At 40.6% G+C, this 70,498-nt stretch overlaps 5 protein-coding genes across 5 annotated transcripts; 3 read left to right on the forward strand and 2 right to left on the reverse strand.

The window, feature by feature from the left end:
- The first annotated feature begins 3,942 nt into the window (after nt 1-3,942).
- On the forward strand, nt 3,943-8,697 carry LOC135701180 (fatty acyl-CoA reductase wat-like). Its single transcript, XM_065221937.1, has 4 exons — nt 3,943-4,146; nt 4,207-4,598; nt 4,658-5,200; nt 8,285-8,697. The coding sequence occupies exons 1-4, from the start codon at nt 3,943-3,945 to the stop codon at nt 8,655-8,657; spliced, it is 1,512 nt and encodes a 503-aa protein (XP_065078009.1). The 3' UTR covers nt 8,658-8,697.
- Nucleotides 8,698-20,496: 11,799 nt separating this feature from the next.
- Nucleotides 20,497-30,120, reverse strand: LOC135701179 (fatty acyl-CoA reductase wat-like). The gene is made up of 5 exons (XM_065221936.1): nt 29,854-30,120; nt 29,391-29,782; nt 21,014-21,556; nt 20,822-20,947; nt 20,497-20,755 (listed from the first exon to the last, which is right to left on the reverse strand). The coding sequence occupies exons 1-5, from the start codon at nt 30,085-30,087 to the stop codon at nt 20,527-20,529; spliced, it is 1,524 nt and encodes a 507-aa protein (XP_065078008.1). The 5' UTR covers nt 30,088-30,120; the 3' UTR covers nt 20,497-20,526.
- Nucleotides 30,121-46,785: 16,665 nt separating this feature from the next.
- Nucleotides 46,786-48,963, forward strand: LOC135701110 (uncharacterized). Its single transcript, XM_065221814.1, has one exon. The coding sequence runs from the start codon at nt 46,786-46,788 to the stop codon at nt 48,961-48,963; it is 2,178 nt and encodes a 725-aa protein (XP_065077886.1).
- A 3,671-nt stretch (nt 48,964-52,634) lies between these two features.
- Nucleotides 52,635-67,585, forward strand: LOC135701152 (fatty acyl-CoA reductase wat-like). Its single transcript, XM_065221853.1, has 6 exons — nt 52,635-52,945; nt 53,013-53,318; nt 66,379-66,464; nt 66,539-67,093; nt 67,159-67,284; nt 67,336-67,585. Exons 1-6 carry the CDS (start codon nt 52,721-52,723, stop codon nt 67,583-67,585), a joined length of 1,548 nt encoding a protein of 515 aa, XP_065077925.1. The 5' UTR covers nt 52,635-52,720.
- A 77-nt stretch (nt 67,586-67,662) lies between these two features.
- LOC135701153 (probable pyruvate dehydrogenase E1 component subunit alpha, mitochondrial) lies at nt 67,663-69,083 on the reverse strand. Its single transcript, XM_065221854.1, has one exon. The coding sequence runs from the start codon at nt 68,989-68,991 to the stop codon at nt 67,996-67,998; it is 996 nt and encodes a 331-aa protein (XP_065077926.1). The 5' UTR covers nt 68,992-69,083; the 3' UTR covers nt 67,663-67,995.
- Between the last annotated feature and the right edge of the window lie 1,415 nt (nt 69,084-70,498).

The following is a 70,498-nucleotide window of genomic DNA, read 5'->3' on the forward strand; positions in this document are numbered from 1 at the left end:
TCGGCGGCTTATGGGAAGCCGCAATACATTCAGCACAAAAGCACTTCATTCGTGTCCTAGGGAAACATACTCTTGCGTTCGATGACATGGAAACGTTGCTATGTCAGATCGAATGCTGCCTGAACTCGCGACCAATTATTGCACTGAGCGATGATCCAACTGACTACGAACCACTCACGCCAGGGCATTTTCTGACGGGATCTGCCCTCAAAAGTGTTCCAGACGGCAACTACACTGATATAGTAACGAATCGACTTCGCCAGTGGCATCTGGTTCAAAAACTATTCCAGGAATTGTGGAAAAGGTGGCACCTGGAGTACCTTTCCACATTGCAACCACGTAGCAAATGGTGCAATCCACCTATTCAGCTGCAGCAAGATCAGCTCGTCATTCTTCGCGATGAGAACACTACTCCGATGCACTGGCCGATGGCAAGAATTCATCAGACTCATCCCGGGCCCGATGGTGTCATCCGGGTAGTCACCGTCCAAACATCAACCGGTCGTTACATCCGTCCGGTATCGAAAATTTGCCTCTTGCCAGTGAAATCATCGTCCGACCAAAACATCAACAACGTAGCCATCCAGTAACTTGCCTTCCAAAATTCACCTTCAATGGCCGTATCCCGATGTTCACGACTGTCTTCTGCAGCAGGATCACCTAAAACGATAAAATACAAGGCCTTTCATTAGAAAGGACAAGGTAAGCACCTGTCCAATCTAATTAATTTAACCAAACCCCGCTACCGGGTCTTATGTTTTGCAGACCATCATCGCTTTGTACTTTCGTCCGGCGAAATCAAAACAATCGTTCATCCGAGTTTCATCGATCATGCAGTGACAGCTTGAATGACAGAGACAACGCAGTGAGAAAGAGATCGGTAGCAGCTGATCGACGTTGCAGTGTCAGAAACGAAGTTCCTGAAGGGGCCAGTATGTTCGTGACAACGAAAGTGCATTGACGCGCCACCTGTTGCTCATCGACCGCATTGTAAAACCCCCCGTAGCTCGACGGCGATAAACGCCCAAAAGGGAAATTTAGTTGGTAGCATGGCGTTGTATCATCTTCCGCCGCGCCCTGTTATAAAAGCCGAAGAGTGACAGGAGCCATCCTCTTTTTTGGCAACGACGTCATCCACATCAATTATCAGTACGAAGGAGAATAAAAACAAACCAGTGAAAGTGAAAGTGAAAGTGAGTTAATATCGTAGCAAAATATTGTAATGTAGTGAAATAAAAGTAGTTAAATAAGTTAAAATAAAGTTCATTTTGCGGAAAGTAAATCGCGAGTGCTTGAGAGTCAAGTTGCCTCATTTGCCATCCTGCCTTTCTGCCGAAAGAGAAGAAATAGTGACAAAACTATTTACCTGCCCGTGCGTCGTCTGGAATCGTCCGCTGGTGGTGCAAAAAATTCTGCTGCTGCTCGCTGTGCTCTCGACAGATATATTTCAATGGAAATTAGAATGGACTATTCTGAGGTCTTCAGAACTACTTGAAAGTTCCCAAATTTGCCCTAAAGTTAATGAAACTGCTTTGCAGTTCTTTTTAGTTTGAGAAACTAGCCTGCTGCTCACAATAGTTCTCATTCTATTTTTAAACTTCCCTGAACTTGATAGGACTTCCTAAAGTTTCCTCGATTTTTTAACGATCATAGATCTCTTCTAAAGGTTTAACAAGTCGCTGAAGTTCTCTGAACATCTTTAAAATTTATGTGATTTCTCTAATGTTAACGGAACTGTTCTGAGGTTCTCTGGTATTTTCTAAAATTCTCATAACTTCTCTAAGGTTTTTGCAGTTTTCATGAAGCTTGTTGTACTGCGCTGAATTTAATTGAACCATCCTAAAAATGTTTAAGCTTAACGGAACTTCTAAACTCATGAGAAAAACCTATTTTTTTAACGTTTCTGAAGTTATCTGGAAATCTGGGAACTGCCTTAAATTTTCACTAATTTTCTGAAACTAATGGAACTGACCCCCTGAAATTCTTCCAATTTTCGAAGCTTACTAAACTTCTTTCAAATGCACCCGCGTTCGCGGGTTCGCGTTTCTTCTCTTAAACTTCATAGTTCGCGGATCTCCTCTTAAACTTCATAGTTTTTTATGAAGTTCTCGAAATGTTTCTGAAGATCACTGTCCTTCTGTGAAGATTTCAAAGTTTTAAAGCGACATAATTAATATAGTTCTATGATTTTCTCTGAAGTTCATGAAACTTCCCGTAAATTATTGGCACTAATTTAAAACTTTTTCAATAGTCTAGACTTTCCTGGTGGTATTAGAACTGCTTAAACGATTATTGAATTTCCTCAAAGTTCTCTAGACTGCCATGAATTTATCAGTATTGTTTAAGAACCCACAACTTTACTGAAATTAAATGATTTGCCTTGAAGTTTCGATTCAGTGTCTTGTACTAATAGTCGAGTATTAGTACAAGACACTGAAGAAGTCTGCACATTGTAGACGAAATACGCGTATCTGTCAAGGATAAGCAAATAAGGTAGTGGAATTAAATGGAAATTACTAATCCTTCTCTCTCTCATTATATCGATTTTAAATTGGCTCACTACTTCAATAGCCTATTGGTCCCAAGCAAATCGATTAACGTACCCCATTCTAGTATAAATTCCTGAACTACACTATGTTTGTTTTGATTCGCTATGAAAGTTTGACAGATAAAATGAGGTGTTCGTGGATTTTCCTATGTTTCGAGGGATGCATCGATTAGCTTGGGACCGAAGAGAGTACCAGAGCTGAGCCAAAAAGTTGAGCACGTTTCTTCGGGACCTTCTCGCAAATTTTGTGAGAGTGGAATTACACCCGGAGATTTTTTTGGTCTTCTTTTTGTTCGTTGTTTACACGTGAAATATCAATCGGATGCATTTCAAATGAATCGGGCGTGACTAGTTACTACAGTATCAGTACGTTTTGCATATAAAAACAATACAATTCATAGTTTTGGTGCAAGGCGTAACAACCAGTTGTATCATAGAGTTGAAAATTGGAGATACGCCATGTAAAAGTTAACGTGTTTGATGATTTGAAATGATATATTCTTCTACTTTTTAGTGTTTATCGAGTAGTTTGTGAACTTTTCTCTCTACATGTGGTAAAATATGGTTTGTTTACATTTTGCCCCCTTCAAATGTTAGCATGCACGTGTGTTAATGGGATTTTTTTTGTTATGTCTTTTCTCGATTCAGATCAAGCTATGTCCTTCCTTATCCATGTATATTGCAACAAAGCAGGCAAGCAATATAGTATATAATTATCCTTCTACCACTCCGATCGAGCTATGTTACAGAGCGAGTTTGTCATTGTAGTCGCAGCAACCGGTTTGTCTGTATCGTTGGTTGCTTTATGTGTTTGGATTCGCTGCTCTCAACCCATCCCCCGACTGCACGTACACCAAAAACTAACAGTACGTAGCACTAAGTTAGTGCCTCTAACTATATTGCCCTTGACCTTCAGGTGAACAAATAATGCAAAAACAAAACCGTACGTATGTTCCTCATTTGCATTAAAGCAGTGTAACTGACATTTTTGGGAAATTAATTCTCTTTGGATTTAACATGAGTATCAATCAAAAGATGATACTTATTCGTAACCAGAAATCTGGATTCTGGTAGATCTAATGACCCATGCAAAAGCAATTGCCAATATGGAGGCTAAACAACAACAAGGCCAAAATAAGCCTTCTCGACCTCACTGTTTCGCGATCTTTCCCTGCTTTCTAATCAAATATACGCATTGTAGAACCACTACCCCACTCATGAATATTTCATGACCCGAAACTTGTACGTACGTCACCGGCCGGACGAGTCGATGCCCAGAATTAGTCACATTATTTTTTCGGTCGATCACGCAGTTATGTCCGTTCCTTAAAACCAGTGCGTATCAGGTGCGTGCTTGCTAGTTCAGTTCGAGTCAATAGCAAAGTGGTGACACAATGGATTCGATTCCGCGGAAAAGCATTCCGGAGACATTTGCCGGAGCCGACGTGTTCATAACCGGTGGTTCCGGGTTTATGGGAAAGGTGCTGATCGAGAAGCTGCTGCGTTCGTGTCCCCAGGTTGGAAACGTGTTCGTACTGTTGCGGCCGCGCAAGGGAAAATTGGCCAAGGAACGGGTGAACGATTTGGTTCAAGCACCGGTAGGTTTTTTGGACGGTTATTGAAGGGCGGATATTTGAAAAGCGTGTTCAAATTTTCAGTTATTCAACAAACTTCACGAAGAATGGCCGGAAGCATTGCAGAAAATTGTTCCGATTGCTGGTGATTGCTCGCTGTTGAAGTTGGGACTGGATGAGGACAGTGTAAAGCGAATGGAGAATGTCCAATTTGTGTTTCATGCCGCGGCCAGTGTTCGGTTCGATGATCCTTTGGATAAAGCGTTGCTGTTGAATACCCGAGGGACTCACGAAGTTTTGCGGTGGGCAAAAACACTGAAGAGCTTGAAGGTGATCGTGTACATTTCGACCACCTATTCTAATCCGGAGCTACCGCATGTCGAGGAACGGATCTACCCGGCAAAGATGGATTGGAGGAAGGCAATCGATATGGTGGAAAAGGTGAAGCCCGAGGTGTTGAATGCATTGGCAGAGAAGTAAGTCAGGAAAGGTAGGGTGTTTCTGATTGCGGGCATTAATTTTGATTCGCTTACAGACTGACAGGTTTCGCCCCAAACACCTACACCTTCACCAAAGGCCTGGCGGAACAGATTTGCTACGACTACCGCCACGAGCTTCCGCTGGTGATATTCCGGCCGTCAATTGTGATCAATACTGAATTGGAACCCATGCCCGGTTGGATCGAGAACTATAACGGTCCTGCCGGTTTATTGTCAGCTCATGCTGCGGGAATACTGCGGACGTTGTTCGTCAGCTTCGACTGTCACATGAACTGCATCCCGGCGGATGTCAGCATTAAGGCCATTATAATTGCTGCCTGGAAGAAAACCTACAGCCCTACCGGTGACCTTGTAATCTACAACAGTGCTGCCGAGCCGCACAAAGCGATGGGCTACGGGTTTCTTTATGAGGAGTCTCATTACTTCTCGCATCGGATTCCCATGCTGAAGATGATGTGGGCTCCCACAGTACAAGCCACCACTAACAAGTATTTGTTCTATATGTTGTTCTTCCTGTACCAGGTTGTGCCGGCATTTTTCGTCGATGCAGTACTCAAACTGTGCCAAATGAAACCATTGTAAGTATTGGTAAACGCAGCTCAATCGAGGATCGTAATGCATAGACGGCTGGTCACTTCATTCTCATCTCTCCAACCCCCAAAGTCTGATACTGAAAAATGCTTAAACCACAGACAAACAGATATAACATATTTAATATTTCTCACTGTAAAACATCGTCGCTCAAACACTTCCCCCATCTGTTGAGTACACTGTGATGGGCAGTGTGCTCAATAGATGGCGATAGCGTATAAACATCAAACGCAAGAGAATTTACTATGTGCGCCACAGGTGGCGGTACTACCAACTAAGAAGCATTTAAATTGACCGGTAAATGCGTGTTCGATGAACGAATTACGAGAGTTATGCCTGTTTGTCGGTGCTAAACTATAATACTCAGTCATTTCAGAACAGATTGTTTATCTATCCATCTAAAAAAACGCTAACTCTTCAAGTTTTGATGAGCTTTAAAGGATTTTGGAAAAATCCTTGTATACTGAAAATATTTTGTTTTGAAATAGGGTAGTTTTTTTACGTTGGAGGTTTGAGAGTTAATATGCTTTATAGCAGCTCCACGCTAAATAGTGAAAAATAAGCACATTTTAGATTTAACTTCTCAGAATTCCACGAAACTTCGCATAATTGTTCGTAAAAGACAGTTAGGCCTATTTTGCGCGACCTGTGAGGTGAGGTAGCAGCGAGTCTAAAGAAGTGACAATTGACCAATAGAGATTATCACGTCCGATTGTATTGGTGCAATATGTGAGAACGTGTTAGTAAAAATCCGAGGAAAATACATAAAAAATCGCTGTCAAACTCATTTTGACAGATCTAATTTCATACATTTTTTTGGGTTCATCACAGGAAAATAATAAATAATTTTACACGGTGGTGCACTCGCTAGTGTGCGTGCATTAAACGTCACTAATCTCTATGCACGGAATGAACTCACGAAAAAGTTTGACGTTTTAGCGGTGCTGTGTTTACTAAAAAATGAACACACGATGTATATAAAAGGGCCTATCAACTTCTATAAACAACTTGTTAAGCCCTTTTCACGCGTATCGAAGTACGCCCACGCAAACCAACAACACCATCGGGTAGGGTAAATTCTCCCCATCCCGATAGTGCTTTTGGTTTGCGTTGACGTTATTCGGTTCGCGTGAAAAGGGCCTAACAAGTTGTTTATCAAAATTTACAAGCCCTTTTATAAAGTTACGTGAGCATTACGGCATGTGTTCATTTTTAGTAAACACGGTACCGCTTAAACGTCAATTTTTTCGTGAGTTCATTCCGTGTATGGACGTGTGCACCGATGAATTTGAGTTCACTCACTCGAGAAAAAGTGACACAAGCTGCGGGCAATGCTTACTAATCATGAACACTAAATGTTCATTATTCATTATTCATGAACATTTAGTGTTCATGATTAGTAAACATTGCCCGCAGCTCGTGTCACTTTTTCTCGAGTGAGTGAACTCAAATCCATCGATGCACTCGTCAATTGGCCAATTTTCCCCTCGGGTGAGGTAACTCTCCATAGACGAGTACACGGATGGTTTTGAGTTCACTCACTCAAGAAAAAAGTGGCACAAGCTGCGGGCAATGCTTACTAATCATGAACACCAATGACAGTAAGCTCCAACACGGATTATCTTTCAATACTGTTCCTGATTGGAGGATCTGCCAAATGTTTGTTAAGGATAGTATTGATTAACATCGACGTCGACAGCAAAACAGCCTGTCGTGATCGGCTGAATAATGAACATTTATGGTGGTAAGCTCCAACCGGTATTATCCTCGGTTTAAATCCCGAAAAAGATTATTCAGCTGCTTTGACGTTGACATCAGAGTTAATCAACACGACTCTAAGCAAACATTGGGCAGAACATCCAAACAGGGTCAGAATTAAAAGTTAATCCGAGGCGGAGCTTGCCGCCATTAGGGTTCATGATTAGTAATCATTGCCTGCAGCTTATGTCACTTTTTCTTGAGTGAGTGAACTCAAATCCAACCGTGCACTCGTCTGTTTAATTTGCATGGAGACTCACCTTACCCGAGGTGACAAATGTCACTTCAACATCACTTCACTGTCACCTCACCTCACACGCCGCTCAGAATAGGATGCTGCACGCTGACGTCACGAATGAACGCGATGAACCCGCATTCATCAGTTTGACATCCAGTGGTGGTTTGTTTACCTTTGCTTGTTAGTCGATTCAATTGGATTTGAGGTTTAAAAAAAAAAGAATTAAATATATGATATCCGACTATGTTCGTTTAAAAAATATTCCTCTACAAAAAATCTAAAAAAAAATTTAATAAGTTTTTTAATTTTTTTTTTCCAACTCCATGTAAACAAACCACTGCCAGATGTCAAAATAAGTGAGGTTAACCCGACGGTGCACCTCCCTATAGGCCTAAATGAATCAAGTTGGTGCTGGAATTTGACTCACGCCTAATTTTTTTTTTTTAAATGGCGTATTTGAGATTTTCCAATAAATCATAGCACGAAAATGGCTCATCTAATCTAAATGATTTCTGAGACAAAGTTGTATGGTTGTATCCTGTTTGCATTTCAGATAAAAAATCTCAAATTTCTATAAAAAAAATATTGTTGTTAACTTAAATAACAAAAGAAGTAAATTTTCAAGATTTTCAAACTTAGGTTTATGTGAAAGCTTATCAAACATGTCCATTGTGTTTATTTAAGAAAAATTAGCATTTTTGATAAGCTTTAGAATAAACATAAGTTTTAAAATATTAAAACTGTTTTTTTTTGTAAATTTTAACATTTTTTTAAATTTTTGTCGAAAGTTGTATTTTTTACAGTGTGTGTATGTGTGTGTGTTTTTTTAAAGACGATCCAGACGATAGCCTTTCGTGCAATGATTTATTGAAAATATCGAAAAGGCCATTTTGAAAAATTAGGCGTGAGTCAAAATGACCGAATTTCGGGACAAACTTGGCTCATTGCACCTAGCAACAATTATGCGAAGTTTCATGGAATTCGAAGAGGGAAAAAATAAAATCGCTTCGTCAGTTGGCGTGGAACTGCTCTTTATAGAAACAGACTTGAACCTTAACCCTTGCCACCTTTTCAGCCTGATGAAGCTGCAGCGTTCGATCTTCCACGCGCAAAACTCGCTAATGTACTTCACCTCACACGATTGGGTTTTCGACACCGATAACTTTCGAAACCTGGCCAAAGATCTCTGCGAGCTGGACAAAATCCACTTCAACATCGCCTACATAACGCAGGGTCTGCTGGAGTACTGCAGCCTTTGCATGCTCGGTGGACGTCGGTATCTGTTCAAGGAGTCGGACGACTCCATAAGGGTCGCCTTCAAACGTTTGAAACGATTCGAAATGGCCGATAGGTTGCTTAAGCTGGCTCTGTTTGTGGGACTTGCCTACGTGCTGAGAAGCTATCTACAGGTGAACTGGTTGAGGCACGAACAATTGATTTCCAATTGAAGGCTGCAGCCGGTCCCGGCTTGTTTATACCTGTACAAAAATAGTAGGGAAGATAATGTTTCTTTTATTATATAGTAATGTCTCAAAATTTTTGGCCAAATAAATCTAATCAATTCGTTCAATTTCGCTCATTTTATGCTGCTTTTCTTTTGTGTAACAATTCCAAAGCTCCTACAGGTACACCCAACACTACCTCGGCACAATGTGCTGCATCATGCTGCTGTGTTCTATTATGAAGCAATGTAAAACGACATGGCTAACAGAAAAGTCACGTCGCCGAGCTTCAACCGATATAATAGTGGAGCGTAATTTGGCGACACAATGTCGAACCAAATTGAGCCGCGGGGTAAGTTTGCTGTTTCGTTCCGTTTACCGTACGCATTGTACCTATGTAGACCTAAAGTCTAGTAGGCGAGCGAGCAACATAGTCTTCAGGATTGTCACCATTACTATATCTGCACAGCTGGGTAGTACAGGAATCATTGCAACTGTGAATTAATGGAATATTCAGTCAACTAATTCCATTAAAAAAAACCTTGATTAATCCACCTATCAGTGAAAAGTGCTTTATCTCGTATAGTATTAAATAGCTAAAAAAATGTTTTTCGGAATTATGGAATCATTAGATGATTTAACGATAGACAGCAAAAAAATAATTTTAATATTACATCAAAGTGGATGCCAGTGCTGAGATTTGTCATTGTCACTGACAGACTTTCGCGCGATATTGACTAAATTGTTCGTCACATAGTCACTGACAGACTTGATCCTCAAAAAAACCTTCGTCAAAATCTCATTCATTTTTTCGTCAATGACAAAGATTCACCAGGTAACAAAAAGTGTAATTTAGTACATTCTGTGTCACATTATTGTTATCCAAGTAGGTCAGGACGTAGATACTTATTCACTAAAATGGATCCAAGTAATTGTTTTGCTCAAGTCATTTAGTTTCGTTAAAAATTTAGCTAATAAATATATCTGCACATGTTCGTCACTGACAGCATTGTCATTCAAAATTGACATGGTTTGCCTTGACTATGACTGCTAGCTCCAATGAGTGACCAAAGCAGAATTGTCAATATCACCGTGTACTGTCGAAATTTTGCAGCACTGGTGGATGCACTTCAATCGTGTCGAAAATATGGTGTATGGTGCATTACTTGCCAAAAAAGGACAAAAATCAGTAATACAGTGCTTGAACTGACAGTCTGTCGATTACTTGGAAAAACCTGGAAAATCAGGGAATATCAGAGTTGGTTGGAAATGCTAACATGAAGCTTTAGTGTGATGATTTATTAGCTAGAGAATGATCTTTAGAAGAGAGTAGGTGGATAGTTCCGTTAGAGTACGGCAGTATGAAAATTGAATAGAAGTTGAAAATGTGCGAAGGGCCATTAATGCGACAGTTTTTTTAAGATAGACGCACATCTTTTGCCTAACCCGTACGATGTACGCGGAGACTTGAAGTATGTCTCCAAGTCTACAGGCAAAAAATGTGCGTCCTTCTTTTGCTCATAAACTGACTGCGGCTGTGGAATAGTTCTAGCGACGTTTTGATCACTACCTAAAGCCCCACGTTCATCACTACCTAAATCCCCACGTTTATGAGCAAAGAAAGGACGCACATTTTTTGCCTGTAGACTTGGAGACATACTTCAAGTCTTCGCGTACATCGTACGGGTTAGGCAAAAGATGTGCGTCTAACTTTAAAAACTGTCGCATTAATGGCCCTTCGCACATTTTCAACTTCTATTCAATTTTCATACTGCCGTACTCTAACGGAACTATCCACCTACTCTCTTCTAAAGATCATTCTCTAGCTAATAAATCATCACACTAAAGCTTCATGTTAGCATTTCCAACCAACTCTGAAAATCGCTAACTTCACGTATGAAGTAACATAAAAACACTTTGAATGGAGGGAATATCAAATACTTCCTTTTTGGGCCTTAAAAATAAGGGAATGCCAGGGAATTTCTTTCAAAGTCAGAGAAATATTTCTTTATAACAGAAACATATTAACACTCAGAACACGATGCCTCCGGTAAAATGTGTAACGGCAAATTGGCAATGTTTGAAAAATCATTGCTCAGCAATTCATCAATAGATATTAAATTTATTGATACCGAATAAATCTTTAAAGTTTGAAGTTTCAAATGGCAGCAATAGATTTGAAATTTGTCAATAAATGGCTGAGTTATGATTTTACAAACATAGTAAGTTTTCCGTTACACATTTTACCGGAGGCATCGTGTTCGGAGTGTGGCTGACTTCACTAGTTTCAAACAACTTAATTACTCGTTGTAGTTTGAGGATGGTTTTCAATATAAATAGAGTTGCGAAGTTCTGGTTGTTCAATACTTGATGTTGCAGTTTTGCAAGCGGAGCAAAAGTTACTCAAATAAAAGGGTATTTCGATGATTTTGAGCCTATAATAAATTCAGCTCCCACTGAGTGTTGTCACATTCCTGCGTTGAACCGAGATAAAAATTCAGTTCCGTTCCGTTCAGACGTTGTTAATTGTTACAAAATTAAGCTTCACAGGGGAATGTGCTTCTCTTAATAGATGTTATACCTATTTGCGTCTGACAAAATTTAAGCTTCAAGTGGATTCTGCTTCTGCTCGATCCAGCTGTGTCCAACAAAAATCAATCCCTTGAACGCATTGGAGCGCACTTGAGTAAATTCAAGAATGGTTAAGAGTTGAGCTGGGCTTAGACAAGGCAAGTCATTGATCAACACACTTGAATCACACGCTTGAAAAGTTGAGTCTGGTTCAACTTTTTTCAATTCAAGTCACACTACACACTAAGATTTTCTTTTCGTGTTCGTGAATTTTACCGAAATCAAAACAACTGAACGTTCGGTTTTCCTTTTAAAGGCTATTGAATTTGAAAATAGTTTCAAAACATGAAATTATCAAATCTTGTCATTTTAGTGGAGATTTAGTTTCAAAGTAGCTGAAAAGCAATTGAATTGAATTGCATAAATTTTACCGAACAGTTCAGCTGTTCAGATTTCGTTAAAAATTACCGAAGTCGGTGATAATTTCTAAGTGTGTAGTTTACACTTTCAAGTCAGTCGAATTCAACTGAGTTGATCAATTGACTTGCCTTGTCTAAACCCAGTTTTAAGAATGAATACTTTTAGTTCTTGTTCCTTATTGTTTTCTTAACAGCTTGATTAGCTCAGAGAACTAACTGTATGAGAATATAGGATAATGGTCTTGCTTGGGAGTTTTTTTTTATTGCTTGGAGTAGCACTTTTATGATTCAACCTAAAGTTTGGATGTTACTTGAGAAACGAACTCAAAAATTCACATCTGGTTCAAATTTAGTTCCGTGGAACTTTCTTACTGATTAACATGGCACTACACGTACAAACAGAACTTAATGCTCCTTAAAGTACCGCCAATATTTATTGGAAACTTGAAAGTTCAACAGAAGTTTCTTGTTCCCGTTCAATTGAACTGTGAAGTACACAAAAAGTGAATAAAGAACTTGTTTCGAACCTCTAACACAAAATTCAATCTAAGTACTAACCGTACCTTTAAGCAGCGCAAAATTTCACAATGTTGGACTTCTTTAAGACTTTAAAGTACACGTAAAGTTCTAGATAAGACCTTGCAACAACTTAAAAAAATATAAACAAAGTTCGAAGGAAGTTCGACTTGAACCTTGCCTTGAACTTGTAAGCAACTTTAGAAATGTCAATTTAAGAAATGTTGTTTACGTTTGAAGAGTAAAACCAACAATCAATACGAAACTAACGATTTTAAATTGGCTCACTACTTGACATTGGTCCCAAGCAAACGATTAACGTACCCCATTCTAGTCAAAATTCTAGTACTACGCAATGTTTGTTTTGATTCGCTATGAAAGTTTGACAGATAAATGAGGGGTTATTGGTTATTCCGGGACCTTCTAGTCTTAGAGTTACCTCTATGGTAAAACCATAGAGGTAACTCTAAGACCAGAAGGTCCCGAAGAAACGAGCTCAACTTTTTGGCTCAGCTCTGGTACTATCTTCGGTCCCAAGCTAATCGGTTCACCCCTCGAAACATACACCCAACCGGGGGATGTAAGATTCGCTTACAATTATGTGGGATTCATCATCAGAGGATGTTAGTGGAGACCGCATGAACCGAGGATGCGATATACCTAGCTGCAGTCCAATGCTAGAGAATTGGAGACCGAAAAATGTAGAGTGTATTAGCATAGAGGTAACTCTAAGACCACTGGGTCCCGAAGAAAATCATTATTATTTTTGGCTCACTCAGTACCAGAACAACGGTCCCAAGCAGTCCCAAGCTATTTCACTCACCCCTGCATGTTCTGCATGAATCCACACACCCCTGATGTTAGCTGTCAAACTTTCATAGCGAATCAAAACAAACATAGTGTAGTAATAGAATTTCAACTAGAATAGGGTACGTTAATCGTTTGCTTGGGACCAATAGGCTACTAAAGTGGTGAGCCAATTTAAAATCGTTAGTTTCGTATTGATTGTTGGTATTAGTGAGGTAAATTAATTATGTCGAAAAAAAAATAAGAAAAAGGTTGCCAACTGGACTCGAACAACAAACTTTGCGATTATCAGACTTGTGCTTTCTCCACTGCTCTCTTCATGCTTCTGAATAAGGATAGCCTAAAAGCAAACAAGAAGCGCTCATTTCTTCTCACACTCGACTTCGTATGCTTTTTCTGCTGGAGAGATTCGAGGCAAGAGTGTGCGTCGTTCTACCAACAATCAATACGAAACTAACGATTTTAAATTGACTCACCACTTTAGTAGCCTATTGGTCCCAAGCAAACGATTAACGTACCCTATTCTAGTTGAAATTCTATTACTACACTATGTTTGTTTTGATTCGCTATGAAAGTTTGACAGATAACATCAGGGGTGTGTGGATTCATGCAGAACATGCAGGGGTGAGTGAAATAGCTTGGGACTGCTTGGGACCGTTGTTCTGGTACTGAGTGAGCCAAAAATAATAATGATTTTCTTCTGGACCCAGTGGTCTTAGAGTTACCTCTATGGTTCTACCATGTCATACATAAAAATCAAGGCAAATGCTCGCTTGTGTAGGTGAAAGCACAGACAGAACACGAAATAAAAAAGGCAAAAAACCATTACATCGCCTGCAAGGTCAACTTCTAACATTCGCTGCGATGTTCATGAACAGAGGATGATAGGAAATGGAACTAACATTCATTGTAATAGATTTTTGGTTTGCGGGTAGGAAAATCCACTAATCCCTCATTTTACCTGTCAAATTTTCATAGCGAATCAAAACAAACATAGTGTAGTACTAGAATTTCGACAAGAATGGGGTAAGTTAATCGATTTGTTTGGGACCAATAGGCTAGTCAAGTAGTGAGCCAATTTAGTTTCGTTAGTTTCCACCGGTTGGTAAAACCAGTAAAACGGTGTTCTGTTCCAAATTTGGCTTTAGATTCAAAAAATAAGATTGGTTTTTCGAAAACGATAAAAAAGAATGGCTTATTTTATTATCATCGCAATACACTGTTTGCAATGGAATCGGAAAACAAAGCTGCCGATCAACCAGGTAATATATTGTCTTGTAAGTTTTTTATAGCAAATACCTGGGCAAATACCCTTATTTAATTTACAGGAAATCAACAGCCTACACTCAAAAATATTACTAATCTAAGAATGATTAAAATTTATACATTTTATGATCAATCAATATATATACATTGATTCAAATATTATTTTTTTCAAAATTATACCAACAATCAATACGAAACTAACGATTTTAAATTGGCTCACCACTTTAGTAGCCTATTGGTCCCAAGCAAACGATTAACGTACCCTATTCTAGTTGAAATTCTATTACTACACTATGTTTGTTTTGATTAGCTATGAAAGTTTGACAGATAACATCAGGGGTGTGTGGATTCATGCAGAACATGCAGGGGTGAGTGAAATAGCTTGGGACTGCTTGGGACCGTTGTTCTGGTACTGAGTGAGCCAAAAATAATAATGATTTTCTTCGGGACCCAGTGGTCTTAGAGTTACCTCTATGATTATACTAAGTCTGAATACCGGCGAAAAATTCATTCAGTATATACCGCTGACAGCAAAGCAGTGGAAGATAATTCGAAGTGATGTAGGAGATTTCATCGGTTTCATCGGACGGATGAGTCCATCAATCCCCTCGCGTGCGGAAAGTGCTGAGTGATTGGGATTCGGAGAAATCACCCGACTAAGAGACCGTTGATGCTCGTGTTTGGATCATCAGTCATAATTGATACTGGGGAACACCGATTCCACTGTGGATTTCTTCCGATGGCTAGAATGTTGTGTGCTTCAGAATCATCGAAGAGGTTCTCAACAGTTTGTTCGCGGAGACTTGATGAGAGGTCGTTTACTGATCTCGATGAATATCACCATTATCAAACGGCATCATCAATCGACAGATACCGGATTGCGTGCAGAAGTTACTAGGTATAGTCTGATGACAAAGCTCCAGAAGTAATATAGAATTCCGGAGCTTAAATATTGAAGGAAAGAAATTTATCCGAGCGAACTAAAATCAGTGAAAATTAAAGTAGCACCAGTAAGTAACCTAAACAAATAAAACCATTTACCTATTCATTCCACTTCTAAATCCAGGGCAGGCCAATTTGAATGTCGAGTTGAAAGTACTCATCAATTGTTCCCTCAACCATAGAAGACGAAATTGCGAACCTGTTCTGTTGGAACCACTGAAAGGAAATCATATACTCTTGATGGCCGGTGCGGAAATCATTTACCCCTGAGGCCTATGCACGACTATGATTCAATCGGTTCAAAAATATGCTGCTTGCAGGTTCTGGATTCGTGATATGAAGTTCGTTTTGTCTTAGCTAATAAAATTTATTTGACTTTTATTAATATTTTATTCTATGTCCATGAAAAATACCACTGATAAGAACTGACAGCATCTAAATACATTCTCCCGAATATTCCAACATTATACATTCAACCAATAATCCCAAATTATACTATACCATGTATAAATGATTTTTATACTAAGTTCGTATTCTCTCTCTTTATACCGACCTATGCGTCGGTCAGGAGAGTTGCGATTTAGCGTAGCTTTTATACTATTTAGATTTGAATATTTTTTGAGTGTACCACATCTAAACATGCCCTGATACAAAAGGAAATTGATACAGAAATACAGTAACATCCGAAGAAGTTAAAACTGAAGAGGACGACAGTGAAATTGAGGATTTTTTTTGGATTGACGACGACTCATTCGATGATTCAGGTTCATCAGGTGCTGGTGGAGGTGGGGGCTGTTGTTACATACTGAATGGTCTGGACCTTTCCTTCAGAGATTGTCTCAAATGCAGCGGGTGGTGGTGGTGGGGTTGGTGTTGTTTCTTGAGGGAGGATTTCATCCCGAACACTTCCTCTTACCTTGATCACAGACAGCAGACATAACACTCACAATCACATTCATCGCAAATAATGTTTTAGTTGGGAATGTTGCCAGCCACCACATTTCGAACACTTCAGTGATGCCAGTTCTTTTTCACGTCTAGTTAGTAGATGTCAGCTTTTGAAAATGATAAGTGGTCAAGGCATCCCACTGGAGACACATACCACATCTGACGAATACAGAAAAAAAAGTTGTTGAATATTACATCAAAACAGCTGCACATTAAGCATTCCGTTCCTAATATTACCATAGAGGTAACTCTAAGACCAGAAGGTCCCGAAGAAACATGCTCAACTTTTTGGCTCAGCTCTGGTACTATCTTCGGTCCCAAGCTAATCGATTCACCCCTCGAAACATAGGAAAAACCAATAACTCCTCATTTTATCTGTCAAACTTTCATAGCGAATCAAAACAAACATTGCGTAGTACTTTATTTCGACTAGAATGGGGCACGTTAATCGTTTGCTTGGGACCAATAGGCTAGTCAAGTAGTGAGCCAATTTAAAATCGTTAGTTTCGTATTGATTGTTGATATTACGCTGTACGATTAACACAGAATTCGAGAACAAATCATGTTGATGACTGTAATATTCTATCAACTTTTACCCCTTTTACCAGTTATTGATGTTCAATGCTTCACCATGAATTTCATTGATTGATACATATTATATTTTTTGCTGTACACACATTAAAGTGATGAGCGGTGGTAAAAAGGGCACTAATTAGTGATGCATAACCTCGTTTAAAAACTTGTTTGCAACAAAAAAAAAGCACACGAAACAAACAAAAGAAATCCTTAAAAAAATCTTAGATTCTGTGAATTTTTCCTACGGATCCGTATTTCTGCAGAATTCAGTCAATTCTATATATCTACGAAAAATTTAGTAGAACGGACATCGCTGACTTCCATCTGTTTAGTTTTTATTCAACACAGCTGACGCGTTGACAGAACGAGGGAAAAACAACTGGTGAAAAATGACATGAACAAGGGATGCTCTAGTTTGCACATCAATGCTTGGGAATGTGGATGATAGATGGTGCTAGCATAGAGGTAACTCTAAGACCACTGGGTCCCGAAGAAAATCATTATTATTTTTGGCTCACTCAGTACCAGAACAACGGTCCCAAGCAGTCCCAAGGTATTTCACTCACCCCTGCATGTTCTGCATGAATCCACACACCCCTGATGTTATCTGTCAAACTTTCATAGCGAATCAAAACAAACATAGTGTAGTAATAGAATTTCAACTAGAATAGGGTACGTTAATCGTTTGCTTGGGACCAATAGGCTACTAAAGTGGTGAGCCAATTTAAAATCGTTAGTTTCGTATTGATTGTTGGTGCTAGTGCGCATGCAAAATACGCTTGACGATGTTTTTCGAAGAATTTTCTTCTAAGAGTTATGTCTGTTTGTCTGTGCCTTGATGATGACGGGAGTCGGTGGAGTGGTTGTTTGTGTTGCTAGGGAGACGGGTGTGCTTTCCAGAACAAGCAATTTCTGAAAGATATCGGTTTCGCGAATTTTGTGTTTCCTCTTACGTTGGATTAGCTGACAGACGTCGGATGATGATTCTCCGGACAATTCCTCCAACAAACGTTTCCCTTCAATTTATCTTGCTCTGCGACACTGTTTGCATTTGGCCAGAACAAAATGTGCCCACTTTTTAATGTCCGCAGCCATCGATCTGGAACGACCGACAGCTCCTTACAGCCTCGAGCGTTCAATTCAAAATACATTATTTTATTAAATTTTTTTGAGGTTTGCGTTCCACTACCATACCTTGATGATTTTCTGAATAAAACAAGTCGCAAAACAAGTAAATTTACTACAATTAAGTCAAATTGTTTCGTACTTTTCGAGGTTACTGAAAACTTCTGCGGAAAACAAAACAAGCTGTCAAATGTCAAACGGCGCAAGTTCACAATAAGTTCCGCATGAACTTTTTAGCAACTTTCAAGTTCAGATAGGGTTCTACATGAATTAATCAGAGACTTTGAAGTTCAAAAATAGTTCTTACGGAACTTGAAAGATTTGGCTACTCTGAAAACCATTATTATAAATGAAATCAACACATCGAGTAAAATCATATGATATTCCACTTCGTTCACATAGAGCAGTGGTATGTATCCGAGGGGGGCGACACATCTAAATCTCAAGTCTATATGCTCAACAAATTTCACACTAGCGAATCAATCTTCGAAAAATCTTCTTTTATTTCTCGCATCTACTTGCATCGCGCATCATCTTTTTGCAGGAAATCTTCAGAATCGTCGTCAATCTTCTTTCTATCTACTCAGCGTGCGCGCAGCTAGCCACAGCAAAACACAATCTTTCCTGCATCGTAGATAGAGTCGTCCCCCTCGTATGTATCTCAGTTTCAAAATGGAGGACTCGAGTTCGAGACTTGTGCTAATTAATTTAAAAACATGTAGTTTAATTTAAATATTTGACCATATTTCAAACATTTATCTTCCGACGACGCAGCAGCTCATTATAAATTAGAAGAGAACGTGGTAAACAGCAAAATAAACGAGATATTTGTTTCTTTTTTGGTTTGTTGATTTCATTCAAGTTTTCTTTTTGGGCTGAATAGCATTCCCTCCAAAAGTTAAACGAACCTTTTGTGAACTTTCAAGTTCCCTTTAAAAGTGAAACAGCATTCTGTTTGAAGCTTAAATATCGAATGTGAACTTCGAAGTTCGGTTAATTACTTAAAAAGTTGGCTGAATAGAATTCTCTTCATAATCCTTCGATTAGCCAAAAAAGGGCTTTTATCCGAACTTTTGGTTGCTTGGGATTGCTTTGACAGCATAGACTGGTTGAATTAGGTATTCTAGGTCTTCATTGTAAACCTAGTTAGCTCGTAAAATTAGCTTCACAGTAAACCCAACTAACATTTTCAGTTTTATAAGCCAACTTTTCCAGCATTATGTTGTAAAGTAGCTGAAAAAAAGCTGCAGATACAGCTACAAGCAGAAGCTAGCAAAATAGTTTTGGAGAGCGTTTACCCAACTTTTTCACAACCATTATTCAAGCTAACACAATTTATTAGCGGAGTACAGGTTGTTTAGTTGTTGAAAAATTACTTTTGATGTTTATGTTATTCAGCAAGAGTGGTTGTTTGTATCAACAATCAATACGAAACTAACGATTTTGGCTCACTACTTGACTAGTCTATTGGTCCCAAGCAAATCGATTAACGTACCCCATTCTCGTCAAAATTCTAGTACTACACTATGTTTGTTTTGATTCGCTATGAAAGTTTGACAGATAAAATGAGGGGTTCGTGGATTTTCCTATGTTTCGAGGGGTGCATCGATTAGCTTGGGACCGAATATAGTACCAGAGCTGAGCCAAAAAGTTGAGCACGTTTCTTCGGGACCTACTTGTCTTAGAGTTACCTCTATGATTAAAGTGCATCCTCTTGGATGTAATATTATAATTTATTTTTTACTTTTGCAGGCAGTGAAAGCTTCGGCTTCGTCGGAAGTGTAACTTGCGTGTTACAATTTATCCCGTTTTGTGTAGTTTTGCTGCCGAGTGTAATTTAGTCGTGTTTCACACGAGCGTGTGCCGTGTTTGTTATGTGTTGTTTTTGTTGTCATTTCACGGTCCGCAACATACTCACCACTATGCCTTTGTGAATAATTTTAATTTGTAAATTTTGCACGTCATTTTATTTAGATTTTTATGTTGTTAGCTTAGTTAGTTAGGAAAAAAAACAAATATCGTGTGATATTGTTGCGCGTCCCATATAAATTAAGGTCTAGGTTCTCCTCCCGCTGCAAGGAAAGCAATATTTATGCAGCAACATAAATGTGTCAAGCGCCGCTGCAGGAGCAATCCTTCCCCGTTATTTGCCAAGGAGAGCTGCTAAGCTGCCGAAGACGAAAACCGCTCAACACAGTCCGTGCTTTGTAGCAGCAGAACCGCTGCCAGACCGTCATAGAAGGGCTCCACCTAACAGCAGCAGTAACAGCGTGGAGGAGGACAAAGCTAAGTAGAATAGACGTCTTAAATTTGATTATTCTTGTTGTTTGGTTGTTTCACCCTAATCCCAACAACTTTGGAGGAAGTACCCTTGTTCTAGGCCACCCCGACGGGGTAAAATCGGGCCAGCTATAGGCTGGCAAGTACGCCGTAACTTACAAGTGTTAGGCCTTAGCCTTAGGAAACTCTTGACTCGCCCAGGCAAACTTTACCTCACCTGATGGCGGTGTTAGTTTGCGTGGGCGATCTGAGAGTTTGTTTGCAAAAGCAGATGCGTACAACAGTGCCTTCACCGTGTTTTGCTGGTCGTTTTATGATAGCTACGACAACTAGCATCGAGACAGAATTGATTTGCTGTCGATCTCGTTGAAATCAATAATGCACGAATATCTGCCTAAATGACATGTGTTCTTTATTAGCAAATTCTATGACTGAAAATGTGTTGCAAAAAACCTATTGTACAACATGTACCCTAACAGTAGGAAAAATACACTTTTGATTCCGTTATGTATGAGCTGAAGTCGCCTCAGTTTCTTCTTTGCAGCGGGGATTGTATCGTCGGATTCCTTGAACAAGTAACGCCGTCCACCCATAATGCAGTCACTGTAGTACTTGATCAAACCCTGCGTTATGTAGTTGATGTCGAATATTTCCCTGAAAAGTACATTTGTTCATTGTTTTGACTAAATTCTCCATTTAAGTAGCTTGAGGCCTAATTACTTGTCCTGTTCTAGCATTTCCAAATGAAGATGTCGGAAATTCTCAGTCCTGAAGACCCATTCGTTGTCGGTGAAGTACTGAAGCGAAATTGAGGCATCAAAAATTTTCCGCTGCAGTTTCAATAACCTGAAAGTTAACACAGAAACAGATACTTATTAGGTCATAGTAAGTACTACTTAATCGACACCTTACAGTGTTTTTCTTCCGCTCAGCTTCAGCAAGCCATCAACTAACATCGACGGTAGGAGTTGGTACAGGAAAAACAGCACATAGTAGACGACCTTGGACGTGGTTTGTTGTCCTCCGGGAACCCAGAGCATATTCAAAATTGGAGTTTTAAAGCACAGAGACTGCCCGTCAGTCACCAGGAATCTATAATCGGCTGTTTTGTGAACTTCGGCCGCACTGTTATAGATCGGTAGCTGTCCTTGCGGGCTGTTGGCCCGCTTCCAGGCGGCAATCAGAATGGCTTTGATGCTGACGTCCACCGGAATGCAGTTGATGTGGTTGTCTAAGTTGATGCACCCTGTTCGCATAATGCCGGTCCCTAGACCGGCCAGTAGCCCGGCCGGACCATTGTAGTTGTCGATCCAGCCGGGGATCGGTTCCTTTTCGGAGTTCGTTACGATCGAAGGTCGGAAGATGACCACCGGCAGTTCCTGGTGGTAGTCGTAGCAAATCTGCTCGGCGAGACCTTTGGTGAAGGTGTAGGTGTTGGGCGAGAAGCCGGTCAGTCTGGAATGGTATGATATATGTACATATGGACAGTAGAGTAAGGTAGGGCAAACTAATACCACAGACAAACAGAAATAACACGCCATCGCCATCTGTTCAGCGTACTGCCCATCACAGTGTACTCAACAGCTGGCCGTAATGTTTTAGCGACGATGTTTTACAGTGAGAAATATTCAAGTTGTTATGTTTGTTTGTCTGTGCTAATACCATACACAGGATCTCTCATTCAAGGTGCAGCTAGAACGATTTATTCGGAAGGGTGTTCAACACTAACTTTTGCCCCACCGGGCACCAATGGGGCAAAAGTTCGCAAGCTGAATGGCAGTTTTTGAGAAGTTTTGCCTGTACAAATCTTTAAATACCCCATGATGGTGTGAAGGGCATAAGGAAACCACATGTTTGTGCCCATATATTGTCAGGACTTGGCAAAAAACGTAATGCACTTTAAAATGGTGTGTTGCCACATGCAATAAGATCGCAATTTTGTCGAGGATTTTGTCACATTCTGCTCCTTTTATGATTGTTTAGAGTAAATAAATGCGTTTTAGGCATACCCCATTCTAGTCGAAAGTCTAGTACTACACAATGTTTGTTTTGATTCGCTATGAAAGTTAGACAGATAAAATGAGGGGTTAGTGGATTTTCCTATGTTTCGAGAAGTGAATCGATTAGCTTGGGACCGAAAAGAGTTCCAGAACTGAGCCAAAAAGTTGAGCACGTTTCTTCGGGACCTTCTAGTCTTAGAGTTACCTTATGGTAAAACCATAGAGGTAACTCTAAGACAAGATGGACCCGAAGAAACGAGCTCAACTTTTTTGCTCAGCTCTGGTACTATCTTCGGTCCCAAGCTAATCGATTCACTCCTCGAAACATAGGAAAATCCACGAACCCCTCATTTTATCTGTCAAACTTTCATAGCGAATCAAAACAAACATAGTGTAGTGCTGGAATTTATACTAGAATGGGGTACGTTAATCGTTTGCTTGGGACCAATAGGCTAGTCAAGTAGTGAGCCAATTTAAAATCGTTAGTTTCGTATTGATTGTTGGTAATACGTTGAATGTACATACTTCGTCTTTTGGAATTGGATATTCAGGAGATTGAATAAATCAATTATTCCCTATCTCAAATTTAAAATTTTATCATTTTTACCAAATTTATTTCGATGCAACGTTAGCACATTTTGTTATTAATTTATTTGATAAGGCTCAAACGAATTAACTGTACAGAGCCGAGGATTCTTGTTTACTATACAATACATCTTAAAACTATAGTCAAATGGTACAACACAATAAACATTTTATCTTCCGCTATCCAATAAGCCTCCTCCCACCAGAACATGAGCCGCTTCCGAGATGTTTTATGACAGGTGGGCAAGAACTCACAGTCTCCCAGTGTAGGTGAGTTCTTTACCGTTAATGTTCACGAAAAGTTCACTAATTTGCCATACAGAAATTCAAAACAAAAATTTTATGGGCGGATTTGGATGGTTTTTTACCTGTTTCATACGACCGAAAGGTGTATGCTGGTCACAAATGCCGTGCCAAACTGATTTCTCACGTAATTAATCAACCTTTGATGTGAATTTCGCTAATAAACACGAGGAGCATTTCTTATAGCAAAACTTGCCAAACAAAATGGGCATAGTTTATTTTAGTAAACAAACTAATACTTCTTCCTTGTGTGTCACCTTTCATTCAGCTCCTAGAGCCGCTTGCAGTGGTTTCATTGTATGGCAGATTCGCCAACGAGGGTCAGAGCGCTTCCATTGCAGCAATGGACGCAAAACGTGGTCATCACTCACACACTAATCACGAAACGGTTGCTTTCCAAAGTCGACGACGCATCGACCGAAAGAACTGCTGATGAAGAACAATGAGGAGGACCATACAATGGTTGCTGCCGAGTAAACAGACGATCGCGTGACACACATTGAGAGTGGTCTGCTTCTGTCGACAGCCGAGTGAACACTGAACGTTAGCACATACACGCCTAAAAAAATTGATGTAAATTTAGGTGCTCTGAGACTGACATATACGAGCGTCAATTTTGACATAATAGACGCAAAATTCAGCTCAATCAAACGTACTTTCGAACTTTTCAGTCTTGGAGTACTCAATTTTATACGACATGTTTGTTTACGTCTCATCATTTATGTCAAAGATGGATTCCATCACGTGTAAGATTAGGTATTTCTAAGTGTGCAGATTTTGCCAAACATCAAGGTAAATAAAGATTTTAAATTTTTGTTCAAATTTGAGTTAGGCCCTAGGGCCAAAAACTGGAGTACTAGCAACAATCAATACGAAACTAACGATTTTAAATTGGCTCACCACTTTAGTAGCCTATTGGTCCCAAGCAAACGATTAACGTACCCTATTCTAGTCGAAATTCTAGTACTATGCAATGTTTGTTTTGATTCGCTATGAAAGTTTGACAGATAAAATGAGGGGTTATTGGGTTTTCCTATGTTTCGAGGGGTGATTCGACTAGCTTGGGACCGAAGAGAGTACCAGAGCTGAGCCAAAAAGTTGAGCCCGTTATTTCGGGACCTTCTGGTCTTAGAGTTACCTCTATGGTACTAGTGCAATAAGTGGCTCACCTACCCTACAGTTTATTTTTTGAGTTCTCTCACAAGTTGGTTCTAGTGTTCATGTGAAATTTTTGTTCATGCAATATCTCATGATCCAGGCTATAAACAAAGTTGTTGTATACTGCAATGTTGTTCAGGAAGCAAAAACCATTTGAATTGTGCAAAATTAAGTTCAGAATGCACTCACTAGGTGGCACAAACTAATGAATTTCGAGCAAATTCTGGGTCGATATCTCGAGATGTTTGCTAGATACAAAGTTGCTGTTTTCTGGAATCTGACCCCTTTTGAAATGTTGATAGCTCAGCTCGGAGTTCTCCCACTAGGTAGGCACTAGTATCATAGAGGTAACTCTAAGACTAGTAGGTCCCGAATAAACGTGCTCAACTTTTTGGCTCAGCTCTGGTACTATCTTCGGTCCCAAGCTAATCGATTCACCCCTCGAAACATAAGAAAAACCAATAACCCCTCATTGTATCTGTCAAACTTTCATAGCGAATCAAAACAAACATTGTGTAGTACTAGAATTTTGACTAGAATGGGGTAAGTTAATCGATTTGCTTGGGACCAATAGGCTAGTCAAGTAGTGAGCCAATTTAAAATCGTTAGTTTCGTATTGATTGTTGCTAGTATCCAGATCCCTGCTAGATACAAAGTTCCTGTTTTCTGCAATGTTGTTCAGGAAGTCTTGGCTTTTTTGAATTGTTGACTATTAAGTTTGGAATACTCTCGCTAGGTGGGACTAGTTATTTGATAAATTTCGTGTAAATACTGGGTCGATATCTCGAGCAAAAAATTCCAAATTTAAATTGTGATGTAAACATTCATACACGTAAACTTGTGTTTCATTAAACGCAAACAAGCAACTTGTATGCAATGTTGTTTTACATGATGGGCTTTTGTATACAATAGGTGCAACATTTCATGAAATGTCTCTGAACTTTACACGATTTATAATGTAAGTTTATATGATATATGACGCTCCATTTATGTGCATCACATTGAACAGAAATTTACACTACTTTTTCGAACCGTATAGATACAAAGTTGCTATTTTCTGCAATGTTGTTCATGTGGCCAAGGCTTTTTGAATTGTTGACAGTTTTGTTCGGAATCCTCTCGCTAGGTGGCACTTATGTTCTTATGAACTTCTTGTACATGATGCTGGGTCGATATCTCGAGATCCCTGCTAGATACAAAGTTGCTGTTTTCTGCATTGTTGTTCAGGACGTCAAGGCCTTTTGAATTGTTGACAGTTAAGTTTGAAATCCTCATGGTAGGTGGCTCTAGTTATCTTATAAATTTAATTTAAATACTGAGTCGACATCTTGAGATCTTTGCTAGATACAAAATTGCTATTTTCTACCAAGGCTTTTTGAATGGATCACATCATTCGAGCAGTTTAAAATGACGTTTCCTACCACTCGAACTTTAACGTGGAACAATACGAGGGGGGTAACACATCTAAATCTCAATTCTAGATACTCGAAAAATCTCACACTAGCGAATCAATCTTCGATTTTTTTTTCATTTCTCGCATCTACTTGCATCGTGCAACATCTTTTTGCAGGAAATCTTCAGAACCGCCATCAATCTTCTTTCTATCTACTCAGCGTGTGCCCAGCTAACCACAGCAAAACACTATTTTTCCTGCGTCGTAGATAGAGTCGTCCCCCTCGAAACAATATTTTAATATTTTTCCTTCTACAACCTCGAGAAAATAGGGTCTTATTTGTAAAATGCTTGAAACATCTGTAATTGATTGTTTCATTTCCGTAAAATCGCTGGTAGAAGATCGTCCCAAAACTGTTCGACAATATGATTAATTGTTGGCAGTTTTGTTCAGAATCCTCTCGTTAGGTGCCCCTTGTGTTTTTAAAATGAATTTCGTGTACATGCTGCGTCAATATCTCTAGATCCTTGCTAGATACAAATTTGCTGCTTTCTTCAACGATGTTCAGAAGGACAAGACCTTTTGAATTGTGGGTAGTTTAGTTTGGTATTATTTAACTCGGTGGCACTAATGTGTTTGGAAATTTTTAAAACTTGCATAGAATGTGAAAACGACATGTTTCTCGGCAATCACTAACCCGAATTGGACGTTTCAGCCACCAAATGAAAGTTAGTATGGTCCAATAGAGCATTTTTGAATATTTTTTGGATTCGGTTAAACGGTTCCGGAAGTATGGCCGGAACATGCTCCGGTTTATATGTGGCATGAGGCTTATTCCAACTACAAACGAATAAAACTCATCATATGACATCTCGAATCACATAAGAATTCAAAAACTAGTTTGTTCGGATATCTTGTTTCCTTAGATATTTTTACAATTAACCAACGGCTAACGCGGCGAAATAACATCGATTCAAATCTGCTGTGCACGATGGAAATTTTTAAACAAACCGAAGTACACCTGGTAGCCAATTCAGGAAACAACTATATCCAACCATTATACCAACAATCAATTCGAAACTAACGATTTAAATTGGCTCACTACTTGACTAGCCTATTAGTCCCAAGTATATCTATAAGGGTGCATCAATAAGCTTGGGACCGAAGATACAGTCAAAATTCGCTGGTTGGGCCACCACCTCGGCCCAACTAACGAATTCAATTCGTTAGTTGGGTCAACTGACAGAAGGCTAAAATTTATTGGGATGTACGCATGCTTTGTTGTGATTGAGAAGATTTCACTAAAAGCAGATTCAATCACAGCAGATTGAAACAAGTTGCTTGAAACTGACAAAACATATTTTTTTTTCCTTGATTTGTTTTCCGTCGATCTTGTTTTCCGTGCTGAGCACCAATGCTACCGACGTGCCAGGAAGGCAGCTCCCACACCTGGACCCTACCTATCGACCCATCAACTCATGAACCGGGGACCAACGGCTTTACTTCCCATCCGAGGGAAGGCGTGATCAGAGATGTTATGCCTCAGAACATCCCGGCGGCGCCGACTGGGATTAAACCCAGGCCTGCTGGGGTGGGAGGTAATCACGCTTACCACTACACCACCGGCGCCGCTTGACAAAACATATGATGTGTGCAATTTTAGATCATGTTTCATTTTAGAATTCAAAATAAAACTCAAAATTTTCGAGCAAATTCCAAATGTATACGATTATTACACGTAATGCGCTGTCCAAAACGCATATGACACCCCCTTGAATGGATTTATGTTCGATTGTCAAATCCAATTTGACATAAGATTTTGACATCCAGTTGCTTTTTAATTGGGTCATGGCCCAACCAGCGGAGGTCCAACTAAAAAGCAGCCCAAATATTAAAAGCCCAACCAGCGAATTTCGACTGTAGTACCTAAAAGATAGTATCAACAATCAATACGAAACTAACGATTTTAAATTGGCTCACTACTTGACTAGCCTATTGGTCCCAAGCAAACGATTAACGTACCCCATTCTAGTCGAAATTCTAGTACTACGCAATGTTTGTTTTGATTCGCTATGAAAGTTTGACAGATAAAATGAGGGGTTATTGGTTTTTCTTATGTTTCGAGGGGTGAATCGAATAGCTTGGGACTGAAGAGAGTACCAGCATAGAGGTAACTCTAAGACCACTGGGTCCCGAAGAAAATCATTATTATTTTTGGCTCACTCAGTACCAGAACAACGGTCCCAAGCAGTCCCAAGCTATTTCACTCACCCCTGCATGTTCTGCATGAATCCACACACCCCTGATGTTATCTGTCAAACTTTCATAGCGAATCAAAACAAACATAGTGTAGTAATAGAATTTCAACTAGAATAGGGTACGTTAATCGTTTGCTTGGGACCAATAGGCTACTAAAGTGGTGAGCCAATTTAAAATCGTTAGTTTCGTATTGATTGTTGGTACCAGAGCTGAGCCAAAAAGTTGAGCACGTTATTTCGGGACCTTCTAGTCTTAGAGTTACCTCTATGATAGTATCTAATGACGCGTTCATCATTGGGACGGTACTAATGGATATTTTTGGTCGCTATTGAAAATTTAGTCGATTGCTGAATTTATGTATGGGCCCAAATTAGGAGCATTTAGGCCGACATAACATCCATTTCCCCTACCTGATAAATATTCGACTATTTTTTTTTTCAATACTAAAAAATACCGAATAACCAAAAGTTTCGAGCTCATTGCCTGCTTTGAATCTCTCGGACTTCAACATAAAATCGTAGTTAAAGATCTTAGGAAACGCACCTAGATTTTGGGACTTACATCATTTTTCTAGAGGAAGATTCTTCGAGATAAGGATAACAACAAAATTAAGATTTTAAAACTGCATCTCAGTTATAGAATAATCATGAAAATTCAGATTATAATTTAATTTTCTTCAGATTTTTAAGATATCTACCGGATAAAAAAAGTTCCCTGAATTTATTCCAAATATCATATTTTTCCATATCTTGAATGATAGGAGTCTCATCCACAAGTATTCTTGAACTTCTGGAAAGTTCCTTGAAAATTAATGAAGTTCCCCAAACATCCAAAAAGTTCATTGAGCTTTTTTGAAGTAAGATCTCTGACAAACTGCAACGTTCCCTAAACTGAAGCAAGAATCCCTGAAGATCTTAGAAGTTTGCTGAACTATGTTTAGAACTTCTACAAAATTCCCTTCACTTATATGAAGTTTAATGCAGCTTTTCAAAATGCTACAAAACAGCCAAAACTTCTTCAAAGTTTGCTGCACTTCTACGTTTCTCGTTGATTTTCCGCGCAGTTCCACGTATTGAATTTAGGATCATATTGAAATTAGTTCACTCGTTAAATTACTCATTCAGAAGAGGAATGAAACATCTGTTGCATTTAAATTGAATATAATGTGATATTTTGGCAAACATAGGGGGTGTCTAATATGCCCCGGGCGTTCATAATGCCCCTACTGACCAGGCAAACCGGGAAAAACCTGGAATTTTAAATTGAAAATTCATTTGTCACCCTGTGTCAATATCTCAGGAATTTTGTATGAAAACTGTGTGTGAGGAACGATGACGTTTATTGAATCGGCTCTTTTGTCCCGACAGGCACTGTATAATGTCGGAAATGTATAATAAATGCACAAACTGACAACGTAAGGGCAGCACGTGTCGTTCGTCGAAGCTCGCGCTACTGGTTCATTCCATTCAAGAACGTTATAAATTACACCACAAATAATCGAAAGCAAGGCATTCACTCTATCCGATTGCTAATTAGATTCACGAATGTTCTGCATAAATTTCAGATAGACACTGCGTGCCGCTTCACTTACTTTTGCGACAACATTTCCACCAGCTCTGGATCTATCTGCTCGGCAATGTCAATAGCCTTCCGCCAGTCCATCTTGGCCGGGTAGATGCGCTCTTCGATGTCGAATATCTCCGGATTGCAGTAGGTCGTCGAGATGTGTACGATCGCTTTCAGGTTCTTCAACGTCTTAGCCCATCGAAAGACCTCCCGCGTTCCTCGGGTATTCAGTAGGATCGCCTTCTGCAATGGATCATCGAATCGGACACTGGCCGCCGCGTGGAACACAAATTGCACACTTTCCATTCGTTTCATGCTGTCTTCATCCATTCCCAACTGCAACAGCGAGCAATCGCCAGCAAGGGGAATTATTTTCCGGATAGCATCCGGACGAGTTTCACGTAACTTGTCAAACAGCTGGAAACGTTCAAACACACCATTTGCTATCAACCATCTCAACTGGCCCTCGAACTTAACCTCTAACCTACCGGAACTTGCACTAGATCGTTAACTCGTTCATGGACGGACTTTCCTTTCTTGGCGCGCATCAACACAAACACGTGCCCAATCTCGGGACATGATCGCAGCAACTTCTCTATTAGCACCTTTCCCATGAAACCGGAACCACCGGTTATGAACACATCCACCCCAGCGAACGTCTCCGGGATGGTTTTCAACGGGGTCGAACACATTGCTTTCTGCTCACCGTGACTGCACTCCATACACAAAAGTAAAAATAAAACTAGAATTGGAGGAACCCAAATCAACGTTCCCGTGCCCTGTAGACGACTGCGGGCCGGGGCAAGTGATAGCAATTATTTATAACTTTGTGCTTGTTTGTGTCCCTTAAAACGTTCCCGTCGAATCAATTAGCGATTCAATTTATATCGCTGAACGATGGGCCAGATCCTCTGCTTTCGGCGGTGACGATGACACTTACTGAGTAGCTTATGAAAGATTCATGGGTTCAATACGCAATTAGAATAGGTGTATGCATAGGTATAGGTGGAATCGTGTGTTTGGGGAATCACTCGGGGGACCGGTGGCTCCGGTTCACGCACGCGGGGCAGACTTTTAAATTGTCCTGCAGGGGCCGCTTTGGATTGTTCTTGCTCGTCGGAGGAATTAGACACAACGTGCTGTTGAGGTACAAATTGCGAGAAGTAAGTCGGCTGGGTCTGCTATTTTAACAAGTGAAGGTTTTGTCAAGCTGCTGCTACAGGAATGGAATTTGTACCTCCAGGGACGACCGAGTACGGGCGGATCGTTCGAGGCGTCTTCCTCTGTGTTCGAACCGGTCCACAGTGGGTAGAAAGGGAAAATTCGTGAACTTAATTGTATCCTGATGTTTGTGTACATTCTAACTTTTGGACGTGTGTGGTAGGTAGAGTGTATGTGGAATGATAATGATCGGTAAATTATAACTTTATTTAAAGGCACAACAATTTGAGAATTAAACCAAGTAATTAAACATTCAATATGAGTAGAATCTAGTTAGCGTGAAAGATGGTAGAAGTGAAAGTAAAGAAGAGAGTATGAGAACAAAGTTATATTTTGTTCTCATACTCTCTTCATTACTTTCACTTCTACCATCTTTCACGCTAACTAGATTCTACTCATATTGAATGTTTAATTATTTGATTTAATTCTCAAATTGTTGTGCCTTCATTAAAGTTATAATTTATTTATCATTATTATTCCACATCAACTCTAGCTACCACGTTTTTCCCCTCGTCTACTCTTATGAATACAGATGTAACATTATTTATTTATATATTTTGCTTGCATACACAAACAAACAGTATTGATATTTTTATATTGCAATAATATTCAACATTCTCACATTAATTTCATCGCCGACTTCTGACAGCTACATCATTCTTCATCTCTATGTATCTAGTTTACATCTAGTTCCAATGATTTTCATATTTTGCTGTTTCGCACCTTTTGGAATATTCATCTTATTTTTTTTCTTAAGGCGCAACTGTACTTCAGAAAACTAACTTTTTTATTTCAACAAATAAGGAGTAGGGGAAATAGATGTAATATCGGCCTAAATGCCCCTAATTTGGGCCCATACATAAATTCAGCAATCGACTAAATTTTCAATAGCATGAGCATGACCATGATTGACCGCCCACGGTTGCTACTCTGTTATTGCCTCTGGGATGTTGGGTAAGAGGGTAGGGTTTGCAGCAGGGTTCGTTTTGATAAACGATAAGCTGAATTGATGTTAACGATAGGGAGGGGTTACTGTATAAATAAATAAAAAGGAATGATCTCACTCCAAATAACCAAGTGGAGCTGCAACCGGCATCCTCGTAGACTTTCTTCGACCCATCGCAGGTATCTCCTTCAAACACAGACGTCAAAATTCCGGATCCATCTCATCGATATACAATTAGTAAAATATAACAAAATACATACAACCTCGATCTTCGTCACTCAATTTCTTTAAACTCATGCTATATATATGAATATTTTAACTGCATGGTATGATTGAACTTAACTTTGCCTATTGAATGAATCCACAATTTAAGTAAAGATTCAATTTGCTAAATAATCGAGGTTATTTAAGCATACAAGAGTTATACAAACAAGTATCCATGAATAATTTTTAAAATAGCAAAACTCTGCAAAGGTAAAACAATTTAAGAACATTGACCTGATGTATGATGATATCCAATTGATTCTCTGGGTAATCCAAATTCTGAAAACCATAGATCATATTATATTATAATAAAATAAAAGGTAAATACCAATGATATGCTACACATTCTGGTCCCTCAGGATCTGCAGGAAAACTATTTTCTATAGATTAGCTTAGCTTAGACTGACTGAACATATCAACAGTTGCTACTGCGTGATTGATCAGAATCAGTGAAATTGTACAATGAATCAACTGAATGGGGCTGAGAGTGACCGTCCATTCTCATTGTACAAGTTTCAGTGGCTCCATATTTTGTAGATCAATAACGGCGCCGGCCATGTCCTTGCAATCAGGTGGGAGTAGGGAAGGAATATTAGAGTGACCTTTGTTGTTTGTGGGCCGTGTTTACCTCTGCACACCAACAAAAGACACAGGAAAGGAGATTTTGTTAGTAAGTTGGGTTCGTTGGATCAGGATTCACCTTGATAAGTGATGATACCATGGTTTTAAATGAATCCGTGTTATCATACATTATACTTGGATTTGCCTGAAGCCTAAACAAAATGATGGATCATGATAATATAAATCTGAAGAAGTTCCATCATCGTCAAGCTGAAAATAAACTTAGAGCATGAACATGAGCAAAATTGACCGCCCGTGACTGCCAGCACCAAAGAGCTGAAAACCAATTCAAACAAATCAAATCAACAGACAAAACCAGGGTGAAAGCTATAAGAGTGAATCATTACAGTATAAATCTAGTGATGTTCCGTTATCGAAGAGCTGGAAGAAAACTTAAATAATTTAAATTAATAGATCCAGTCTCAATGAAGGCTGAAAAAAATAGAATAATTATACAGCAATGACCCCATTTTGTCAGCTAGCAAAGTATGTGTATCTTAAACATCCATATTGAAGGAGGAAGATATGAAATCACAATTATGTGGAGTTACTGAAAAATAAAAGTCTGATGCGCGGAGAGGCTGCCAGGATCGGGTCATAACTGTAATGTGAATATTTGGAAGATTTATCATCATCAAACTATTCTTGAATTAACCTGGAAGAATGCTTGTGAATAATTGTTATACTGATAAATTAAATTTATAAACTAAATGGTTCAAACAACAACTCCAGCCTGTAGAAAAGTTGAAATTAGGGAATCTTTACAATATCTGTACTGACATACAGGTTTAAAAAACCTGTTTAAAATACTGAATTACCGAAGCAGGAACAATGTAAAAACACTTAGATATATATCATAACAATTAAGCCTGCTAAGTTACTGTAGTAACTGGAGCACCTAGGTTAAAATGAAATGTAATTTATTTTGAATTTGGAACAAATAAAGAGTTAAAAATGGGAATCTTTACAATGTGGATCGTACGCTATTCTACCATAGAGGTAACTGTAAGACCAGAAGGTCCCGAAGAAACGTGCTCAACTTTTTGGCTCAGCTCTGGTCTATCTTCGGTCCCAAGCTAATCGATTCACCCCTCGAAACATAGGAAAATCCACGAACCCCTCATTTTATCTGTCAAACTTTCATAGCGAATCAAAACAAACATAGTGTAGTACTTGAATTTCAACTAGAATAGGGTACGTGAATCGTTTGCTTGGGACCAATAGGTTAGTCAAGTAGTGAGCCAATTTTAATTCGCTAGTTTCCACCGGTTGATTCCACTATCGATGGGCTGAATGTCAATCGACTAAATTTTCAATAGCGGCCAAAAATATCCAGTAGGCATCAAAGATATCCCACTAATCAATTTCTCGAATAAAGCAATGGAAAAACAACCCTTATCTGATCTCAGTGTCATATGGTGAGTGCACATTGAAACTATTGGTAGTCCCCCGCCAACTTCATTCACAGGGCTCAATAATTAACAGGTGCCAGCGCGGATGATGATGATCAGCCGAAGGAAGAGGACGATATCATCGTCGATGCCATCATCATTATATTGCGATAGGGTAGAGCGCTACTTCATCGTAATCGCCCATTTCCGTTCTATTGATCAGAAAAGATCAATAATATCAATGATTTCACCGTGCACAAATCAATAATAGGTTTGTTCCGACGCGTTAGTTCATTAGCTACAACATAAATCCTGTTAGAGCGCATTTTATGAATATTTACGCTCATTGTTCTCAAAACAAAAGAAGCGCTCCTAGCTTATCCCCTTTTTCTACGTTTATCCGTAGGACGAAGAAAATCTAATGGCGTTTCAATGCGTTAGGACGGAATTGAAACTCGTAGAACGAATTTAGAATCAAGAAGCAGTGTTAGATTTTAGACAATATCTCAACAATTTGTGACTCTTTATCAAATCCAACGGTACGTATGGAAAGGTGAATAAATTTAGAAGTCGTCTTTGACAGAAATATTCCATTTTTTTGTTTAAACTCGTTCAGAAAAGAGAGGTAAAGCAACAATCAATACGAAACTAACGATTTTAAATTGGCTCACCACTTTAGTAGCCTATTGGTCCCAAGCAAACGATTAATACCATTGACAGACATACAAAGCAGTACCGTTGTACTCCTTTAATCGAGTACCTCAAAAGGTACAATTTGAGGTACTAGCTTAAAGCAGTACAACGGTAGTACAACAGTGTACTTTGTATGTCTGTACAAGGTATAACCAACAATCAATACGAAACTAACGATTTTAAATTGGCTCACCACTTTAGTAGCCTATTGGTCCCAAGCAAACGATTAACGTACCCTATTCTAGTTGAAATTCTATTACTACACTATGTTTGTTTTGATTCGCTATGAAAGTTTGACAGATAACATCAGGGGTGTGTGGATTCATGCAGAACATGCAGGGGTGAGTGAAATAGCTTGGGACTGCTTGGGACCGTTGTTCTGGTACTGAGTGAGCCAAAAATAATAATGATTTTCTTCGGGACCTACTAGTCTTAGAGTTACCTCTATGGTATAACGTACCCTATTCTAGTTGAAATTCTATTACTACACTATGTTTGTTTTGCTTCGCTATGAAAGTTTGACAGATAACATCAGGGGTGTGTGGATTCATGCAGAACATGCAGGGGTGAGTGAAATAGCTTGGGACTGCTTGGGACCGTTGTTCTGGTACTGAGTGAGCCAAAAATAATAATGATTTTCTTCGGGACCCAGTGGTCTTAGAGTTACCTCTATGGGTAAAGCGTGGGTTGTGCTTAGTAAGACGGAAATTATATCAAAAACCCTACCAAGATTCTTATTTGTTTGTGATAATGGACTTTTAATGTGTTTTGCTTACTAGTGAAAGAGTTTCCAATATCATCACCGGTATCAGTAAAATGCAAATCTCTAATAGTTATTGATGATTTGCGAACCTGTTGCACAAAATTATTTTTATTAGCCTAGAAGTTATCATTGGAAAAACATTCTCTCTCCGAATTTCTCCCTAAAGAAATATTCGAACACCCAGCCACTGGAAATGCAATGTATCAGAATCTAAGAGAAGAGGTGACAATACGGGGGCGAAAATGAACCACTTTTCTGTCAAACGTGAACCAGCTCCTGATTGACCGATTTCATGTGCGTAAGATAGAGATAGAGATAGAGATAGAAATAAAAGAGGAAGCAGCCAATTGTCACCTCTTCCTCTTAGATCAGAATCAATGATAAAAAATCGTTATAAAATATGACATCTTCCTTGGCCAACGCAGCACGCATTCTACTCAAAAATTACGTTGCATAATTATTACTTTTCTTTTTTATAACAGGGTAAAAACACAAACAAAGTGACAGACGACTAACTGGCGAAGAAATCCATTAAGGGGGTATTCCCAATCTTTTGCCTTTTTTCGGCCTGTTTTTCAATTAATTTTTTTCAAGGAAAATGAATAGTAATGCGCCTAACTCTTTGGGATTCTTGTTTATTGAACATTAAAGTTTACAAATAAAAATTTTTCGACATAAAAAAAGACATTATTGACGTCACAAAATGGCGGCAAACAGACCCCTGTTCGCCGCAAACGCCTGGACGGGCGAAGACTTTTCTCGGAACGGCTTCATCTGAAACAGATTTCGTGATGAAATTAATAATCTGCATAAGATTCTCTGGAGCTTCTCCCGTTGGCAGCAAAAAATCTTGCAAATTAACAAAATGGCGGCCATATGAAAAAACAGGCGATTTTTAGCCCGCTTTTTTGCAGCTTTAAGGTGCTTCAAACAATGTTAAATGTTAATATTTTTGGCTGAAAGTGGGAGAAGCTCCAAAGAATTTAATAAGGAACAAAATGAGCAAAGATTCAAGTCAATATCTCTTATAGTTTCTGAGAAAAATCTTCGCCCGATAAAAAATGTGGTTTCGAGAAAAACGCGTTTAAAGTTTTGACTTTAGTTAAAACCATTTGGGGGTTCTTACCATTAGTCAGCTATGCCTGGACACCGAATTCGCTGATCGGAAAACGGCTTGGGGGGATGAAAGTATATAGTCTAAAGTACAAAAAAACGTGAAAAAAAAAATTTGATTTTTTGAAAAAAAAGATCGGGAATACCCCCTTAAAATAATGTGGTTCACTGTAATAGAATTTTTTTAAAAGTTTGTGCCATCATCCACCAGATGGGCTATTTCGACAGTGTGCCTTTTTTTCATTTTTTTTTGTGCATTTCAGTTTTGAGTAGAGTGAAAGAGATAGAAACAAAACATTCTAGTACATTTAGTGTTGCCATGTGGTACAATCATAGAGGTACAATCCAGTAGTAGCAACAATCAATACGAAACTAACGATTTTAAATTGGCTCACCACTTTAGTAGCCTATTGGTCCCAAGCAAACGATTAACGTACCCTATTCTAGTTGAAATTCTATTACTACACTATGTTTGTTTTGATTCGCTATGAAAGTTTGACAGATAACATCAGGGGTGTGTGGATTCATGCAGAACATGCAGGAGTGAGTGAAATAGCTTGGAACTGCTTGGGACCGTTGTTCTGGTACTGAATGAGCCAAAAATAATAATGATTTTCTTCGGGACCCAGTGGTCTTAGCAACAATCAATACGAAACTAACGATTTTAAATTGGCTCACCACTTTAGTAGCCTATTGGTCCCAAGCAAACGATTAACGTACCCTATTCTAGTTGAAATTCTATTACTACACTATGTTTGTTTTGATTCGCTATGAAAGTTTGACAGATAACATCAGGGGTGTGTGGATTCATGCAGAACATGCAGGGGTGAGTGAAATAGCTTGGGACTGCTTGGGACCGTTGTTCTGGTACTGAGTGAGCCAAAAATAATAATGATTTTCTTCGGGACCCAGTGGTCTTAGAGTTACCTCTATGGTCTTAGAGTTACCTCTATGGTAGTAGCATAGAGGTAACTCTAAGACTAGAAGGTACCGAAATAATGTGCTCAACATTTTGGCTCAGCTCTGGTACTCTCTTCGGTCCCAAGCTAATCGATTCACCCCTCGAAACATAAGAAAAACCAATAACCCCTCATTTTATCTGTCAAACTTTCATAGCGAATCAAAACAAACATTGCGTAGTAATAGAATTTCGACTAAAATGGGATACGTTAATCGTTTGCTTGGTACCAATAGGCTAGTCAAGTAGTGAGCCAATTTAAAATCGTTAGTTTCGTATTGATTGTTGGTAGTAGTGTTGCCATGTGGTACACTGAAAAAAATCAATAGCAAGTTCGTCACCAAAGTTTTTTAACCGCTCCGTTTGTCACTTCGTTTGAGCATGAGCATGATTGACCGCCCACGGTTGCTATTCTGTTATTGCCAGACCAGCTGTAATTACACAGAGAACCAATAGACGATGCTTGGGACTAGCAATCATTCTCAATGTGTAAAAACTGGTGATCTCAAACTAGGCAATACCAGCGCCGGCCGCGCCCGAACACAGGTCAAGAAAGGAAGGGGTAGGAATGTGTTGACGTGATACTCGCTTTGATGGAAGCCGAGAACACTTCTGCACTTCCACGAGGAATCACTGGGATATTGGGTAATAGGGTTGGGTTTGCAGCAGAGTTCGTTTTGGTAAACGATAAGCTGAATTGATGTCCTAACAATCATATAACGCGAAGGAGCTTGGGATTGAACCCTCGGTCTTCTGCTCAGTAAGCAAAAACGTTTGCCACTAGGCAGACGAGCTCCTTTTTAATCATCGAGTTGCTGTTATTACCATGTAGTCATGTTAACAAATAAAACGATTGACGAATCATGAATGTGGATGGGCTTGAGATTAGACTCATGATGTTCTGTTCAGTAAGCAAAACCGGTTGTGCTAAGGCCACCGAGCCCCTCATATCACATTATAGCGTTACTCAAGTTTTTATGAAAATTCAGACCCGGCACCGTCGGCAACGGAAAGTTTTACGAAATACACGATAAACAAGGGATCTAACCATACATTTTTAATTTGAAAGGATATGGGACCGCGTTTTTCTGCTCAGTAAGCAAGCCACTGCAACCGACGATCTTTGAAATCCTTAAACTAAAAGCTATGAAAGAGGCCTTCATTAAGATCCATTTTCACGCGACGTTAAATGTTTCGATTTTATCTTTAAGCATGGTTCAGGTAATCATAACAAGCTATGACCGACGTGATGATTGTTTAAGACCTGGTTGAACAAGCTATTCAAATGAAATTATTTTCTCAAATTTTACTTGGCATGTAATGAACAACAGAAATACGCGATAATTCATATTTTCAGCGGTTGGTGGCTAATTTTAAATATACTAACGGTACTGCCTACGACTACGACGGCGATTACGACAGCGACTACGACGGCGCCTACGACAACGACAACAGCGTATTTGTAACTTACCATTTGTCTAGGATAAACACCTTTGCCCGGCACCTCCACTGGTTCTTCATGTCCGCTATCTGTCACTGTTTGCAAAATATCTAATAGCAATTACCTTACAATACCAATACTTCCTGTATTGCCATGGTCATCTGGGAGGAGGGTCGCATCTAGTGCTTTCCCCAGGAACCGTTCACGGCCACCAGCTACTGCCCGTCCAGTCTTGGGCGTATCCAGCGAGGCATCCTTCAGATTACTTACAATCTCCGACACTCAATGCAAATCGCACGCACACTTACGCTAGTTACAAAAAAAACTCACTCGTGCAAAGAAACGGATCAAATACGTCACTCTCGCGAAAGCACACCCGTCGTCGTCGAACGGCAAAAAAAGGAATCGGTGGGCAATTTTGTGATACGGATTTTCAAAATCAACCGGGAATGCACAAATTACACCACACCCAACTACCAAACACGTTCAGAAGCACTTTTGGTACACTTTCGTTCGAAAACACTTAATTTTTTTTTTCAAAAATAGTTGCGAGTGAACCAACATTATCACCGCGTAAATAAACTAAAATTAAAATTATCGCTCGCGATGCCACACATTTCTGGACCGGGAGAAAAAAACAAACAACTCAGATAGCGTCAAATCTTCTGTTGCTTGCAAACATGATGAATCATGTTTTCTTTTGTAACCTGCGTGTTACAATTAATCCCGTTTTGTGTAGTTTTGCCGCCGAGTGTAATATTGCCGTATTTCACACGAGCGTGTGCCGTGTTTGTTATGCTTTGTTTTTGTTTTCATTGCACAGCCGGCGACATACTCATCACTATGCCTTCGTGATTAATTTTAATTTGTAAATTTTGCACATCATTTTATTAGATTATTATGTTGTTAATTTAGTTAGCTAAGGATAAAATTATCGTTTCATGGTGTCTCGCGTATTCAATAAAGTTAGGTCCTGATTATCCTCCCGCTGCAAACGAAGGCGAAAAACATAATCAACATAACAGTCGAGCGCGGTTGCAGGAGCGATGGCGGTTTTGTTTTGGTGTTGTGATGTTGTGAAATCGAGGAGAACAATTAGAGCCACGGTGGAGTGAGCGTGTGTTTTTTTGTTCGGAGACGATTTTCCAGAGATTTGGGTCCCGAACTAGCTCATCAGCTGTTGGGAAGTTTTCCCAATCGCGTCGCGAGTTCAAGTACGACCACTTTTGTGTACCGCGAGTGAAAGCCGGCCCCGTGGCTGCGAAAAATAGTGTAGGGAAAAGGGTGCCTGATCGCCATTGTGGGAAGCAGGAACTATTCGCTTCCCTGGCTAACCAAAAAGGATCCGGTAAACACCCGCCGTCCTGACTGCGGTGGCTCAGTCAATAGAGCCAGTCTCGCCACCGCAGTTAACCGTCAAGCAGGACGAAGCAGGCAGTTCCAGAGGTGAGTTCGCCTGGGCAGAAAATACTGCGGTGTCTGCCGGGGTTGCCTAGGCAATCCGGTGTAGGCAATCCGGTGTAGGTAATCCGTGCCGGGGGGGGGGGTTTCAACAGATGAGCCCCGCTCATCCCCCCCACTAAGTGTCAAGGACAGCGCAGAGACGAACCAGCCCAAGGCTGAAAGTCTCTTTAATAAAGAAAAAAAAAAAAAAAGTCAAGGACAGCTGCTAAGCAGCAGAAGAAGCAAACCGCTCAGCACAGTCCGTGCTTTGTAGCAGCAGAACCACCGCCATACCGTCGTCGAAGGGCCCCACCGAACAGCAGCAGCAACAGCGAGGAGGAGAAGATAAGTAGCGAATAGACGTCTAAAATTGATTTCCTTTCTGTTGTATAGTTGTTTCACCCAAATCCGAACGTCTTTGGGGGAAGTACACTTGCTCGAGGCCACCCCGCCGGGGTAAAATCGGGCCAGCTATAGGCTGGCAAGTAAGCCGCAGCTTACACTTTCTCGATTCTAAAACTTCTCGGAAAGCGAGAAAACCACCACTCACACACGTATAACCGTCCGGGAGGCAGAGTGCCAGCGCCAATCCGGCAAATGTAGCTGAAAACTATGAAAGCTAATGCACGCACAAAACAGAGAAGAAACTTAAGACACAACCGTATCCAAAGGCGTTCGAAACTCGACCCATCTTTAACTCGGCAATTGGTACACCGCTCCGTTTGTCACTTCGTTTGTGGTAGAAACAAGGGGTAACTCACTCTGCCACCTTGTGTTTAACACTCCAAAAACACAGTTCGAGCAGAACCTTGTAAGGAACAAAATCCGTCCGTCTGCGTCCGTCCATCCGCCTTAATTATTTTTTTAAATTGATGAGGTAAAAGCTTCTATTCAGGTCTATTCTATACACATGTGTAGACCTGCGGAAAAGGACACGGTCGAAAATGTGGATGGTGCATTCAGCAGAGAAGAAGCCGCGGAGCTGATGTGTCACCACGTTCCTGACGGTACTCCTTGCACCTTGCGCGTACAACTAAGGCTCTGAACCATTTGGTGGATTATTTTAACTTTTGGCTCGACTTTTGGTTAAAATTTGACAGATGAAAAGTTATCGATTAACCCTGCTATCCGAGCATGGTTATTTCTGACAGACAAGAAGTTAAATGTTGACAACCGTGGCTGAGTTCTTCTCGAAAATCGGTCGATGGACAGCACAGGGATTTTCGAACATCAAGAATAACTTTCGAAATGTCACTTTTAACCACGAGTTAAATTTAACTCAGCAAATGGTTCACAGCCTAAATGGAACATTGCTTAGGCTGTGAACCATTTGCCGAGTTAAATTTAACTCGTAGTTAAAAGTGACATTTCGAAAGTTATTTCTTATGTTCGAAAATCCCCGTGCTGTCGATCGACCGGTTTTCGAGCCACGGTCGTCAAAAATAACCACGCTCGGATAGCAGGGTTAATCGATAACTTTCCATCTGTCAAATTTTAACCAAAAGTTAAATAATCCACCAAATGGTTCAGAGCCTTAATATCAAAAAATCATACATCCTCTGGTTGATGTCTTCGGGTCGACTCAAACGATCTATAGTGATCGACTACAGCCAGCATCTTATGGGACTTTCCGGTGCAGTGAAAGGATAGTACAAAGTCCGCCATCACACACAGTCTGACGTTTGCTATTGGATTTTACCATAGGAGTAAAGAGCTGCAGAGACACCGTCAACGCCAATAAACAATTACTATCACAGGGGTATCTGTTATTTCCAGCGTTGTGGAGGTCATGGCTACCAGTAAACATTGTATGGGTACCGCTTGACGTTCTGACAGCTCGTTCGACACAGAAACACCCCGAAACCTCGCCTGAAACACCATCCGACACCCAAAAACACACATGAAACACAATCAGCACAGTCACAAGGTGGCAGAGTGAGTTACCCATAGGGTAGAAAGGTATTTGCAAACGCCGGTGAATTGACGAGATGGACCAGTCATAAGACCATAACCATAAGCCTGTCTGAAAGGACAAAAAAAAAAAAACAAAAACGCCGGTGAATGCAAACGCAAACGAAAGCTGCCGAAGCTGAATGATGACGATAAGTGATGCCACCCCTTCGTGTTTTGTTTATTCAGTGGTTCGTACATGCATGGATGTTTGAGTGCGTGTTTTCTTCCAACGCTGCAGTTCAACCATAGAGGTAACTCTAATACCATAGAGGTAACTCTAAGACTAGAAGGTCCCGCAGAAACGTGCTCAACTTTTTGGCACAGCTCTGGTACTCTCATCGGTCCCAAGCTAATCGATTCACCCCTCGAAACATAGGAAAAACCAATAACCCCTCATTTTATCTGTCAAACTTTCATAGCGAATCAAAACAAACATTGCGTAGTACTAGAATTTCGACTAGAATAGGGTACGTTAATCGTTTGCTTAGGACCAATAGGCTACTAAAGTGGTGAGCCAATTTAAAATCGTTAGTTTCGTATTGATTGTTGCTAATACCCCGTACAGACTATGGCTTATATCATGTAATATAGGCTGTCTTGCAATGAGCACTCATACATCTAGTTTTCACTGGAAATCCTATGTATGAGTGCTCATTGCAAGACAGCCTATATTACATGATATAAGCCATAGTCTGTCCAGGGTATAATAGCGAATTCGTTTATTATGCGGAACCGAACTTTTTGTCAGTGCGAACCTCAACCTGAGCTAGGTTTTAAAAACAAACGAGCAAACTGACGTTTGTCAGAAGACAAACAGACCCAATCTTGATACCCGATCCAGGTTGAAACTGAATAATAAACGAATTCGCTATAATACCCCGTTGACATTACAGCCTATCTCACGTAATATAGGCTGTCTTGCAATGAACACTTATACAAAGGATTTCCAGTGAAAACTAGATGTATGAGTGCTCATTGCAAGACAGCCTATATTACATGATATAAGCCATAGTCAGTCCAGGGTATAAGACTAGAAGGTCCCGAAATAACGTGCTCAACTTTTTGGCTCAGTTCTGGTACTCTCTTCGGTTCCAAGCTAATCGATTCACCCCTCGAAACATAGGAAAATCCACTAACCCCTCATTTTATTTGTCAAACTTTCATAGCGAATCAAAACAAACATTGTGTAGTACTAGAATTTCGACAAGAATGAGGTACGTTAATTGTTTGCTTGAGACCAATAGGCTAGTCAAGTAGTGAGCCAATTTAAAATCGTTAGTTTCGTATTGATTGTTGCTATAACTAAGCAAGCTGCAAACCGCTGCACAGCATTCATTTGAAAGCTTAAAATTTGATCTTTATTTTTGTGTGTATCCATGAGTATTCGTTAGTATCTTCAATTTGAAGATTATGACAGACGGGGGTTTTAGGGTTTTTAGGGTTTGCTCATTTCGTAGCAGAAAAGCAAAACGTAGGAATGAATCGATTGATCTTTGATCTTTGAATCCTGTGTCTGCCGTCATCGATTTCGAAATTTCAAAATCGGCTGCTATTTATTCATGGAAGCTTATCAGTCTACGAACTGCACTTAAATCCCACCATCATCCTTTGATCATCTTATTCTTGGGAAACAAAGCCATCACTAAATTCGCCACACATATAAAAGTAGTGCGGGCCCGAGCAAAGTCCAACATCAAAATGACAGCAAATTGAAATCAAGTTTTGATATCAACATTAAACTGAAATCATAATTTGATTTCAGTTAACACATTGACAAATTTGATACCAAATTTTGTTTTCATTTTGCTGTACATTTGCTCTTTAAAAATGTGTTGTTACGGGTTTGTTTTCATTGCCTTAGCATAACATCAAATTGGATAGGAAAAATGACGGCTTCGGCATGACAGACTATTTTCGGCAACCCAAATTGAAACACTATTTTCACTGGATTTTCTTACGAAAACACTTCGCTGAATGCATGCAAACGATTCTTTATGCTTTCAGCTTCAATTTGACTATATTTTTACCACTGAGAAAAAGCAATCTAGCAGGGTTTTCTTGAAATGAAACACACGCACTACAAATTGTAGCTGATTTCGAGTTACATGCAGTTCAAATGGAACGGTTGCCGAAGAAAAACTGGTTGCCGACAATACTCGCTCTCACTAGAGAAGATTGGAGCTTTGTAAAAGCGTTTCAAAACAGTTTTTGGCAATTCTTTTGACTGAAATTGTTAGAGCAGCTGGCAGCAAAAGATTGTAAACAAACCAATACTGCATATGTGTGCGTTACATAGAGAAAAAGGCTATAGAAAGAAGGCCGCTGCTTAGGTTGCCGAGAATACGTAAATTCCCCTACTTGTTTTGTTATCAACAGGAAAAATGGATAGCAAATTTGGTTTTCAGTTTGCTCTCACTGATAACAGAGATAGTTTTCAATGTGATGTCACAGGAAGATATGTTTGCTCTCAATTTTGATATTTTAACCGTTAAAACGACCAAAACGACAACAACCTGAGTAATCATTATCAGCGAAATCACAACATCGAATTTAGATTTCAATTTGATCTCAGACTTTGCTCGGGGGCCTCCCCTAGCTCAGTCGGTAAAGGAGTGCAGCTATAAAGCAAGACCATGCTGGAGAGGCGGCTGGGTTCGATTTCCAGTCCGGTCTAGGAATCTTTCAGGTTGGAAAATTTCTCGACCTCCCTGGGCATAAAGTATGATTTTTATTGTCACACAACTGGCCTGCCCTTTTCAGCATAGTTGCCCCATTGTGGAATTTTTTGAGTGTTTAGAACAGCATGCTGGGGAAAAATGTTGCTGAAGATTTTTTTTCTCCTGGGCTCTTATGGATGGGAAAACATAGTTTTGATATTTTTCGCGACATTTTCTGAACAAAGTAGGAAACTTTTCGTGTACATTGTAAAATTAAGGTACTTGACAATCCATTCCAACGTAATACCCCGGACAGACTATGGCTTATATCATGTAAAATAGGCTGGCTTGCAATGAGCACTCATACATCTAGTTTTCACTGGAAATCCTATATATGAGTGCTCATTACAAGCCAGCCTATTTTACATGATATAAGCCATAGTCTGTCCGGGGTATAAAACTCATTTCTACCAAAAACTCTAATGGGACTGTTATGCCGCACAGGGCAGTGCACGAATGGTACCGGCTTAGACAGCTCTCAATTATCAACGGTAGAAGTGCTCAAAGAACACTAAGTTGAGAGCCGACGTAAAGTCCCAGTAGGGACGTATTAAAAGCCAATAAAAATAACAAGCAGTGCATCCACCCCGCAACGCAACACAATATCCAAACCATGAACAACATGAATGGGGAAGCTTAAGATCACAGGCAGCGGAAATGAGCTTCTTAAAAGGCATTAGCTGAACGGGACTATTGTATACGGCGGAAAAGCCAAAGGCAAAAAAGAAAAGCTGACTACCTTCGTGACAAGGTGGGGAAAACGGAGGGGGGGGGGAGGCGTGAATGTAACCGTGGAATCTTCATGATTTCGGAAAAGCACTACTTTTATTCCACCTTGCAATCCTCAGGAGTGCGCTGGCTCCGTTCAGTGCGGTTAGGGATGAAACGAAGCGAAATTACTTTCGCCTCTGGGCATGCACAATGCCAAACAGTTCGAGTTGAACATTTTGCCCCGACTCTATTTTCGCTAACTTTTTCTCGCATCCCAAGTGAATGGAAAAAAATGAGAACCCTGCTCCAGTGCTTCACAAGGATCCGCGTGGCAAACAGATTACCTAGAGAGGATAAGCCATAACAATGTGCTGCTTGTTGGTATAGTTTATAGTAGGGTGGAAGAGTTGATTGATTTTTTCACTTGCTACATCGAACAATGTCTTCCTCAATATGAGCACGAATTTATGTATATTGATGATATTGTATTGTTATTGATAATATTTAACAACCAATTTAACGTCGAAAAATATTATTTTTTTGGCAACCCTATCTAGGAGACCTGCTCGTCAATTGAAAAATGGAATAACCCGTCAAGTTCTGTAGTTTTTAAGTTTAAGCACATTCAATAGGTGTCATTTAACTTTCTAGATAGCTACTCTTGGCTTGAGGATAAGCTTTATGCAGGGTTGGCATGCTCATTTTTTACACAAATTACTCTTTTCTTAATAGCTTTTCACTTAGTGGATGCAACTTGACTTTACTTTAAGCAATTGATAGAGTAGGATCAGAGTTTGCAGTAGACACGCATAGAATAGATAAATCACAAAATTTGAATTCACACCAATGAGTTTTTTCATTGAAAGCGGAACTGGATATCGAACTCGCGTAGCGTCTTTGCGGCGGTGAGTGAGGAAACGACGAAGGAGAAAAACCTCGACATCGGCGAAGAAAGCATCACCGAGAAAGTTCTTGGCATGTGGTGGGATACCTCAAAGGACTGCTTCACCTACAAGGTCTCCGCGCGATACGATGAGGAGCTCATATCAGGAAACCGTCGGCCAACCAAAAGGGAAGTTCTACGCACTCTAATGATGGTATTCGATCCATTGGGACTCATCGCGCACGTGTTAATGTTCTTGAAGACGTTGCTCCAGGAGATCTGGCGAACGCCGGTTGGTTGGGATGATCGAGGATTCGCAGTACGACAAGTGGTTGGCATGGTTAGCGATCTTTCCGCAGATAGCAAACGTTGAAATACCACGCTGCTATCGAGTGCAAACACCTGGTGGATCAAGTACCGTAGTGCAAATGCATACATTTGTTGATGCAAGCGAGAACGGGTTTGCTGCGACGGTGTACCTACGATTCGACAACGGCGATACCGTCGATTGCACACTAGTTGGTGCCAAAACAAGAGTTGCGCCGCTCAAGTTTCTGTCGATTCCTCGTTCCGAACTGCAAGCGGCAATCATCGGTGTGCGTTTTGCGGATACCATTTCGAAATCACTCTCTATCAACGTCAGCCAGCGAACGTTCTGGACAGACTCCAAGGATGTACTCTGTTGGCTGCGTTCAGATCACAGGCGGTACAGCCAGTTCGTGGCGTTCCGTGTCAGCGAAATCCTCGAGACTACGGATATCATCGAGTGGCGATGGGTGCCGACGAAACACAACGTTGCTGACGAAGGAACGAAATGGAAAAGAGCCCCCAACTTGTCAAGTGACAGCCGCTGGTTCCGTGGACCGGAGTTCCTTCTCCTCAAAGAAGAAGATTGGCCTGTGAATCCGTTTCCTGGAAGAACTACCGAGGAGGATTTACGACCGCATCTGCTTCTGCACACTCAATCTAGTGATCCAGCAATTCATCCACCGGATTTCTCGAAGTGGACCGACCTGCTACGCGTAACGGCCTACGTACTGCGTTATATCAATAACCTGAAACGTTGCTGCTACGGCCGACCGCGAGTGTCGGGACCGCTGAAAAGACAGGACTTTATCGATGCAGAAAATCATCTGTTTCGCCAGGCTCAATCTACCACTTTCGCAGAAGAGGCATCTATCCTTATGGAGAACCGTCTGTTGAAGGATCCAGCAAAAACGGTTCCCAGATCAAGCCTGCTCTACCAGTGGTGTGCCTTTCTGGATGAAAATGACGTGCTGCGTGTCAAAGGTCGAACGAAGGCCTATATATTTATCGATCGAGATGCAGCCGAACCGGTGATTCTTCCCCGGGATCATCCTGTTACTCGCCTCATCATCTCTGCAGTACACGATAGATTCAATCATCAAAACCACGAGACGGTGGTGAACGAGATACTGCAACGCTACCGTATTCCTCGCCTGAAAGCAGCGTACCATCAGATCCGGAAAGACTGTCAACAATGTAAAATCCTCCGCGCCAAGCCGCAGCCACCAGCAATGGCTGACCTTCCTCCAGCTCGCCTGGCCGCCTTCACTCGTCCCTTCACTCACACGGGAGTGGACTACTTCGGTCCGATGAAGGTATCGGTTGGAAGACGTACCGAGAAACGGTGGGGGGTTCTCGCCACTTGCTTAACCACTCGCGTCATCCATCTGCAGATCGCTCACTCACTGACCACCGATTCCTGTGTAATGGCCATTCGGAACATCATGGCTAGAAGGGGTATACCTGCTGCGATCTATAGCGGCCGTGGGACCAATTTCCGATCTGCAAGTAAGGAGTTACAGAGTGCTACAGAAAAACTCGACCATGATGCGCTAGCGAAGGAGTTCACCTCCAGCCACACTGAGTGGTCTTTCAACCCTCCCGTCACGCCTCACATGGGTGGAGCATGGGAGCGTTTGATTCGGAGTGTCAAGCAGAACCTCGGACGAATGCAAACGAGCAGAATCCCGACTCCCGAAGTACTGGAGAACACGTTGGTGGAGATCGAGAATATTGTCAACTCCCGTCCTCTGACCAACGTACCAAGCGATGGTGACAATTTCCCGGTTTTGACGCCCAATCACTTTCTCTTGGGATCCACCAACGGCCTGAGATCGTGGGCTCCTCTGGACGATAGCCCTATTCTGCTTAGGAACAGCTGGAAGCAGCCGCAGGTGATAGCGGACGCGTTCTGGAAGCAGTGGGTTCAGGACTACCTGCCTACAATTACCCGTAGGACTAAGTTGTTCACACCGGTGAAGCCGATCACAGTTGGAGATCTGGTAATCATTGTGGATCCGGAGCTACCACGAAACTGCTGGCCAAAAGGCCGAGTGATTGCCACGTGTCCGGCTCCAGATGGTCAGGTAAGGTGGGCTACCGTGCAAACCGCATCGGGGGGTATCTACGAACGACCAGCGGTGTCTTTGGCTGTACTCGACGTAGGCGTTTGAGACGAATACGCTTTAGGAGGAGTCTTCGCGTATTCCGGGGGGAGTGTTGGTTACGCCCGCTCCAGATGTGTGTACTCCCACCGCTGATCTACGCCACTGACGAGTGAGTGCAACCACACCCATCGCTATACGAGGGATTGTCACGCGGTGAGAGGAAAAAGTGGTCAGGATGTAAACAAATCAAATCTATGGAAAGAAGACAAAACAAAAGTGAAATTGCCCTGCCAATTGCGAAAATTAAGACTACTTATATATATACTTATTATATACACTAAATCTACTGCTTAAACCTAGTGAACTAAACCTAGTGAACTAAACCTAGTGAACTTGAGTGCTAAATATTAGTTGCAAATTATTGATTCTTAATCTAGAGGTGAGAATATGAAATAGTATGACAGGAAGATTCTTAACCTATTATGTGCTATTATTAAGGTATCGATGAACCACTAGAACTTCTACTTGCCTTCTGAATAAGTTATATGTGGCCCGGAAAAAGGTGAGGTAAAAAGAATTTAAACCTAAAACATGATCCTAAACACAAACATCTAAATAGGTACCTAAGGCTAAACGATTACTTATAACTACCAGCAAATTCGGCTGTTCTGTTATCGTTGATAGATTTCCTAAACCTATGAGAGTTGTTGGATCTCTCAAGCAATTATATTGCCATACAGCGAGAATCACTAAATGTAAGCATTACATGAAAATTATCCTAAATTAGCCTAACTTAACTGAGTATTCCACAGGAATTTTATAACTTTCATTCGCTGAAATACATTGGTTGGTGAATAAAGTTTATAGAATTTGATTCATTTCGGCTGTTACCAACAAGTGCTGTAAATTTTCATATCATTCGATTGAAGATGAACCAATACAACCATTCAATCAATTCTGTGTAAACGAATTCTCACATGACCATAATTTGAAGAGCCCCTTTCTCATTCGAAGCTCATTGTCACTGTCAATTGAGTCACTCAGTATCATTTGATATACGACAGTGGAGTATGGAAGAAATCCAGCAAAATGGTCCCGAACAGACAAGTCAACCCGATGTCGGATCAATGTAAGGCTAATTTAAGGTCGATGTCGACCCAATGTTGTGTTGTTGCCGGGTCAATTTTGGGTTTATGTCGGGTCAACATCGGGTTGGGGTTTGATAGAAGTCAGGTTGGTGTCGGGTTGGCTTAGCTTTTTCGCCGGAATGTCGACCAGAGCTCCGTGTGTAGGTTACACTCAATTGAATGATGCATAGCGTTTCTCAAATGAGAATGATCCATGCCTTCGTCAAATGACTAAGCAACTGATATCACCTATTCGGAGGAGGTCCCCTTTGATAGCGAATAGCTACTTTTCTCATTTTCATCAAAAATGTTCAAATGATTTTGAGAATTTACAGCACTGCCTTCAATCCACCAAATTGTCCCCAGTCCAGGACATTGAAAATTAGTGGGTAATTATGAAGAGGAAACTGAAGCTAAAAGGTACAGTCATCAAAACGGCAGCTCAAATAAAAAAGGGTGAGATAAAATAGCCAAAACAGTGGCCGAGACCGTTGTGCGCCGCTTGGTGGGTCGTATTAAGGGAAAAGTTTGAAAATTCCTTTTAAACCGCGACGAATAATTCATTTCGTATTTTTTCTTAAAATATAACGGATGGTATGCACTTGAATGAAAACCGTTTTCAAATCCAAAATAGACCCAATTGATGTTGTTCCATTACTAAGAGTTTTTTTTACCTAAATGTACTGATTTTCTTCTTTCGGAGGATTATTTTCTCAAAAACCATTTATTTACCTGCAACTTCTTCTCAGATGTCATTTTGATCAGATAAACAATCATATTTAAATAAAAAATGCAACCTTGGATACTTGCCAACATGTGAGCAAAGTTGCATTCAAATCGGAAAGGGTCGATTTGCGTTTTGGGCTGGAAATTCTTTAAAAAAAAACCGTACACATTTCCTTAAAATAAGCAGTCGAAAAAATTTGGACCGAAACGGATAAAACTTCGACAAAACCTGCAATGTTGCTTGGATTGCTTTGTTTTCGGCAGAACCCTCCCTGCGTCGCTGACTCCAAAATAAAGTAAACACGTCCTGATGTAACAGATGGGCGATGGGCCGATGGCCCATTCTCGACGCAGGTGTTTTTCTCCGGCCCACCAGTCCGTAATCCGAGCACCTGTCAATGCGATCCATTTTATCATGCAACCACGTGCGGCGAGTTAAATTCTGCAGTTTGTCTGACTCCATTTGTTTCGAAATAGCCGGGCGAGACTATTTCGAACAGTCCAAGGAGATTATTTGCGGTTCTATCCTCCAAATGATGAGCTGCCAGGCAGGAGAGGGTTGCAATAAAATTAAGACGATGTCGTCGTTGGGCTGTCGTGTCGTGCTGCTTCGCCCTGATTGTAGCAACACTTTGTGTGCGAGATTTTCGGTTCGTGGGAAAATCCCCTTCAGTTGGGTATTTGCCAACCAGGGATATGTGTGACTTTGTGGTTGCATGAATTGGCATTAGGGACGTGACTGGTTTGATTTTATTATAGGTCAGGGTGGTTTGCACTGCAGTTTGTCGAAATGGCCACTTCATGCTGTCGCAGGGTTCAAAAATGTGTGCAGTTTTGTTTTCTTTTCGATTGTCTACGTGGAGGTAAGGGGGAAGATGGGGCAGCCCCTTACTTCAATGCTTAGAGAGAATTTGCATATTTCGACTACCACTGCCGTAGCTGGATGGATTGCAAAGGTTTATAAAAAATATGAACTCTACTAGTTGCCTATGGTGTCAATCAAGTCTACCTTGTTCAAATGATCGTTGATCTTAGTCTTCCAATTGAGTTACTGTAAATGCGCATATTACGACAATATCTTCGATTACAGCAAGATCGAGAGTGATAGAGTTGCTAATTTGCTGCAATTAGTAGCCTACCTAAAACAACCGATCAAGCAAATCTCGGCTACTCTACGCCTTGGCCTAGTTCCGAATCAGTTTCTAACGGCTCGCAAACCTACGTGGATCGTTGTTTAATTACTTGAGTTTGTAATTTTAAATCTTGGATCATCTTTTGAAACGAGGCTAACATCTTACTTCTCAGTCGTAACTACATAAGTGACATTCTGGATTAGTGGATTAGATTGTAGTTTCTACGACGAAGTAAAGTACTACCGCCCTACGCATGGTTCAATGGACCCCGCGGCTATTTGTGACTTTATTATGATGTTACATTCAATTGCAACTGCAGCAGCCATCATACTCAAGTCTCGATGAATGTGAGTGGCGCATAGTGACTTACTACTGCCATCATTTTTATTATTTTTATTCTTGTTGTTGTCGTCGTCACCCACCTGAACCTCGCCGTTCAACGGACTAAAAAGTGAAAGTTAAAACTGCATCTGCATCGGGGCTGCTGCACAAGGAAATCAGAGCTGCAGTGGTGCATGAGGGAATCCGCAGTCGTCAAGGTCTCGGTCAGGTTAAATTGCAATTGTTTGCTACTAAAAAGAGCAACTCGTCCTTCCCCAGATAATCGGAATACCTTTTGTGGTGTACCGTTGAGGGCTGTACTTGCAAAATAACAACGATCGTTGGGACCAAGTGTGCTGCAATGACGGTAAGGCAGTAAGGCCATGCTCCTTCTTGGCGGGATTGATGTCGTGAAAGGAAATCTATAAATACGACAAGATTTGCACACTTCCGGAACTAGTCCGGAAGATTCGGCCGTTGAAAGTGGAAGCGTTGTTTTCAGAGTTCAAGACTGCGATGTCCGAAAAGAAGAATACCAGTGACGATGGTGATTATGTGTCAGTGCCGCAGTTCTACGCCGGTACCGATGTGTTCCTCACCGGTGGGACCGGGTTCATGGGCAAAGTGCTGATCGAGAAGCTGCTGCGATCCTGCCCGGACGTTGGCCATATCTTTGTACTGATGCGGTGCAAACAAGGCAAAAGTCCCGAAGCCCGAGTGAAAGATCTGACCGATAATCCAGTGCGTTACGAGTCAACCACCATCGTCAATCAGCAAAGTGATAATATTGTCATTTCAATCCTTGCAGTTCTTCGAAACGTTGAAGAAGCAAAATCCAACAGCCCTGGCCAAGCTGGTACCGATGTTTGGCGACTGTATGCAGTTGCGGCTGGGAATGTCCGACGAGGACATTCGGCAGTTGCAAAGTGTGTCGGTCGTGTTCCACCTGGCGGCCAGCGTGCGGTTCAATGATCCGCTGAAGGATGCCATACTGACCAATGTGCTGTCGACGAGGGAGATTTTTGAGATCTGCAAGGGTTTGCCCTCGTTGAAGGCCGTGGTCCATGTGTCGACGGCCTACAGCAACCCGGAACAGTTGCACGTGGAGGAGAGGGTGAGTCGAGGGCGTATTTTTTGTTTAAATATGGACTATTAGGCCAGATGCTAACAGGCTGAATATGAGTGGGCCGGAGTAATGAGTAATTTTACCGAAATTTAAATTTCTGTCAAACTGTAACAAAGTAGTTTTAAAATTTGCAGGGTAACCAGCATATTCCGATTTGCTAGGGGAGACGGCTCTAATTGTTGGCCTATGGCTCTGAAAATTGGGTCCATCGATGAAAATACCCTGTTCTTAATTGTTTCATAGAACAAAGCGAATGGATATTTGTTGTTGCTAGTGAAAAATTGATAAAAAATGCTTTCCTTCGAAATTTATGTTTGGTAGGGCTGATAGTTGGTCAATTTTTAGTGACTTTGAAGGTCCTATTTTCGACAAAAAACTCACTAAAGTCATTGTTTTCGATGTTTCTGCTTGAATTGCAATGCGAAATTCGTTCAATAAATAAATAAAAGTTGTTAAAGTGCTACAGCATGCTTAGTTCCTAGTCGGAAGTTCATTGAACTAAAGAACGGAAAAGTACCCAGAAGAAACCAAGTCGATATATCATCAAAGCACACTTTTATTCGCGATTTCGCACTTTTGAGATGTCAAGTTTCAACTGAAAAATATTGATCACTAAGATTATTCCAGAGATTTCTGTGGAATTTTACCGACATCTCAACAGCTGCACGTTCGGTGAACAGTTCGGTGATTTGTCACAGTGAATTGTGAAAAGTCACCGAACTGGTAACCGAACGTTCAGCTGTTGAGATTTGGGTAAAATTTCACAGAAATCTGTGAAATAATCTTAGTGTGTGGGTGACTAGTTATCCTTAGGGGCAAGACAGCTATAAATATATTTGCTGCGAGTAAATTTGAGTTACTCACATGTGCTCAAAAATGATCAAAGTATTCTCGGTTTTCTGATCAAAGAAAATATCGTCTGACAGCATATTTGATTTTCAAATTAACACAGTTTTTAAGCATTAAAAGATCCAAGGCAGCCCAGGGATCGATTGATTTAAGTGTTGTCGTTGAAGAGTTTTGATGATTTTTGATGATGTGGTGGTGTTATTTCAGGACTATCCATGTTGGTATCCGACCAGCGATTTGAGAAGTTTCTGACCTGTGAACATAAATAGCTTCCCAAGCAACAATTCAAGGTTGAAAGTAAGAACAGAAGCTGATTATTGGTTGATTTAAGGTGTACAAAGCTGATTAACATCAGGCTGAACATATAGTTGATTAGTAGTGCATGAAGCGAATTGTATCCCCATAATCCAACCTCAATAAGTTAGCTGATCTAAAGATTTAACAAGCCTTACTTAAGCTTAACTAAACATCACAAATCAGCAAAGCGTTACACATATATTGATAGCTTGATTTGTTAAATGTCGTCAGTGTCTGCGTCACTCGTTGTATTTCCGGCAATTTAGTTCTTCTAAATTCACTGCCTACCTTTCTAATTACAAGCAGTGGCAGCAGTACAGGGTGCGTGACGAATTTTTGCAGTAAATTTCAAATAGTAATTTCTCATGCTTGTGCATCATGATTTAGATATATTTGGCAGCACTGGATAGCTTATACTGTTAGGTGTAAGATTTAAACAAACAATGTTGAGTAAACGTAAAGATGTCGAAACAAGAGAGCAATCTGTCAGCCGTTGTCGCTTTGTTGCGCGCCGGAGTATGCATGAAAGAAATAATTCGGTCGGTAAATGTGTCTGAAAGAACAGTGTATAATATTAAAAAAGGCTTGGGAAAGTGATAAGACGGAGCACCTGCTCATACTGCTAATAAAGCACAGAAATGGCTTACGGAAAATATTTCGTTAATTTGGGAGGAAGAAATTTGGCCCCCAAGCAGTCCCGATATCAATCCGTTGGATTATTTTGTATAGGGCGTCGTCCAACGGGATACCAATAGAACCCCTCACACCACACTTAAGTCGCTAAAAGGCAGTGATGACATCAAGGCAGTGATGACATCTATGGATCGAAACATTTTAAAACGTGCATACTGCAGTTTCCGGAAGCGTCTAACTACAGTCGTCGAAAGGGAAGGCAATTTTTGTGAATAAATTTACTTACAACTTCCATATGTTGCGAAAGAAAATAAATCGCACAAAATTCATTGCTAGAATAACTAACTGGTGTATTTTTTCTCAAATATGCCATTTACTGCAAAAATTCGTCACGCACCCTGTAGAGACAAGGAAAAGGAGATTTTTAGGAATAGCTCCAGGTAGATGTGGGCTGCGATGACGTCGGGAGTATTAACATTTGTATTCCTGTGTTTTGTCTGTTATATTGCACTGAAGTTTCAGACTGCATTCCAAAAATATTACTCAATTATAGCACTAAAATAACATCCAAATGACCACCGACATAAAGCACGCACTTCTGTCCACGTTGTGTTAGCTGCACTAGAAAATGAGAGGAATGTTTTACTGTCACCAGTTGTTGTTTACAATTCTGCATTGCTGTATAATACTCTTCCGGTTGCTGCTATTCAACTTAAATTTGACGTGCTTCAAGTTAATGTTCATACCTTTTGCCACACACATGCTTAAATGGTCCAGTAGGTATGGTTTACGCCTGTTTATCAGCAAATGCCGGTTCGAATCCCGAAATGCAAAGGTAATTTTTAGACTTATATTAACAATATAAATATGTTAGTCCAATTAGTCAGCGAAAAAAAAGGATAAAGCAGTGCCATATAAATGCATTATTATTTTTGAAATAAAACTAGAAGGCTGAACAAGGGTTGGAAAAGACTGTTATTTAATGCCTTAAAAAGCTTAAATTATATATTACTATTAAGCTTTTGACTGATTAAAATCACCAGATTTAGATGTTTAAAAGCTGAACAAAGGTTAACGTGATCTATGCACAGCAATTATTCAATCTAAGGCTGAATTAAAATCGATTAAACAACACTTGTTAAGCATTAAATTGTTACCTGGGTTATTTCGCATAGTCTGTAAAAGATCCCTCTCATTTTGTTGAACTAATTTCGGACATGAAGAAATCCAACATAAATATTTAGGTATATCGTGACAAGTACTACTATCATAGAGGTAACTCTAAGACAAGTAGGTCCCGAAGAAACGTGCTCATCTTTTTGGCTCAGCTCTGGTACTATCTTCGGTCCCAAGCTAATCGATTCACCCCTCGAAACATAGGAAAATCCACTAACCCCTCATTTTATCTGTCAAACTTTCATAGCGAATCAAAACAAACATTGTGTAGTACTAGAATTTTGACTAGAATGGGGAACGTTAATCGATTTGCTTGGGACCAATAGGCTAGTCAAGTAGTGAGCCAATTTAAAATCGTTAGTTTCGTATTGATTGTTGCTACTATGTTGCAAAGTTCCAATAACGTGTAACTATTTCGTTTGATCTAGAGGTTAGTTTTATTGCACAATCTACTGTTTGTTTTTTGTGGGATTTTCTTCGGTAAGTCCTGGCGACGTCCTGCAAGTACTCGATGCTACTGCTGTCGACAAACGGTCACTGGTGTTTTCCGAACCGATGGGGAATGATGGTTTGACTGACTGCACACCGGTTTGACGGGGCTTGGAAGCCTTTCTCGAGTCTTTTCTCGTTGGAGAGGATTGACATGGCCTAGGACGATACCGGAGCGATCGTGTCAAAAGGGGAATGCTCCTTTTCGGTTAGGCGCATCTTCACCGCCTCACTTTGCTGTGTAATACCAACAATCAATACGAAACTAACGATAACTAGAATAGGGTACGTTAATCGTTTGCTTGGGACCAATAGGCTACTAAAGTAGCCAATTTAAAATCGTTAGTTTCGTATTGATTGTTGGTAATACCAACAATCAATACGAAACTAACGATTTTAAATTGGCTCACCACTTTAGTAGCCTATTGGTCCCAAGCAAACGATTAACGTACCCTATTCTAGTTGAAATTCTACTACTACACTATGTTTGTTTTGATTCGCTATGAAAGTTTGACAGATAACATCAGGGGTGTGTGGATTCATGCAGAACATGCAGGGGTGAGTGAAATAGCTTGGGACTGCTTGGTACCGTTGTTCTGGTACTGAGTGAGCAAGCAGTCCCAAGCTATTTCACTCACCCCTGCATGTTCTGCATGAATCCACACACCCCTGATGTTATCTGTCAAACTTTCATAGCGAATCAAAACAAACATAGTGTAGTAATAGAATTTCAACTAGAATAGGGTACGTTAATCGTTTGCTAGGGACCAATAGGCTACTAAAGTGGTGAGCCAATTTAAAATCGTTAGTTTCGTATTGATTGTTGGTAATACTGCGTAAGTGGAACGACAATTTAATATTCTACACTTCTGGAATATTAGAAGAATATCTGAATTTTTAAATATAGTACGAACAACACCGTTCTTATGTTGTGTAGTTTTATAATTGGGATAGATTATTAGTTTCCTTTTTTAATTGATACTTACATCGGGGTTCATCATTGAAAACTGGAAAGCACGTCAACATATTTTGCTTGAAAGCATCGGTTTCAACATTGTTTTCAATATAACAATCAGGTTGCTATGTGTATGAGATATTGAGCAACGCGAGTTACACAGAGTTACTCAAAATTAACTCCGATTTTACTCAGTATCTTAAGCTGTCTTACCCCTGTTTTTGGCACGTTTTCTGGTGGCACAGTCCAAGTAGAAGCGATCATTAGACTAATTTAAAAAAAAAATATTTTGATAAACAAACTATAACCAACAATCAATACGAAACTAACGATTTTAAATTGGCTCACCACTTTAGTAGCCTATTGGTCCCAAGCAAACGATTAACGTACCCTATTCTAGTTGAAATTCTATTACTACACTATGTTTGTTTTGATTCGCTATGAAAGTTTGACAGATAACATCAGGGGTGTGTGGATTCATGCAGAACATGCAGGGGTGAGTGAAATAGCTTGGGACTGCTTGGGACCGTTGTTCTGGTACTGAGTGAGCCAAAAATAATAATGATTTTCTTCAGGACCCAGTGGTCTTAGAGTTACCTCTATGCTATAACCATCATTTAATAAGAAGAATTACCTCCTTGTTCACGTTGTACAGAAATCCGTTGACACTCAGTATCTGCTTTCCTTTTTGGGAAATGACCACTCTCACTACTGGCACAACCTCTTCATTGGAAAACCCATTGAACTCCTTTTCAATCGCACTCATTTTCTTTCTAACTCTAACACAAATTTCGATCAAATCAAAGAAACGTGATGTTTTCGAGTCAAAATCCTCGCTGCCAAAGTAAAAAAAAATGAAATGCACGGGGCGTAAGCAATAAGGCCCTAAAGCTGGGTTTAGACAGGGTAAGTCAATTGATCAAGTCAGTTGAATTCAACTGACTTGAACGCGAATCGAACGTTTAAACCATGCCATTCAACTAACTTGATCAACTCACTTGAATTGAAAAAAAAGTTGAACCAGGCTCAACTTTTCAAGCCAATTGAATTCAACTGAGTGGATCATTTGACTTGTCTAGTCTAAACCCAGCTTAACGCTTTTTTTCTCACTCAGTTTCTGTAGCTTTTCTGCTCGCACAACTGACTCGGCTCGTTAATGGGGTGTTTACTCGCGCTAGTGTACTCGCCAACTAGCACGAATTTCAGTTGCGAAATCTCATGCTAATAGACGCTGATGCCCTGTTTACATTATGCTAGTGAGCTTTTTTGCTATCAGCTAGTTCATTAACGCTAGTGAAATAGCACAAAAAATGAACCCAAGACGAAATTAGATATAGAGGTGTTCTCACTTGCTTACTTTTTGGGAAAAAACCTGGGATGGGACTTGAAAAATGGGTAGCGATTTCGAGCCAATTTGCTGTCAAATCCGAGTCAGTTTCTTTATTGGTCGATTTGACAGTAGCAATCGTGGAATAAAAAGAATAGAAGGATCGCAATCTGGCTGGCAGTGATGCCGGAATCAATGTTGATGTCAATGGCGTTGTCAATTGTTTATATTTGCGAAAGGAAAATTGAAATATTGAGTGCATTGCATGTTTTAAGGGATGAATATTGTTGTTTGTTTATGGTTGTTTTTATTGTGTTAAATTATGTACAAGCTCCTAAATTGTGGTAGAACCTTCGAATAAGCAAAGACTTGTTTCAATTTGCGCAATGAATGACTCGAAAACTGCTTTCTTCGTTTTTTCTACTTTCTCTTCAACTCGGGGCTTATTTGAATTGTGACGCGTTGCGTCGTCAGGCATCGATATACAGTATCCGGATAGTATCCACACAATATCGGTTGCCGATAGGGATGGCATCTGAATTATATGTAGTAATAAAATGTTTTGCTTTTAAAATGGCGTCAAACATCGATCTCTGGCCTCTAGACATTGCTGGGATTTTGAAAATACCCGCATTGATGGGTATTTGACAGTATTTCCCACTTTTTCTGAAACCAGAAATCGCCATCTTGGTTTTAAATATCGCGTCTGACATAGATTTTCGGCCTCTGCGTTCTGAAAGTTCCCATATTTTAGTTCTGAAAATTTCCATATTTTAGGGTATTTGACACTTTTTCTCAAATTGGATGCCACCATCTTGGATTTCACAATGGCATCGGATATTGATTTCCAGCTTCTAGACATTTTATAAAAAAAACTTTATGTATCAATATTTGATAGAATTTTTCACTTTTTCAAAATTTCAATAATTTAAAAATGGCGTCGGACGTTGACTTTCATTCTGTAAACGACATCCCGATTAGAAAAATACTCATATTGATGGGTATTTGTTAGTATTTCCCACTTTTTCCCGCTGGAAGCCACCCTCTCAGATTTCAAAATGGCGTCTCATATTTATTTCCAATCTCTAGTAACCCCGATTAAAAAATACCCATATTGATGGGATTTTGACAGTATTTGCTACTTTTTCTTAAATCGGAAGCTGCCATCATGGATTTCAAAATGGGGTCAGACATCCTTTCCCGGCCTCTAGATGACATGCCGATTCCGAAAAATTGACAGTATTTCCCACTTTTTCTGACATCGGAAGCCGCCATCTTTGATTTCAAAATGGCATCGGATATCGATTTTCAGCCTCTAAATTTCATTCCGATCCCAAAAATACCATATTGATGCGTATTTGACAGTATTTCCCACATTTTTTGAACCGGAAGCCACAATCTAGGATTTAGAATTGGCGTTGCATATCTATTTCCAATCTCTAGACGTCACTCGATTTCAAAAATACCCATATAAAGGGTCGGCATCAGTATTTTCCCCTTTTTGTGATATCGGAAACCACCACATTGGATTTCAAAATGTCGTTGGATATCGATTTTCAACCTCTAGACGTCACCCGATTAAAAAATTTCCCTATTGATGGCTATTTGACAGTATTTTCCACTTTTTCTGAAAAAGAAAGTTGCCATCTTAGATTTCAATATCGCGACGGTCATTGATTTCAGGCCTCTAGACGTCATCCCGATTCGAAAAATACCTATATTAATGGGTATTTCACAGTATTTCTCTCTTTATTAAGCTGGAAGCCGTCATTTTGGATTTTAAAATATCGTCGCAGATCTATTTTCGATCTTCAGACGTCATCCCGATTCCATCGTTGTCAGTATTTCACATTTTTCTGGAATCAGAAGTCGTTATCTTGGATTTCAAAATGGCGTCCGTCATCGATTCCCGGTCTGTAGACGTCACTCCTATTCCAAAAATACCCATATTGATGGGTAAACAAACCACCCGACAATGATAAATTTGACATCCACGTGCACAGATCTATGAGCATGCGTTTAAACTAATCGAGTGAATGTTCAACAAAAGTCAGAAAAACTGCGTGAATTTGGATCGAACAGCTTCGCTTCAATGCGCAAGCAAGTTCATTTGACAATGAAAAACGAAATGAACACTAGTCAAGACTAAACAAACAGCATGAAAACTGATCGAAAGTGATTCTGTTGATGTTGAAGTGCATCCGCTCGAAAAGAAGACAGAAAGACTTTCAATTGAAAGTGATGGTTGACAGCTTCGTCGTCGCTTGACGATTATCGATTGAAAGTGACTTTGTTGGGCCCTGCTTGCACTTGACTCAGTATGTCATGTGGCACTACGAATCGAAGTGATTTATCATTGATTTTCAAGTGATTCGCTTTTTGAAATAAAGTGATTTGTCGTTGAAAAAGATGTACTGTATAACACCTTTAAATCAAAATGATCAGTGTTGGCAAAATCAGAAATCAATTGATATTTTTCCGCTCTCATGGGCTCGCAATATCACGCGTGATATTGGAACAAAATATCATGCTTGATATTGATTTTACAAGCTCCTTTGATATTGCGAGACTATTCACAACGTGTAAAAATCAAGCTGAGAGTTGACTCGTAACATAAATGATTCCATTGCACATCGTTTTCTTAGAAAGAGAAAGTAAAGTTTGCTATCTCTTTTTAATCTTCACCGATGGCAGACGCGAAGGGACTGCTGCAAGCCGTTATGGAAGTTTCGGTTGCATTCGGGTGTAAAGCAAAAATCATTGAACTCAATCTCACCACAGTTTGGTGAGATTTGCAGTTGGTGAGTTTTGTTAGCTTGATATTCCGAGCTGCTATATCACAGCTTGCAAAATCAACCGCAGTTGTTTGCTTGTTGATTTTTGCCTACGAAAATCAAGCGTGATCTTGGGCGTTGGTGAGATTTGATTTTTTGATATTTTCCCAACACTGAAAATGATTATCATTTGAATTGGCATCACTGTTTTCATCCATCGAATTTGATTAGTGTTGCTTTGGAAGCAAATGTCAAAAACGCACATGACAAACATTACTCGCGAAGATGACAAGTCAACAACAAATGAATTCAGAGAAAGAAAGCGATAATTTTCCATTTCCACCCGAAATAATTTGCATTCTAGAGCGTGAGTATTATGAAATTGTTACTGTATTCAATGTATATGATACATGTTCTATGGTCATATTCTGAATAACATATAACAAGTATGAACAAGGCAATATATTTATTTTAAACCATTTTCAGCCAACATGAAATCCAAGGATAAATTAGTTAAACTTTATGTGATAGATTTTTAATATCAGTATGGTTGACATTTCGAGTTCAAAGTACAAGTTTGGCAAGTAGTTCAAATTCAACAGCAAATCACTTTACATGAACATGATGTTTTTTTTTTACCGTGCAGTAAAGGGTAAGCTGCCGGTAAACGAAGGGTAAGCAAATAAGAGATGCGATATAGGTGAACGGTTTATTTAAGCCTACGCAACATTCTGATTGGGTGGCTAGTTGCGCAAGCAGTTGAATGTGTGTAACTAGAACGTTCAGCAAAACGGAACGAGAGCCATATCGCTGCTAATGGCAAATGGATATTGGTATTACATACACGCTTCCAGGTTCGAAAATATTATTTTCAAACCTGGCACGGCAACGTCGGCCACCGAATCACCACCAAAATTCGCGACGGACACATTATCAACACGCTCCCGGGCTAATTCACCAACCGGACCGATATATCAATAGCACTACACACCGAAAGTGTAGCATCTGAACTTAGAAAACTGGGCACCCAGGAGGCAATGAAAATCGACACCGAACAATGGAACTGAATCTGCGTTGTATATTTTGGAGGTTAGATTCAAGACCAACCGAACCACTCAAGGCAAACACAGGCAAAACACGATAGGGGAATGTACGTATTCTCGGCAACCTCAGCAGCGACCTTCTTTCTATAGCCTTTTTCTCTAAGGAACGCACACATATGCAGTATTGGTTTGTTTACAATCTTTTGCTGCCAGCTGCTCTAACAATTTCAGTCAAAAGAATTGTCAAAAACTGTTTTGAAACGCTTTTACAAAGCTCCAATCTTCTCTAGTGAGAGCGAGTATTGTCGGCAACCAGTTTTTCTTCGGCAACCGTTCCATTTGAACTGCATGTAAATCTGCTGTTCTATTATCGGCAACTCGAAATCAGCTACAATTTGTAGTGCGTGTGTTGCATTTCAAGAAAACCTTGCTAGATTGCTTTTTATCAGTGGTAAAAATATAGTCAAATTGAAGCTGAAAGCATAAAGAATCGTTTGCATGCATTCAGCTAAGTGTTTTCGTAAGAAAATCCAGTGAAAATAGTGTTTCAATTTGTGTTGCCGAAAATAGTCTGTCATGCCGAAGCCGTCATTTCCCCTATATCACTAAATGATAACTTTATGAACACTTGAAACTAAATTTCAGCACACAAACTAACAAATTTAAAGCCAAAATGTGTTTAATTCGCTGACGAAAAACACGTCAGTTTTTAAGCGCGGCTTACTGCAATCATTATTCTGCAGATTGCTTATTATTCCTAAAATCAAATCAAGTCAGTACAGTAAAGGAAACAGAACATTTAGTTAACACATTAACAGAACTCAATTAAAATATGTACAAAAATATTGTTAGATTGAATTCATTTTCCGGCTATTTCTCGGTTATTTTTTGGTTCTCCCGGTTTTGCCGGTTGGGTGGCTACCCTGCAGATTATTATTATTATTATTGTTATTATTATTGATCAACCGACGTTCTTGCAAGAATATCTTAGAGGCATGATTTGAGCTATTGGACCATTCGAAATCTTCAGAATAAGTACTTATCAACCAGAAGAGTGATAAAATACTCAGAGAACATTATTTGATTAATTGAAGGGCTAATTATAATTTGTGAACTTCAAACATTCTTGTGAGCTTCAGAAAAGTTCAAAACAATTCACTTAAATTCTGCGTATTTCACGTGTGTTTTGAAACTTTTTTGTAATTCAGCAATCATCAGAATTATTCAATGATTGACAAAGATGCAAACCTTTGAGCAGCTTGTCGAATTCGTGGGAAAATCGTATATAAGCAGAAATTCCGATTTTTTAAAAAGAAATTTAGTGAAGAAACTTCTCTGAACGTTATTAAATTTTTCCGAAGCTCACGAAATTCATTTAAATTTGCAGAACTTTGCTATAGTTTGTATTTATTTCCTTTTAAGATCGTCTTTTGACGTATACAGAAATGATAAAATAATGTATTATTGAATTATAAGAGACGGTGGGTGGCATTGACTAACCCGTGCTCCTCCTTGCCCATTCGTAACCCTGGTCCTTGTAAGAGACGCGGACGCTAGCCTCTTCATAGCAGCATGCAGAAGTAGCTAAGCTGCGCACTCCTCTATCTAAATAGCACCGCAGCTGAGCTGCGAGTGCAATGAAATAAAAGGGATATCGACTTTATACTACTTCCTACTTCTCTCCCTTCCGCTCTAAAGCTGGGTTGAGATAGGGCAAGTCAATTGATCAAGTCAGTTTAATTCATCTGACTTGAAAGCGAATTGAACGTGTAAACCATGCCATTCAACTGACTTGATCAACTCACTTGAATTGAAAAAAGATGAACCAGGTTGAACTTTTCAAGCCAATGTTCAGAAATTTGATGGTCATTCATGTCGGTTTGTCGGTACTGCAAGACTGCCGGAGTGATTCGTGATTTAAGCGTAATTTTTCAGCTTTAGGAGAACAGACAACGAAAGACACCGAATCGGCGAATCCTTAAGCTGGGTTTAGACTAGGCACGTCAAAGGATCTACTCAGTTGAATTCAATTGACTTGAAAAGTTGAGCCTGGTTCATCTTTTTTCAATTCATGTGAGTTGATCAAGTCAGTTGAATGACATGGTTTACACGTTCAATTCGCGTTCAAGTCAGATGAATTCAACTGACTTAATCAATTGACTTGCCCTGTCTAAACCCAGCTTTAAAGCTAACTATCATTTTCTTCAGACCCCTTTCACTCTTTGGAATACATAGAGACAGATAACAGCGCCAATAGGTTTGTGACGATACAACGTTGAACTGCAGCGTTGGAAGAAAACACGCACACCATCATCTATACATGTACGAACCCACACCACTGAGCGGAGAGTACAGCGCAAATCAAAACACGAAGCGGTGTCATCACTCAGCTTAGGCAGTTTGCGATTTCATTCGCCGTCATTGAAAAATACCTTCGTTTTAAAATAGAAAAGTTATCATTATTCCAACGTAATTTGTGAATAGCCAATAGCGTGCAGCGTTGGCCAAGGAAGATGGCACGTTTGTTTAGCATTGACTTCGATACGTTGCGTTTTTTTCCATGTACATATACTTCTATGCTTATAAAGATTATGTTGAGCAACAGCTTCATAAAATATCAATTCTTGACTACTTTTTCAAAGGGATGTATCAGCTTTTATAAACAATGCATTTGATCGTCGATTGGGCGTAACTGGTAGCTCACCCACGCATGCTAACACTACCATCAAATAGGGGAAATTTTCCCCTACCTGCTAGTGGTGTTTGTAAACAATGCATCTTACTGATACCGGTGGTGACATTGGAAACTTGTTCACTCGAAAGCGTAAAATATATTAGAAGCCCATCATTATGTGATCTTGGATTTGTGATTGTTTTCACAAGCGTTTCTACTGCGTATAACGTGGTAATGATTTAAAATCGATGCAATCATATTTAATGAAGTGAGAATATTTCTATAGCAATATAATGATGATGACATCGATCATCCTCTTCCCTCGGTTTATCATCAACGTCCGCGCTGGCATATGTCATACTGACACCTGTCATTTATTGAGCCCTGGTGGCGAATTTGGCGGGGGACTCCCAACAGCTTCAATGTGCACTCACCAGATGGCACTGTGATCACATAATGGTGGTGCATCCATTGCCTAGTTCGAGGAATTGATTAGTGGGATATCTTGTTAATTAAATATCTTTGGTTTCACCCATAATCACTAGCTGCAGAACAGTCATCTGGGAAATTGCTTATATCAATTAGCCTTTTAATAGTTCGAGAAAAAACGCTGTTGGTCATATAACGCCAGGGTGCGTTTTACCCCACCTTGTCCTATATATGGCTATTATTTGTAAAAAGTCTTCTAAACCATTAAATAATTAGAATTATTGAATCAATTTTCGTTTGACGATAATGAAATATGTATCAACTTTCAAAGCAGAGAAAATGTTAAACTTTTGCATTCCATCCACTCATTAATTCTTGTAACATTTCCATATTTCGCTGCAGTTATACTCGCCTAAAGCTGATTGGAAGAAAATGCTCGAATGCGCTCTGCAATTCGATCATCAAGTTCTCAATATTTTAACAGATAAGTATGCCTCATAGTTCGGAACCACCCCGTCTCCGCAAACGCTGATCTAATAATTATCTTTACCCACTCACTCAGGATCACCAACTCCGCCCCCAACACGTACACCTTCACCAAAGGCCTGGCCGAGCAGGTTTGCAAGGACTATCAGAGCCAGCTCCCGTTGGTCATCTTCCGCCCCTCGGTGGTGGTAAACACCATCGATGAACCCCTGGTCGGCTGGATAGACAACCTGAATGGGCCATCGGGGATGTTGCTCGGAGCCGGTACGGGAATCGTTCGGACGGACCTGATGCCATTGGAAAATCGCGCCAACACCATCCCAGCGGATATTTCCATCAAAGCTCTGCTGCTGGCCGCATGGCAGCGTGGAACCAAAGAACATACCTTCCGGGGGGATTACCTACCGGTGTACAACAGCGCCGCCGAGTACGAACACTCGTGGCAGTACAAGAAGATGCTGGACTGTGGGAAGGCGAACATGACCCGGTTGTCGTTTACGAAGCTGCTGTGGGTTCCAGGTGGTAGTGCGACTACGTGGCGCCTCAAGTACTATGTGATGGTGCTACTGGCGCATATTCTGCCGGCCCTATTGGTAGATGCACTGTGCTTGATCAGCGGGAAGAAGCCGTTGTGAGTATTTTTGGTGGTTGGGTCAGGGAGTGAAGTGGCTTCAATGCGATTTATTTTTGTTCTAGCTTGATGAAAATCCAACGTAAGGTGTTCCTAGCGCAGGCGTCCCTGCGGTACTTTGTGTACAATCAGTGGATTTTCGAAACCAAGCGGTTTCGATCATTGAGGGATGAACTGCAGGGTGATGATGTGTAAGTTGCTTTTGGAAAATTAGCACACAGAATAATGGGTTTTTTTTTCAGCAAAACCTTCAGCTGGCACCTGTCGGAGGAGAAGATAGATCAGTTCTACTTTGAATGCTGGATGGGCGTCCGGCGGTACTTGCTGAACGATCCGGATGAAACCATTCCGAAGGCGGCCAAGAAGATGAACCGACTGATCCTGATTGATCGGGTCCTGAAGGTGGGCTTCGCCCTGCTGGTGCTGTATCTAGTCTGGCACAGTTCCATTTTGCATCATCTGGAAATGCAACTGGTGCGGCATAGTCGATGATTGGTTTCGGGAGGGAACTGTGAGAGCGTTAATAAAATGCTTACGAGTGTACCTACTATTTTCAATAGAGTTTATTTGCACTGATATTCGAATGACCCTTATTTTTACAAAGAGCGGCGCGAACAACAATAATCGCTACAAGAACAGAAACACAAACTTAAATGCCTGGAAACCCGTGTTGAGTGTGTTGTGGTTGTTTATTGGATAGAATGTTTGTTTTTCGTTGAAATTTTATGATCGATATCGGCGCGTCTTTTCTATACCAATCGTAAATGGGTGATCGTGTTTGCTTTGAGCTAAAATAAAATCAACCTAATCGTGCGCTTATGAGATTAAAACATGTTTCGTTTGCTTCCATTCCCTTCAATATCAATAATGGAAGTGATGCTCGTGGCAGTTTGGAAAACATTTCACAGGTTCACTGCCTTACCAAGGCGCTTGTGGGAGAGTTCCATCAATGGCATCGTATTCCTAATAGCGGTGGTATTATCCGGCTTAGCGTAGATATCCGCACACAGCTCATCGACTGCGATTTCCTTGTCGGCCTTTGCTGCCTTCGTCGCAGAATCCACTTCGCCCCGGAGCTTCGATTCGATTTCCTTCAGTTCCTCGGTGGTGGCCAGTTCGTTTGTCAGAATCTTCTCCCGCAGCGACGTGATTGGATCACGAGTCTGACGGACTTCGGCGATTTCATCACGCGATCGGTAGCTCGTTCCTGGATCGGACATGGAATGACCCGAATAGCGGTAGGTAGCCGTCTCCAGCAGAATCGGCCCCTTTCCGCTGTTGCAATGCTCAATTGCAAACTGGGTAGCTTCACGAACGGCCAAAACGTCCATACCGTCGACCCAGATTCCGGGCACGGTATCTCCCCTGGTGTAGTAGTTCACATTAGCCGAGGCACGTTCCGCACTGGTTCCCATACCGTAGCCATTGTTCTCGCACACGAAAATGACCGGCGCACCCCACAGCTTAGCCATGTTGTAAACCTCAAACAACTGACCCTGATTGGCAGCACCATCTCCGTAGGCAGCGATGCAAACTCCCTTCGAACCGTTGTACTTGGCAGCCATGCCAATTCCGACTCCGAGCGGTACCTGCGCTCCTACGATTCCATTTCCGCCGTAGAAGTTACGAGCATACATGTGCATACTGCCTCCCTTTCCGCGAGCGCATCCACCCTGACGACCGGTCAGTTCGGACAGAACGCCTTGCATCGGAACGCCCATCAGGTACGACCAGCCGTGGCAACGGTAAGCCGTGATGCATGAATCCTCCGGACGCATGGCGGCACGCATTCCGACGGCGCACGCTTCCTGACCCGAGTACAGATGGCAGAATCCACGGATGATCTTCTCCTTGTACAGGTTGCCGGCGGCCGTTTCCATGCGACGGATCGCGTACATCTGGCTGTAGTACTTCAGGGCATCCTCCTTGCTGACGGTGACGGTCGTTGCCGGACCCTGGTCCAGATTGTGCAACTTAAAGGCCTGCGGGGTGGAGAAAAAAGATGCTGATTAAGAACAGTGCTTATGCTGGGATTTGAAATGACAATACATGTGAAGCACGGCGCGTCTCCACCATTTAGGAACATAAATCCGGAGTGATTTGAGATTTGGGCGTAATTGTGTTTGTAAACAAACACGTCAATCACCGATTTTTCGCGAATAAAGGCTCAATTTTGAAAACTAATAACACTATGCGGTAGAGGTATGATTCCTCTATCATTTGGTATAGTTTGTTTATAAGATTGAGCTTTTATTAACGAGAAATCGGCGATTGACCTGTTTGTTTACAAATACAATTACGCCCAAATCTCAAATCACTCCGGAAATATGCATTCACAATGCAGGTAGACATATCCTGGAGATTTCAACGGTATTTAAATTACGAACCTGGTCATCTGTCTCAAGATTAGTATGAAATGGGTATTTTTTTTGGGTGACTTGAACGCACACCACTTTAGCTGGGGGTGCCCCGGCTCGACTCGAGAGGTTCCACACTGGTAGACAAGTTTGAAAGGGAGGATATGATAAACCTTAATGATCGTTGACCTTTTTCAATGGACGGCACACCACGGCGATCAATGTAACTGCTGTTATTCGTTCCCTTGCTGGAAGAATGCAGTGGAGCGTCAATCCGGACCTCTACGGTAGCGATCATTACCCGGTTCAGGTGCAACTCTTTGCCGCCGATATACCGGCAGCAACGCGGAGACCTCGGTGGCGCTATGACGAAGCCGATTGGGAGAGGTACGGTGAAACCTTCCAGTCGTTCCTTCAACAACGTAACCCTGACAGCATCGAAAATCTCACTGAAGCAATAAACGTCAGCAACCATCCCGAAAACCAGCTGGGCGTAAAGACCTCAGATGGTGGAACGAGGAAACGAAGAAGGCAGTCAAGGCCCGGCGAAAAGCCCTTCGACGAGTAAAACGGCTTCCCATCGATGATCCGGATAGGGAAAACGCGCTCTGTGCCTATCGAGAACGGCACAACCAGTGTCGCCAATTGGTCCGAGATGCCAAACGATCCAGTTGGACGGACTTCCTCGAAAGCATAAATGCCACACAGTCTTCGGTGGAGCTCTGGGGTAAGGTCAACGCACTCAGTGGCAAGCGCCGTACGGCCACACTGCATATACAGGTAGACGGCGCTGTGCTCTCCGACCCCGCAATCGTTGCAGATAAGCTTGGCGACTATTTCGCTGACCTGTCTGCGATTTCAACGACTAGCAAACCCATCGACTTCGTCCGTACGCAGTTTTCGAGTTTATACGGACACGAACAACCTGAGGATCAACGACGATTTCACCTGGCAGGAGCTTCAGTTCGCGCTTAGTAGAAGCAACTGAAAATCAGCCGGCCCAGACGGGATCGGCTACCCCCTGCTCAAGAACCTGCCTACCCCGGGT

The sequence above is a fragment of the Ochlerotatus camptorhynchus genome, unplaced genomic scaffold (genome assembly GCF_037179485.1).
Source record: "Ochlerotatus camptorhynchus isolate MF236.1 unplaced genomic scaffold, CSIRO-AGI_Acam_v1.1 ptg000150l, whole genome shotgun sequence".
Classification (NCBI taxonomy): Eukaryota; Metazoa; Arthropoda; class Insecta; order Diptera; family Culicidae; genus Ochlerotatus; species Ochlerotatus camptorhynchus.

Excerpts from the sequence above, each read along its gene's own strand:
- LOC135701179 (XM_065221936.1), bottom strand. The coding sequence starts at position 30,087 with ATGGAGTGCAGTCACGGTGAGCAGAAAGCAATGTGTTCGACCCCGTTG. Across the intron at positions 29,783-29,853 it reads ACGATCTAGTGCAAGTTCCG|CTGTTTGACAAGTTACGTGA; the intron begins GTAGGTTAGAGG and ends GAACGTTTCCAG. Across the intron at positions 20,948-21,013 it reads CTGAGCGGAAGAAAAACACT|GTTATTGAAACTGCAGCGGA; the intron begins GTAAGGTGTCGA and ends GTTAACTTTCAG.
- LOC135701153 (XM_065221854.1), bottom strand. The coding sequence starts at position 68,991 with ATGTACGCGATCCGTCGCATGGAAACGGCCGCCGGCAACCTGTACAAG.
- LOC135701110 (XM_065221814.1), top strand. The coding sequence starts at position 46,786 with ATGATCGAGGATTCGCAGTACGACAAGTGGTTGGCATGGTTAGCGATC.
- LOC135701180 (XM_065221937.1), top strand. The coding sequence starts at position 3,943 with ATGGATTCGATTCCGCGGAAAAGCATTCCGGAGACATTTGCCGGAGCC. Across the intron at positions 4,599-4,657 it reads TTGAATGCATTGGCAGAGAA|ACTGACAGGTTTCGCCCCAA; the intron begins GTAAGTCAGGAA and ends ATTCGCTTACAG. Across the intron at positions 5,201-8,284 it reads CTGTGCCAAATGAAACCATT|CCTGATGAAGCTGCAGCGTT; the intron begins GTAAGTATTGGT and ends CCACCTTTTCAG.
- LOC135701152 (XM_065221853.1), top strand. The coding sequence starts at position 52,721 with ATGTCCGAAAAGAAGAATACCAGTGACGATGGTGATTATGTGTCAGTG. Across the intron at positions 52,946-53,012 it reads AAGATCTGACCGATAATCCA|TTCTTCGAAACGTTGAAGAA; the intron begins GTGCGTTACGAG and ends CAATCCTTGCAG. Across the intron at positions 66,465-66,538 it reads CTCAATATTTTAACAGATAA|GATCACCAACTCCGCCCCCA; the intron begins GTATGCCTCATA and ends CCACTCACTCAG.